Source organism: Triturus cristatus, chromosome 6, assembly GCF_964204655.1.
Source record: "Triturus cristatus chromosome 6, aTriCri1.1, whole genome shotgun sequence".
In the NCBI taxonomy this organism is placed as follows: domain Eukaryota; kingdom Metazoa; phylum Chordata; class Amphibia; order Caudata; family Salamandridae; genus Triturus; species Triturus cristatus.
The window spans coordinates 852,655,056-852,727,144 of record NC_140589.1 but is presented as its reverse complement, the minus strand read 5'-3'; positions in this window follow the sequence as shown (position 1 = coordinate 852,727,144).

Genomic DNA, 72,089 nt, shown 5'->3' with positions numbered 1-72,089 from the left:
ATGACTCTGTGTGCATAGAAGAATTATAGGCAGAAATTTATTGCGTCTTGCTCTGGTGATTTCACAGTTGCAGTAGATGGAAAAGAGGAGCGAATTTTTGGGGGAAGAAGCAGAGGCTTAGCACACACCCATGTGCTTGCCATGTATAGTCATGCACAGTAATTAGAAGCGAGTGGGGTTTTCAGGTTTAAGTCTGTAATGCAAATACATTCAGCATCACTAAGGCTGGTTGCCCCTGCTGGAGTGTAGGCAGTCACAGAGAATACACACGGTGGTGGTCTGAAAAAAAAAAACAGCTTGGACATGTGCATTTAAATAAATTTAAAAAAAAGGTTTCAGAATGTGTCAGTCTGTAAAAGTGATTTCAAAGTGTAAAAAGAGATTTTCACTTGGCCCAAAAAAAAAAGAGCAGTAAGTGTGCTTTCAAATTGGCAAAGAAATTTCGTTTTGGCACTAATGTGAAAACATGACTCTGTGTGCATAGAAGAATTATAGGCAGAAATTTATTGCGTCTTGCTCTGGTGATTTCACAGTTGCAGTAGATGGAAAAGAGGAGCGAATTTTTGGGGGAAGAAGCAGAGGCTTAGCACACACCCATGTGCTTGCCATGTATAGTCATGCACAGTAATTAGAAGCGAGTGGGGTTTTCAGGTTTAAGTCTGTAATGCAAATACATTCAGCATCACTAAGGCTGGTTGCCCCTGCTGGAGTGTAGGCAGTCACAGAGAATAAACACGGTGGTGGTCTGAAAAAAAAACAGCTTGGACATGTGCATTTAAATAAATTTAAAAAAAAGGTTTCAGAATGTGTCAGTCTGTAAAAGTGATTTCAAAGTGTAAAAAGAGATTTTCACTTGGCCCAAAAAAAAAAGAGCAGTAAGTGTGCTTTCAAATTGGCAAAGAAATTTCGTTTTGGCACTAATGTGAAAACATGACTCTGTGTGCATAGAAGAATTATAGGCAGAAATGTATTGCGTCTTGCTCTGGTGATTTCACAGTTGCAGTAGATGGAAAAGAGGAGCGAATTTTTGGGGGAAGAAGCAGAGGCTTAGCACACACCCATGTGCTTGCCATGTATAGTCATGCACAGTAATTAGAAGCGAGTGGGGTTTTCAGGTTTAAGTCTGTAATGCAAATACATTCAGCATCACTAAGGCTGGTTGCCCCTGCTGGAGTGTAGGCAGTCACAGAGAATACACACGGTGGGGGTCTGAAAAAAAAACAGCTTGGACATGTGCATTTAAATAAATTTAAAAAAAAGGTTTCAGAATGTGTCAGTCTGTAAAAGTGATTTCAAAGTGTAAAAAGAGATTTTCACTTGGCCCAAAAAAAAAAGAGCAGTAAGTGTGCTTTCAAATTGGCAAAGAAATTTCGTTTTGGCACTAATGTGAAAACATGACTCTGTGTGCATAGAAGAATTATAGGCAGAAATGTATTGCGTCTTGCTCTGGTGATTTCACAGTTGCAGTAGATGGAAAAGAGGAGCGAATTTTTGGGGGAAGAAGCAGAGGCTTAGCACACACCCATGTGCTTGCCATGTATAGTCATGCACAGTAATTAGAAGCGAGTGGGGTTTTCAGGTTTAAGTCTGTAATGCAAATACATTCAGCATCACTAAGGCTGGTTGCCCCTGCTGGAGTGTAGGCAGTCACAGAGAATACACACGGTGGGGGTCTGAAAAAAAAACAGCTTGGACATGTGCATTTAAATAAATTTAAAAAAAAGGTTTCAGAATGTGTCAGTCTGTAAAAGTGATTTCAAAGTGTAAAAAGAGATTTTCACTTGGCCCAAAAAAAAAAGAGCAGTAAGTGTGCTTTCAAATTGGCAAAGAAATTTCGTTTTGGGACTAATGTGAAAACATGACTCTGTGTGCATAGAAGAATTATAGGCAGAAATGTATTGCGTCTTGCTCTGGTGATTTCACAGTTGCAGTAGATGGAAAAGAGGAGCGAATTTTTGGGGGAAAAAGCAGAGGCTTAGCACACACCCATGTGCTTGCCATGTATAGTCATGCACAGTAATTAGAAGCGAGTGGGGTTTTCAGGTTTAAGTCTGTAATGCAAATACATTCAGCATCACTAAGGCTGGTTGCCCCTGCTGGAGTGTAGGCAGTCACAGAGAATACACACGGTGGGGGTCTGAAAAAAAAACAGCTTGGACATGTGCATTTAAATAAATTTTAAAAAAAGGTTTCAGAATGTGTCAGTCTGTAAAAGTGATTTCAAAGTGTAAAAAGAGATTTTCACTTGGCCCAAAAAAAAAAGAGCAGTAAGTGTGCTTTCAAATTGGCAAAGAAATTTCGTTTTGGGACTAATGTGAAAACATGACTCTGTGTGCATAGAAGAATTATAGGCAGAAATGTATTGCGTCTTGCTCTGGTGATTTCACAGTTGCAGTAGATGGAAAAGAGGAGCGAATTTTTGGGGGAAGAAGCAGAGGCTTAGCACACACCCATGTGCTTGCCATGTATAGTCATGCACAGTAATTAGAAGCGAGTGGGGTTTTCAGGTTTAAGTCTGTAATGCAAATACATTCAGCATCACTAAGGCTGGTTGCCCCTGCTGGAGTGTAGGCAGTCACAGAGAATACACACGGTGGGGGTCTGAAAAAAAAACAGCTTGGACATGTGTATTTAAATAAATTTTAAAAAAAGGTTTCAGAATGTGTCAGTCTGTAAAAGTGATTTCAAAGTGTAAAAAGAGATTTTCACTTGGCCCAAAAAAAAAAGAGCAGTAAGTGTGCTTTCAAATTGGCAAAGAAATTTCGTTTTGGCACTAATGTGAAAACATGACTCTGTGTGCATAGAAGAATTATAGGCAGAAATTTATTGCGTCTTGCTCTGGTGATTTCACAGTTGCAGTAGATGGAAAAGAGGAGCGAATTTTTGGGGGAAGAAGCAGAGGCTTAGTACACACCCATGTGCTTGCCATGTATAGTCATGCACAGTAATTAGAAGCGAGTGGGGTTTTCAGGTTTAAGTCTGTAATGCAAATACATTCAGCATCACTAAGGCTGGTTGCCCTTGCTGGAGTGTAGGCAGACACAGAGAATACACATGGTGGTGGTCTGAAAAAACAGCTTGGACATGTGCATTTAAATAAATCTAAAAAAGTGGTTTCATAATGTGTCAGTCTGTAAAAGTCATTTCCAATTGTAAAAAGTGATTTTCACTTGGCCCGAAAAAAAAAGAGCAGTCAGTGTGCTTTCAAATTGGCAAAGAAATTTCGTTTTGGGACTAATGTGAAAACATGACTCTGTGTGCATAGAAGAATTATAGGCAGAAATTTATTGCGTCTTGCTCTGGTGATTTCACAGTTGCAGTAGATGGAAAAGAGGAGCGAATTTTTGGGGGAAGAAGCAGAGGCTTAGCACACACCCATGTGCTTGCCATGTATAGTCATGCACAGTAATTAGAAGCGAGTGGGGTTTTCAGGTTTAAGTCTGTAATGCAAATACATTCAGCATCACTAAGGCTGGTTGCCCCTGCTGGAGTGTAGGCAGTCACAGAGAATACACACGGTGGTGGTCTGAAAAAAAAAAACAGCTTGGACATGTGCATTTAAATAAATTTAAAAAAAAGGTTTCAGAATGTGTCAGTCTGTAAAAGTGATTTCAAAGTGTAAAAAGAGATTTTCACTTGGCCCAAAAAAAAAAGAGCAGTAAGTGTGCTTTCAAATTGGCAAAGAAATTTCGTTTTGGCACTAATGTGAAAACATGACTCTGTGTGCATAGAAGAATTATAGGCAGAAATTTATTGCGTCTTGCTCTGGTGATTTCACAGTTGCAGTAGATGGAAAAGAGGAGCGAATTTTTGGGGGAAGAAGCAGAGGCTTAGCACACACCCATGTGCTTGCCATGTATAGTCATGCACAGTAATTAGAAGCGAGTGGGGTTTTCAGGTTTAAGTCTGTAATGCAAATACATTCAGCATCACTAAGGCTGGTTGCCCCTGCTGGAGTGTAGGCAGTCACAGAGAATACACACGGTGGTGGTCTGAAAAAAAAACAGCTTGGACATGTGCATTTAAATAAATTTAAAAAAAAGGTTTCAGAATGTGTCAGTCTGTAAAAGTGATTTCAAAGTGTAAAAAGAGATTTTCACTTGGCCCAAAAAAAAAAGAGCAGTAAGTGTGCTTTCAAATTGGCAAAGAAATTTCGTTTTGGCACTAATGTGAAAACATGACTCTGTGTGCATAGAAGAATTATAGGCAGAAATTTATTGCGTCTTGCTCTGGTGATTTCACAGTTGGAGTAGATGGAAAAGAGGAGCGAATTTTTGGGGGAAGAAGCAGAGGCTTAGTACACACCCATGTGCTTGCCATGTATAGTCATGCACAGTAATTAGAAGCAAGTGGGGTTTTCAGGTTTAAGTCTGTAATGCAAATACATTCAGCATCACTAAGGCTGGTTGCCCTTGCTGGAGTGTAGGCAGACACAGAGAATACACATGGTGGTGGTGTGAAAAAACAGCTTGGACATGTGCATTTAAATAAATCTAAAAAAGTGGTTTCATAATGTGTCAGTCTGTAAAAGTCATTTCCAATTGTAAAAAGTGATTTTCACTTGGCCCGAAAAAAAAAGAGCAGTCAGTGTGCTTTCAAATTGGCAAAGAAATTTCGTTTTGGGACTAATGTGAAAACATGACTCTGTGTGCATAGAAGAATTATAGGCAGAAATTTATTGCGTCTTGCTCTGGTGATTTCACAGTTGCAGTAGATGGAAAAGAGGAGCGAATTTTTGGGGGAAGAAGCAGAGGCTTAGCACACACCCATGTGCTTGCCATGTATAGTCATGCACAGTAATTAGAAGCGAGTGGGGTTTTCAGGTTTAAGTCTGTAATGCAAATACATTCAGCATCACTAAGGCTGGTTGCCCCTGCTGGAGTGTAGGCAGTCACAGAGAATACACACGGTGGTGGTCTGAAAAAAAAAAACAGCTTGGACATGTGCATTTAAATAAATTTAAAAAAAAGGTTTCAGAATGTGTCAGTCTGTAAAAGTGATTTCAAAGTGTAAAAAGAGATTTTCACTTGGCCCAAAAAAAAAAGAGCAGTAAGTGTGCTTTCAAATTGGCAAAGAAATTTCGTTTTGGCACTAATGTGAAAACATGACTCTGTGTGCATAGAAGAATTATAGGCAGAAATTTATTGCGTCTTGCTCTGGTGATTTCACAGTTGCAGTAGATGGAAAAGAGGAGCGAATTTTTGGGGGAAGAAGCAGAGGCTTAGCACACACCCATGTGCTTGCAATGTATAGTCATGCACAGTAATTAGAAGCGAGTGGGGTTTTCAGGTTTAAGTCTGTAATGCAAATACATTCAGCATCACTAAGGCTGGTTGCCCCTGCTGGAGTGTAGGCAGTCACAGAGAATACACACGGTGGTGGTCTGAAAAAAAAAAACAGCTTGGACATGTGCATTTAAATAAATTTAAAAAAAAGAGCAGTTTGTGTGCATTCAAAATGGCAAAGAAATTTCGTTTTGTGACTATTGTGAAAAGAAATGTAGTAATATATTTAAATACAATAAAGGATTTTTTTTTTAGTTTTTTTCAGGTATTGCTGAAGAACAGTGAACAAAATTTAAGATGCCTACAAAATCTCGAGTTCAAAAAACGCTAAAACAAAAAACTATATTTGAAGACAACTGGAGGACCAAAGTTAGTAGAAGATGCTGATGTTGGGAAAAAGAAAAAATCTTCTGGTAAGCAAAAAAAACAATTCCTAAACAAAATATTCAAAACAAACAAAAATGTACAAAATGTCTGTTCTCGGAAAAATGTAACAAAACCTACAGAACAGCAAAAAATTGAGGATTTAGTTAATGCAAATATACCTTCTGCAATTGAAAAGTTTAACATAAACAGAAAAACAGCATTTAAAGAGATACGTAGAAAAATGTTTCAGAGAAGAGTTATGTCCAATTTGATAAAGGATATAAAGAAATATAAGCAAAAGGCTAAATATTACAAGAGAAAAAAAGAAATTGAAGCCATTGCAGCAAAAGCATTAGAATTAAAAAGGAAACTATTCATATTAATTTTGAATAGGATGCGTACATTAGATAAAATGGTTAATGTACTGAAATCACAAAGCAAAAGCAAAAGAGTAGTGAACAGAACAAACTTTTGTAAAGTGTTTTTAGGAAAGTGGATGCATAGTTCAAGTAGTGAACCTTTTTTTAATGAAGAAAGCTATTTTCAAAGTAATAGTTTGCTGCATGCAGTTGACACCAGAGGTCGTTCATACGAAGTAAAAAATGGTTGCATAATGGAGAAGGAGATAATGGTTCCAAGAGATGAGGTACAAGTGATGGCAGATGAGGCAATGGGGAGACGTCCTAAAGCCCCAGTGTACACTTGGAATTGTAGTAGTATTTGCACTGTGCGTCAGGAATCTATTGACAGATTTCGAGAGTTTCTAAGAGAATATAGTAAAAAAAGTGTAAAACAAAAGATTAAGGTGCTTCAAAGTCTGGATCCATGCAGAGTGAGAGAGAATACTGGTTTGCAGGGTCATTCTCTTGCTTGTCTATCTAGAAAAGTGTGCAATAGCGTTTTCCATCATTTTAGGATGCTGGCTGTTCATCATACTGAAATGAGAAAGTTTGTGAGACGGTTGTATTTTGCCAAAAGTCCAGCAATACAGTTAAATGAATTGAATAGGGCTCTGTTCCGAGGAACGGTATCAGATGTAGAGAAGGTTGTTGATGAAATTCAGTTTTGTTACTTTGGTCCTGAACAAAACAGTGCAGAGAAGGACACAGTAAATGAGGCAGAAGTGGAAGAGAATGTAGAACCTTGTGTAAGTAAGACATTTAATGATCACATAACAAAATTTGCAATAGTCTCTAATGAAAGACCAAATGTTACTTGTATTTGTTGCCGCAGAACTCATTATAGAAAACAAACTAGGAATGTTGATCTCTACAGAAAGAGTGAAAATGAAGATAATTATAAGTGGATGGATTTTGCCACATATATATTTCTTGAAAATTGTTTTGAATTGGGTGAAGATCAGCGTATTTGTAAATACTGCTACAACAAGTTAGAGGAAAATAGAATGCCGACCAGAGCTGTACATAATAATTTAGAATTGGATGCTATTCCTGCTGAACTTTCTGAATTAAATACATATGAGTCTATACTCATTCAATGTGTTCATCCGTTCCAGACCATAGTACGTATGGAGCCCAAAACTGGTAAATTACCTCCTTCAGATTTACTGAGAGGTTTAAAAGGTAGAGTGGTGTATTTGCCCTTGGATTTGAAAAAAAATATGGAAACTATTGATGCAGATACTTTGGAAACTGAACCATTAATTATTCTGGTTAATGGTGTCCCTACAAAGAATAAGAAGATTTGGCAGGAGCTGGTAGATGTGCGGAAAGTACAAAGAGCAAATTTGTATTTGAAAAAAAATAACAAATGGTATGAATCAATTTATATAGAAGAAGAAGAAGAAGAAGAAGATTTACAAGGAGACACAGAAACACCAACTGGACAAATTGAAAAAGTGGACAAGTCAAAGGAAGAAGAAATTTATGAACATTTTAGCATACATCCTCTCCATTCGAAAGAAGTTATGGGAGACAATATTGATCTCTTTCAGATGAAGAAAGCAAAAGGAAATCCCGTGAGTGTATGGGAGGAGAGCTTGGAAGCTCGATGTTTTCCCCAGCTGTTTCCTAAAGGAAAAGGAGGACGATACGATGAACGTCCGGAACAGATTCCAGCTTCTGAGTATCGGACTACAAGACTATATGCTGAAGATCCCAGATTTCGACAAAGTATCCCTTATTTGTTCCATCTTTTATTTGAAAGCGACTTGTCTGCACTGTCTTATGCAGTAAATCACATTTTAAAAAGTGGAGTACATTTACAAAATGTGTCTGCTAAGGATTTTATGGAGAAAGTGCAGCACCGAGATGATCATTTGGAAACACAACTGATCAATCTGATGGCTTGTCAGCGTGGGACAAATGAATATTGGTACCGACGCCATGGTGAACTAAAATGCATGTTACGCAATTTAGGAACACCAACATGGTTCCTTACCCTAAGCTGCGCCGAGTACGCTTGGGATGATTTACTGGATTTTCTACGAGAGGCCAATTCAAACATTGAAAACATCGAATACAAGACAGCAGGAGAACTGTGCTCATTGGATCCGGTTAATGTTTGCAGATATTTCAATCATAGATTTGAGGCTATGATGTCCTTCATCTGCAATAAAAAAAATCCACCCCTTGGAGAAGTAGTGGATTTCTTTTGGAGAAAAGAGTACCAGGCAAGAGGTGCTCCTCATATTCATATGCTGCTGTGGATCAAGGATGCCCCAAAGTTTGGAACAGATACTGATGAAGCAGTGTTATCTTACATTGAAGAATATGCAACATGTGCTATACCTAAAAGCACAGAAGAGAACAAGTTAAAGGAGCAAGTTCTACGTTTCCAAAGTCATCGGTGTGGAAAATACTGTCGACGGAAATACAAGAGCAAAGAAAAATACTACACTAAATGTCGATTTGGATTTCCTAGACCTGTTCTTACAAATGGAAGAGTCAACAGTTTTATGTCAGCTGTGAGACATACTATCACAAGAAAATCACCTAAGAATACCTACAACCTTAAAAGAAAAGAAGAATCAAAAAATATAAATGACTACAACCCAGTCATTTTATCCATGTGGAACGCTAACATGGATATACAGTATGTTGCTGACAATTCCATTGCTGTTGCTCGATATGTAACGTCTTACATTACGAAATCAGAAAAAACAGAATTGAAGGAAATGTGGGAAGAGATTTCTCACGAGAAGACTGTCAGTAAGAAGCTGTACAGTTTCAGTTTGAAGATGTTATCGCATCGAGAAATTGGATCCTACGAATGTTCAGATAGGTTATCTTCTGCAAGTCTCTACTCGAAGTCAAGAAGAATAATTTGGGCAAGTTTAGGCCTTGCAGCAATGAGAAATCGGGTACTGAAATCTGTTGGAGAAATTGAATGTTTGGCTGAGAATGACCCAGAAAGTACAGACATATTGAAAACAAACATGTTGGACACATATTATCCCAAGAGAAGTCATCATCTGGAGAACATGTGTCTCTATGAAGTGCTGCAGAACTACATTTATTCACGGAAAGCTGCAGAAGACATCAACAGTGGAAAATATAAAGTTGTTGGTGAAGAAGGATGTTTGGTGAAGCAAACCAAAGGAAGTTTGATAAATCACCGGAAGCTGAGTTGCGACACTACCGACAAGAAAGAATTTTACTACTTGGCTCTTTTACAGTTGTTTAAACCATGGCGTACAGAGGATGAACTACTGGGAGAATTCCAGAGCTATGAAGATTCTTTTAATGCTTGCAAAGACAGCATACAATGCAGTACATTCTCAACTTATCTGCAAATGTTAAATGAAGAAATTGAACAGGAAACTACAATTGCAGCAGAAATAGCTAGAGACAGTTCTCAGGACAGCCAAAGTTCAGGAACATACAGTCAAGATCCCCTAGGACAACCAATCGTTGAAAATGAAGCATCAATAGCCATGAATGAAGTGGAAACGGCTATGAATCAAGCTCAAGAAGAATTTATAGACTTAGAAAATTTGGAAAGACAACTGAATCAAGAGCAGCAACAAATTTATGAAGAGATCAAAAACTAAATTGATCACGGATTTCTACATATCAAAAAAGAGTGCTCATGCACATCATTTCATCCAATCAGGATGTATGTAAGCGGACAAGCTGGCACTGGAAAAAGTTTCCTAATTAAAGTCATCAGAAGCTACCTAAAGCAAAAAACGGATTCTACTTTGTCTTGTGTGGTTACTGCTCCAACTGGGTTAGCAGCATATAACATAAAAGGAATCACCTTACATCGTTTGCTAATGTTACCAGTGGAGCATGAGAACAAAATACAATTCAACAAGCTAACTGGAGAAGCATCCTTGGAAGTGTCAAGAGTATTGAAGAAGATGCAAGTTCTCATTATTGATGAGGTGAGCATGGTATCAAACTTAATGCTTGCCTTTGTGCATTTAAGAATGCAGCAAATTTTGAAGACAGACTATGACGTGTTATTTGGTGGAAAACACGTCATAGTTTTTGGGGATCTTTTGCAACTTACTCCAGTTAAAGGACAACCAGTGTTTAATACTGTGACACATGAAGACACGAAGAAGTCATTGGGAAGCATTGGAAATACAAATATTTGGTCCTTCTTTGAGTACAAGGAACTTACAACTAATATGAGGCAAGCAAACGATGAAGAATATGGAAGTATTCTGAAAGATATCAGAATTGGACTACTCACAGAAGTTGGCAAAAAAGCATTACAGAGTCGGCTGTTACATAACTTATTTCCAAAGGAAGAAATAGTTGCAGAGAAAATATACAAGAATATTGCAGAAAACAAAAGTGTCATCTGCTTAATGCCAACTCTACGTGAATGCTCAATATTTAATGAGGAGCTTTTGAAATTGGAAAATGAAGACATCAGGAAATTGGAAGCAGTGGACAAAATTGAGGATGGAAGAATTACTGTCACAGTAACAGGCAAACTGAAAAATAAATTGGACTCACTAGAGAAGAATATCTCCAAAACAGCAGGATTAGAAAAAAATCTATATGTTTGCATGAACTGTAGAGTGTTTTTAAGGAGAAATTTGGATGTTGAAAAAGGCTTAGTGAATGGAGCGATGGGAAGAGTTGTGGGTTTTATTAATTATCAGAAAAAAGATGGAATTGAATGTTTAAAAATAAAATTTGATCAGATAGAGGAAGTTAAAGACATTTGTCGTTGTTCAGTTCGTTTCATGCTTGTGAAAGACTTATATGTACGTAGGAAGCAGTTTCCGTTTTCACTAGCATATGCTGTAACTATCCACAAGTCTCAAGGATTGACTGTAGATTGTGCATTTGTGAACATTGGTTCAACTGTGTTCAAAGAAGGTATGGCATATGTAGCTTTGTCACGAGTCAAAACATTATCAGGTTTATTCATGATTGACTTTGATGATTCAAAAGTTAGTGCTGATACAAACTGTGTAAAGGAGTATAATAGATTAAGAAGAAGCTATGCTCCTCATTTAGGTCAGTATCCTGTGTTGGAGAAACGTGTAGTTTCTCGTAAAAGGAGAAATGAGAATATCTGTAATGAAGATGTAGAGAAGAGGAAAAAAAAGAGGAGTGATGTAATTGCAAGCAAAAAGAATAAGGAAAATGAAGAACAGGTTGTAGGATGTCATTTTGAAAATAGCTCTGGTGTCAACTGCTACGCTAATGTAGTGCTGAATGTTGCATTTTATCTAGAAAGTTTGCAAGAGCAGATAATAGTAAATCAGGGAAAAAGATTCTGTTCAGAGCTCAGTCTCCTTTTTCAAAAGCTGAGTAAAGATAAAACTCAAATAGAAAGTGCTACTGACATTAGAAAACTTTTAGATGTATGTTCAGGACGAACACAGTTTTCTCAAAATGAACAGCAAGATGCACACGAATTTTTGATGTATTTTCTTCAGGTAGTGGAAGAAGAAGGAGTTCCCATTGACATTTTTTTTGGTCTCTCTTATAAATGGGAACATAGTTGTGAAAATTGTTATAATATATGTGGCTCTATTGTTGATAATGAAAGGTTTATTTATTTGACATTGCCAGAGAGTAAAACAGTCACTTTTGCAAAATTAGTTAAAGATGCTAATCATAGCATGAAATGTGGTGAGTGTAATTCTGACATGTTTTCAACATTAATTTTAAGGGAATACGGACAGTATGTAATTTTAATGATGCAACGATGTAGAGCTGATGGTTCAAAATTGGATACTTTAATAAAGAAGTTTACAGGACAGCAATTATCAATTTCAGGAAAAACTTTTGTAACTGTTGCAATAATTTTCCATGATGGACCTACTGTTACTTCTGGACATTACACAGTTTATCTTAAATGTGAAAAAGGCTGGACACTGTGTAATGATTCCCAATTGATTTTCAAACAACGTTTGCCTTTTGATTTAGCAAATTCCTATCTAATCTTTCTGAAACCTAAATTTTAGAGAGACTTGGCAAGATCTGGACAAAATAATTTTACCATTTTACTGGATTACCATTGCAATTTTGTAGAAAAAATATTTTTTAAAATTATCATTTGGCCTAAAGGAAAGATAACCAATTGTAATGTGGACTTTTTAAATTTTTAATGCAATTTTGAAAAACCAATAATTTAGAGATAATCGGTAACTTCTGCACATTTTAAATTTTGGAATGCTATTGGACTGCCATTGGAAATTTTTACAAAAATGATTTAAAAAATTACTATTTGGCCATGTGGAAAAGTAAGCAATTCTATTGTGGACTAAATAAATTATTCAAAAAATTTTCGTGAACCAAAATGTTACAGAGAATCGGTGAGATCTGGACAGATTAAACTTTAGAATTTTAATGGTTTTCCCTTGGAAATTTATTCCAGGGAAAAAAAAAAAATACTATTTGGCCTAAAGGAAATAAAATCAGATGTATTTTGGAGTTATTTGAGATATAATATTGTGATTATACTCCTGAAACAAAAATATCAGACGGTATTTTAAAGAAAAAAGTATTGTTTTTAGATGATATTTTTTTAGAATAATATGCATTTCTGTAATGATAAGTTTAAGTGAGAAGAGATTCTGGGCTTTTTTAATACAATCTTTGAGATTGTTATTTTTTTTTGCCCGCTGTAAAATGATGAATGCAATTGCTTTCACAATTTATAGTGAAATGCAATATATTCTGAAAACAGCAAAAATAAGGCAAAAATATTTTTGGGTAAAAAATGTAAATATGTGTACTGTATTATAAAATGGTTTAAAAATATTAATACTTTTTTCTTTTTTTTCAGATCGATATAGAAAATTTTCGTAAACTACAACCATTTTAAAAACTATTTTTTAAAAAAACAAATGAATAAATATTTTTTTGAGTGAGTATGGTAAGTCAATAGTAATAATTGTAGTCTCTCAAGGACCTTGTAATGTGATAAATGATTTTTAGTGTTTTTTTAAAAAAATAAAAAAAAGGTACGCTTACCGTACGCGTACGGTAAAAAAAAAAAAAAAAAGTTTTTAAAAACATATGTAAAAAAAAGATGAAAGATAAGGTTGGCTCTTAAAAGAACCGTTGTGTTCATGCAGGGACAGAGGAAAGGAACCATGGGAAAATCATTCAAAGCTACAAATGTGCTGATCTATTTTGTTGTTCACTAGGGAAACACTGGTCTCCCTATAACAAATTAGAGCTTTACAAAATGTGCAATGAATATCAACCTTCCGAAATCGAAGGTTCATTTCCAGAGGGCCAGCAAAAGGAGATTCTCCCCCCACAGATGAAGGGCTCACCTGACCTGCAGAAGAAGGAGTAAGCTCTGCAGGTGATGGTCCAGGCTGAGCTGCTGTGGATGTACTGGCTCGTCTTTCTGAAGAGTTACCTCCAAAAAGAAGAGCATGTGTCCTTTTGTGTACATCCTTGAGGTGCCTCATCATGGTGTGATTCCCAAAGGAATACTTCCTGTCAGGATTACCTCTAGAAAGTACACGCTGACACAGCTTGCAAGTAACTAAGGGTGCATTCACCTTTTGCTGGCCTTCAGGAAAAGTAAAATAATCCCATACATAAGAGGGCTTTACTTTCCTCGCTCTCTGCCTCAAGACAGTGCTGCTGGTGCTAGCCTCACTCTCAGAAGAGCTCTGCTGTTCTGCCATCGTATCCCAAAGACAAACCAGCTCCTTCTCCCAAGGGATCACAAGCAGAAATGAGGGGAATGGGTGTGGTGTAGGAGAGTTCTAGAACTGAAAGTAGTTTCAACCAATCAAAAGTTGTGTTTCATGATCACATGACCTACCGTACGCTTACGTTACGCTTACGGTACGCTTACGGCAAAAAGTACGCATGCGCGTAAAAAAGACACGCGCTTCCGCGCATGCGCATAACAGTCACTCCCCGGCACTTCCGCGTAACGTGCGCGTGTGGCGTAAGCGCGCACGCGTCCCACGCGCAGTACGCGCGGCTACGCAAAGTACGTAACTATACGCAAGCAGCGTAGATGGATTACGGACGTTGCGTAAACCGCACGCTTACCGTGAGCTTACGGTACGCGTACTATAAAAAAAAAAAAAAAAAAAAAAATAAAAATCTGGAAATAAATTTTACATGTTTATTTTAAAAAATATATATAAAAAAAATATTTAAGGATTTTATTAATTTAACCATAGTCTTTATAAAAGGTTAGAACATTAAATTAAAAATATGTTTAAAAAAATAGAAAAAAAAAAAAATAGCATTTAAAAAACCTTGCAAATTCACTGAAAAAAACATGGGTTTCACACACGTTATAGTTAGGAATTAGCATTTAAAAAAACTTGCAAATTCACTGAAAAAACCATGGGTTTCACACACGTTATAGTTAGGAATTAGCATTTAAAAAACCTTAGAAATTCACTGAAAAAACCATAGGTTTCACACACGTTATAGTTAGGAATTAGCATTTAAAAAACCTTAGAAATTCAGTGAAAAAACCATAGGTTTCACACATGTTATAGTTAGCTGGACATTTTACTCGTAAAAAACCAATGAAATTGCCCCGTTATAGTTAGTTCAGCTAACTATAACTCGCGCGCCCGCAATGCACTGCTGATGACGTCACATATTACATCACTCATGACATGGTCAGTGACATCACTCATGACATCACTGATGACATCTCAAATGACATCACTGATGACATCACTGATGACATCATCCAGTGAATGTGTGTTTTTCTGAAAATTAAATATGTTTTATATATGTATATCTCAAGGTCGATGGAAGAATAAATGGGTATATAAGTGTGTAAATGGTTGTTTTTTTTTTGAAAAATTGATTGTGTAACTGACTGTTTAAGTGTATCATAGTGAATACATGGTTTAGTGAGTAATGTTTAAACATATAAATATCTGTGACAGTCTCTCACTTTGTGTATAAGTGGCTGCATGGGTTGGTGAGTAGCTACATGGGTGTCTATATAGGTTATTAGTTGTTTTTTTGAGTATCAGTCTGAGTGTCTGCATGGTTCGGTGGGGGGTATTACGTAGTGCATAGGTGCATGAATGAGTGACTCACTGTTTGTATGTGTTGAACACAGCATGTGTGCAGGACTGTATGGGTGGATGAGTGTGTGTATGGGTGTGTTAGTGAGTGAATGACTGTCTCAATAGTGTCTTCAGGAGTAACTACATATGTTTTAAACTAGTATATGTGACTATTGGTGTATATATGTGAGTATATGTGAGAGGGAGAGATTGAAAGAGTTCCTGTATGAATAAGTATATGTTTCTATAAGTGATTGTTTAAAAGACTAAGTATGTGTAAGTTTCCGTAGAAGTAAGTGTGGTGGTGTGTGTATAACTGTATATGCAGGTGAATGTATGTTTGATTCTTTATTAGCATGAGTGACTATGTGTGTGAGTAACTCTATGGATGAGTGGCATTGTGTAACAGGATGTATAGGTGTATGAGTACATATGATGAGTGAGTACATGTATGAGTGACTGTATAGGACTGTTGGTGAATGAGTGGATGTGTATGTGGATCTTAGAATTACTGAAGAGGTTGTTGTAACTGGTATTGGTATGTCCATTGTTTTGAAAATTTTAGTCTCTATTTTTGAATGTGTGTATCAAAGGTTATATTAGGGTGAGAGGAGGTCTGTCACTCTATCACAAGGATGATGTCATCAGTGATGTCATCAGTGATGTCATTTGAGATGTCATCAGTGATGTCATGAGTGATGTCACTGACCATGTCATGAGTGATGTAATATGTGACGTCATCAGCAGTGCATTGCGGGCGCGCGAGTTATAGTTAGCTGAACTAACTATAACGGGGCAATTTCATTGGTTTTTTACGAGTAAAATGTCCAGCTAACTATAACATGTGTGAAACCTATGGTTTTTTCACTGAATTTCTAAGGTTTTTTAAATGCTAATTCCTAACTATAACGTGTGTGAAACCTATGGTTTTTTCAGTGAATATATATATATATATATATACATCCAACGTAAAAGAGATTGCCCCCTCGAAAGCGCCTCACACAGGTAGGTATTTCATCACTTTTAATGGCAGAGAGCTGCAGTACAGGTACAGGGCACTCCAACATCCTTTCATAAGCCGACGCGTTTCGTGCTCCCATCGCACTTTCTCACAGGCTTGCTTCTTGCACAACGTGAAGCATTACGAGCACCAATTAAATACAATAAACCCCACCCCAGTGGGCGTCGGCAGTCACATTGCCTGCTGGTCTTAGTAGTGCTCGTTTAGTATTGCTCCAGTGAGCTGCTTAAACGTTGCTGAATTCAAAGTTAATTAAAATACCCCAGTGGGTTGTGAAGATGTCCCGTTAACACTGGGCTGCATAGTAAAACCTCTCTCCCAGTGCCTCCTGTTGACTCACTGTTAGACACCGGTTGGTGTCGACCGTGTTCCGCTTCCATGCGGCGGGGCAGCTTTCCCGGCCGGGCCGGCCGTAACACATCCAACGTAAAAGAGATTGCCCCCTCGAAAGCGCCTCACACAGGTAGGTATTTCATCACTTTTCATGGCAGAGAGCTGCAGTACAGGTACAGGGCACTCCAACATATATATATATGCGAACACCAAGACGCATTCTTCCACTTCCAAGCAGGCGAGGAAGAAAGCACACGGACACCAATCGTGCTTCACAGAGATTTAATAGAGGTCAGCACCGACATAACATGTCATTACGCGTTTCGGCCACCGATACATATATAGTTGGACTTGGCCCTTTTGGTAGGTTCAACCCTGAACTTTTTGCCTTAAGCTCTGACATAGTGGTAGTGATTTTAGGTCTCTGTGCACTTTAGCACTGTGGCCCAGTGTAAAGTGCGTGCGCGCACTGAGTGCTTGTGGTGAGATTGGCCTGCCCTCCCATAGGAATGCATGGGGGATATGTGTGCCCATGGTAATTCCTGGTATGAGGAGGGCAGGGTCGAGTTTAGTATGTGCGGACTCGTGAGAATAAATGCTGCGCAATGGTGTGCGCAGATTCATGGTGACTGGTGGAGAAGTGCCACTTTTTGTAGTTGGCATTTCGGTGTGCTGTGTGCCTGCCTGCCTGATGTGAATGGCATGTCTGGCTTGTGATTGACAGGAGCTGAGAGGGCTGGGGAGTTCCAGAAGCCAGGGTGAGTCTGCCCACTGGTGAATGGAGAGATCTGCATCTAGATGGGAGGGAGGAGTTGCACCTGGGACCTGAATAGGACTGTACCCTGCCTACCCCTCTTGCCGCCGAGAGGAAATCACCGCTGAGGCCCGAGTCGCAGCAAAAATGGAAGTCAGGCAACAAGGTGCATGGCGGCGGGCGGGACTTCCGGTTTTGCGGAGGAAGTTCTGCGCACACCCATGCAGCCTGAGGAGACGTCTGGAGCCCCGCAATCGTGGCCGCGAGAAGGAGGCAGCCTGTAGCCTTGCTGGCTCCATACTAAAGTCCCGGTCCCGAGAGAGGGGACCAGTTGAAGCTTGGCGCCTGGTGACTTGGGGCTCCCATGAATGAAGAGAACCCTGCAAGCGCGGCAGCATGATTTTCCATGGAGGGGGCGCGAGGCACATTGTCGGTGCCTGACCCTGCCGCATCCAAGTGAAGAGCCTCCCCGCATAGCCCGGTGAGTGGGGAGGGCGGGAGCGAGGTGTGCCTGAGCAGCCCCGTCTATCAGGGGCGCTCCCACAAAAAGGGGCATGTTTCTTTCTAGAGCCTGTGTGGCTCCAACACTTGGGGGCATTATTCGTTTACAGAGCCCCGTGTGGCTCCAATGGTTGGCATAGTGATTTTTAGGAGCCTGGGTGGCCTCCACGAGGGGCACAGGAGGTGCAGGGCCCCCGCGGGGGGCCCAGAGGGGCCCGTGCCCCTTTCAAAGTTTTGGCCATTATTCTACAGCTGCCCCGCTTATGAGAGGGCAGCTGCAGCGTTTTGGAGCATTTATGTTTAAGAACCCCAGAGATGAGCCTCAGGAAGGCACAAGGGTACCAGGCTTCACTTGGAGATACACAGCTGCCCCACCAGACAGAGGGCAGCTGCAACATTTTACGCATAACTGTTCCGGAAGGCACAATGGTGCCGGCCTCATTTTAATATTCCCAGTTGCCCAGCAAGTAGTGGACAGCTGCAACTTTTAGGCCATTTGTTTCTTTGGGGGACATGTCTGAGTTAGGAGTGAGATGCACTCTTTTGCCCCTGACATTCAGAGCTGCGCAGCACTTAGTGCCAGCTGCAACGTTTAGGCCTGCGCAGATTGCGCACCCTTGTCTTTCGCTGCTTTGGCAGCGCGCCCTGACATTCTGGACACAGCGCATTTAAGCCCCCTTATTGAGAAGGCCAGTTGGCGAGGGGGACTGGTAGGTTTGTAGGGCACCAGGCCCTAATGTGGTACTAGGAAATGTGATTCAATTGGTATGATTTACGCACCCTGTTCTATACCTCTAAATGTGGTTCCTATGATTATGAGGTTGTTTTGCATCTTATGGTTTATGCTAGTGACATTATGTTCCACTGTGTGATTTATGCCCCTAATGTGAGTTATACTTAGGAGGTTAGGGTCTAATGCGTTTAGACTTGTGAGATGATTGCATAATGAGTTTATGCTGGTGAGGTTGGCGCAGAATGTATTCATGCCTAATGTGATGCTGTGCATAATGTAGTTTATGTTACAGGCTGATGCTAAGTACAGTGGTTACTGATTGTGTTCTATGTTTATGATAAATTCTACATTGACTAAGTTCACTTTGTGATGGTTCTGACAGTGGTTCAGTTGGCCCTGTCAGGTGTAAATAATCCCTTGTAAATATGATCTAGTGCCAGGTGGCACCATGTATATTATGAGATTACTATTCTAATGTGTTATGAGAATACAAAGGCTATTTTTGATATAACCTTGTATGAAGTTCCTTTTGTAGTGTGCCTGGGATGGTTTTGCTGTGTGCATGCGCAAATGCTTTACACATGGCCTCCGGGATAAGCCTGACTGCTCGTGCCAAGCTACCAAGGGGGTGAGCAGAGGTTATCTTTGGTGTGTAACTCCCTTGCCCTGACTAGAGTGGTGGTTCCTGCCTGGCTTTGGCAAAAGCCTTAGCCAACCAGAAATCCCATATTTAACATACACATTATATATATATATATATATATTATATTCACTGAAAAAACCATAGGTTTCACACATGTTATAGTTAGCTGGACATTTTACTGATAAAAAACCAATGAAATTCCCCCGTTATAGTTACTGTAGGCAACTATAACTCACGCGACCGTAATCCTCTGCTGATGCTAATACTGTATTTAGACACTTATTTGCCCATGTCTTCTTCCATTAAATTTTAGCTATACATATATTACAAATATTTTTTTTTCATAAAGACACATATGTCATCAGCAGAGGATTACGGTCGCGTGAGTTATAGTTGCCTACAGTAACTATAACGGGGGAATTTCATTGGTTTTTTATCAGAAAAATGTCCAGCTAACTATAACATGTGTGAAACCTATGGTTTTTTCAGTGAATATATATATATACACATACATACATATAAATGCATATGCATATATATATGGGCATATGTGTGCGTGTAGAGAGGCAGAGAGGTTGAGGTGTAGAGGTAGAGGTATAGAGGTAGAGAGGTAGAGGTAGAGAGGTAGAGAAGTATAGAGTAGTAGAGAGAGATGTAGAGTGAGGTAGAGAGGTAGAGAGTGGAGAGTGAGTAATAGAGAGTAGAGAGTGAGTAGTAGAGAGTAGTAGAGAGAGTAGCAGAAGGTGAGTAGTAGAGAGTAGTAGAGTGAGTAGTAGAGAGTGAGTAGAAAAGAGTGAGTAATAGAGAGTAGTAGAGAGTGAGTAGTACAGTGAGAAGTAGAGAGTAGTAGAGAGAAGTACAGAGTGAGTAGTAGAGAGTAGTAGAGAGTGAGTAGTAGAGAGTGAGTAGCAGAGAGTAGTAGAGAGTGGGTAGTAGAGAGTGAGTAGCAGAGAGAGAGTAGTAGAGAGTAGTAGAGAGTGAGTAGTAGAGTGAGTAGTAGAGAGTAGTAGAGAGAGAGTAGCAGAGAGTGAGTAGTAGAGAGTAGTAGAAAGGGAGTAGTAGAGAGTGAGTAGTAGAGTGAGTAGTAGAGTGATTAGTAGAGAGTAAGTAGTAGAGATTAGTAGAGAGTAGTAGTAGAGAGAGTAGTAGAGAGTGAGTAGTAGAGAGTAGTAGAGAGTGAGTAGTAGAGAGAGAATAGTAGAGAGAGATTAGTAGAGAGTGAATAGCACAGAGTAGTAGAGGGTGAGTAGTAGAGAGAGTAGTAGAGAGTGAGTAGTAGAGAGAGAGCAGTAGAGTAGTAGAGAGTGAGTAGTAGGGAGTAGTTGAGTAGTAGAGAGCGAGTAGTAGAGAGTAGTAAAGAGTGAGTAGTAGAGTGAGTATTAGAGAGTAGTAGAGTGAGTAGTAGAGTGAGGTAGAGAAGTAGAGAGTGGAGAATGAGTAATAGAGAGTAGAGAGTGAGTAGTAGAGAGTAGTAGAGAGAGTAGCAGAAGGTGAGTAGTAGAGAGTAGTAGAGTGAGTTTTAGAGAGTGAGTAGAAGAGAGTGAGTAGTATAGAGAAGTGGTGAGTGAGTAGTAAAGTGAGTAGTAGAGAGTAGTGGAGAGAAGTACTGAGTGAGTAGTAGAGAGTAGTAGAGAGTGAGTAGTAGAGAGTGAGTAGCAGAGAGCAGTAGAGAGTGAGTAGTAGAGAGTGAGTAGCAGAGAGATAGTAGTAGAGAGTAGTAGAGAGTGAGTAGTACAGTGAGTAGTAGAGAGTAGTAGAGAGAGAGTAGCAGAGAGTGAGTAGTAGAGAGTAGTAGAAAGGGAGTAGTAGAGAGTGTGTAGTAGAGAGAGAATAGTAGAGAGAGAGTAGTAGAGAGTGATTAGCACAGAGTAGTAGAGGGTGAGTAGTAGAGAGAGTAGTAGAGAGTGAGTAGTAGAGAGAGAGCAGTAGATTAATAGAGAGTGAGTAGTAGGGAGTAGTTGAGTAATAGAGAGTGAGTAGTAGAGAGTAGTAAAGCGTGCGTAGTAGAGTGAGTATTAGAGAGTAGTAGAGTGAGTAGTAGAGAGTAGTAGAGAGTAGTAGAGAGAGTAGCAGAAGGTGAGTAGTAGAGAGTAGTAGAGTGAGTAGTAGAGAGTGAGTAGAAGAGAGTGAGTAGTAGAGAGTAGTAGAGAGTGAGTAGTAGAGTGAGTGGTAGAGAGTAGTAGAGTGAGTAGTAGAGTGAGGTAGAGAAGTAGAGAGTGGAGAGTGAGTAATAGAGAGTAGAGAGTGAGTAGTAGAGAGTAGTAGAGAGTAGTAGAGAGAGTAGCAGAAGGTGAGTAGTAGAGAGTAGTAGAGTGAGTAGTAGAGAGTGAGTAGAAGAGAGTGAGTAGTATAGAGAAGTAGTGAGTGAGTAGTAGAGTGAGTAGTAGAGAGTAGTGGAGAGAAGTACTGAGTGAGTAGTAGAGAGTAGTAGAGAGTGAGTAGTAGAGAGTGAGTAGCAGAGAGCAGTAGAGAGTGAGTAGTAGAGAGTGAGTAGCAGAGAGATAGTAGTAGAGAGTAGTAGAGAGTGAGTAGTACAGTGAGTAGTAGAGAGTAGTAGAGAGAGAGTAGCAGAGAGTGAGTAGTAGAGAGTAGTAGAAAGGGAGTAGTAGAGAGTGCGTAGTAGAGAGAGAATAGTAGAGAGAGAGTAGTAGAGAGTGATTAGCACAGAGTAGTAGAGGGTGAGTAGTAGAGAGAGTAGTAGAGAGTGAGTAGTAGAGAGAGAGCAGTAGATTAATAGAGAGTGAGTAGTAGGGAGTAGTTGAGTAGTAGAGAGTGAGTAGTAGAGAGTAGTAAAGCGTGCGTAGTAGAGTGAGTATTAGAGAGTAGTAGAGTGAGTAGTAGAGAGTAGTAGAGAGTAGTAGAGAGAGTAGCAGAAGGTGAGTAGTAGAGAGTAGTAGAGTGAGTAGTAGAGAGTGAGTAGAAGAGAGTGAGTAGTAGAGAGTAGTAGAGAGTGAGTAGTAGAGTGAGTGGTAGAGAGTAGTGGAGAGAAGTACTGAGTGAGTAGTAGAGAGTAGTAGAGAGTGAGTAGTAGAGAGTGAGTAGCAGAGAGTAGTAGAGAGTGAGTAGTAGAGAGTGAGTAGCAGAGAGAGAGTAGTAGAGAGTAGTAGAGAGTGAGTAGTAGAGTGAGTAGTAGAGAGTAGTAGAGAGAGAGTAGTAGAGAGTGAGTAGTAGAGAGTAGTAGAAAGGGAGTAGGAGAGAGTGCGTAGTAGAGTGAGTAGTAGAGTGAGTAGTAGAGAGGGAGTAGTAGAGATTAGTAGAGAGTAGTAGTAGAGAGAGTAGTAGAGAGTGAATAGTAGAGAGTAGTAGAGAGTGAGTAGTAGAGAGAGAATAGTAGAGAGAGAGTAGTAGAGAGTGATTAGCACAGAGTAGTAGAGGGTGAGTAGTAGAGAGAGTAGTAGAGAGTGAGTAGTAGAGAGAGAGCAGTAGATTAATAGAGAGTGAGTAGTAGGGAGTAGTTGAGTAGTAGAGAGTGAGTAGTAGAGAGTAGTAAAGAGTGAGTAGCAGAGTGAGTATTAGAGAGTAGTAGAGTGAGTAGTACAGAGTAGTAGAGAGTGAGTAGTAGAGAGCAAGTAGTAGAGAGTGTGTAGTAGATAGTGAGTAGTAGAGAGAAGTAGAGAGTGAGTAGTAGAGAGAGTAGTAGAGAGTGAGAAGTAGAGAGAGTAGTAAAGAGTAGTAGAGTAGTAGAGAGTGAGTAATTGAGCAAGTAGTAGAGAGTAGTTGAGAGTGAGTAGTAGAGAGCGAGTAGTGGAGAGTGAGAAGTAGAGAGTAGTAGAGAGTGAGTAGTAGAGAGTGAGTAGTAGAGAGAGAGTAGTAGAGAGTGAGTAATAGAGAGTACAAGAGTGAGTACTAGAGAGTGAGTAGTAGAGTAGTAGAGAGTGAGTGGTAAAGCGTAATAGAGAGTATTAGAGAGTAGTAGAGAGTGAGTAGTAGAGAGAGTAGTAGAGAGTAGTAGAGTAGTAGAGAGTGAGTAGTCGAGAGTGAGTAGTAGAGAGTAGTAGAGAGTCAGTAGTAGAGAGTAGTAGAGATCGAGTAGTAGAGAGTGAATAGTAGAGAGTAGTAGAGAGCGAGTAGCAGCGAGTGAATAGTAGAGAGTGAGTAGTAGAGAGTGATTAGTAGAGAGTAGTAGAGTGAGTAGTAGAGAGTGAGTAGTAGAGAGTGAGTAGTAGAGTGAATAGTAGAGAGTGAGTAGTGTAGAGTGAATAGTAGAGAGTAGTAGAGAGCGAGTGGTAGAGAGTGAGTAGTAGAGTGAATAGTAGAGAGTGAGTAGTAGAGAGTGAGTAGTAGAGAGTAGTAGAGTGAGTAGTAGAAAGTGAGTAGTAGAGAGAGATTAGTAGAGTGAGTAGTTGAGTAGTAGAGAGTGAGTGGTAGAGAGTAGTAGAGAGTAGTAGAGTGAGTAGTAGGGAGTATTAGAGAGTGAGTAGTAGAAAGTGAGTAGTAGAGAGCAGTAGTGAGTAGTAGAGAGTGAATAGTAGAGAGTAGTTATTAGTGAGTAGTAGTGAGCGAGTAGTAGAGAGAGAGTAGTAGAGAGTAGTAGAGAGTGAGTAGTAGAGAGTGAATACTAGAGAGTAGTAGAGCGTGAGTAGTAGAGAGTGAGTAGTAGAGAGTAGTAGAGAGTATAAGAGAGTGAGTAGTAAAGAGTAGTAGAGTAGTAGAGAGTGAGTAGTAGAGAGTGAATAGTAGAGAGTAGTAGAGAGTGAGTAGTAGAGAGTGAGTAGTAGAGAGTAGTAGAGAGTATTAGAGAGTGAGTAGTAAAGAGTAGTAGAGTAGAAGAGAGTGAGTAGTAGAGAGTAGTAGAGAGTTAGTAGTAAACAGCCCAAATGTAGCACATTTTGAGTGACTTCTCAAATCCTCTTCTATTTCATTAAACAATTCTGACATGCAGACTGAAACATGCACTTTCAATACCAGCAGCAGACTTCCCTGGTGAGCAGTAGCTTTACTACAGTGATCTAATGAGGAACTAGAGTGCTAACATTCTGAATTTATGGCAAATGTTTGACACATCTGAATGCCTTCTTTATGGAATCAAAGTAAAAAACTGAAAGTATTTCCTACTGAGGAGACAGTAGTAAATGAGGAAATTAGGAACCTTCATAACAAATAAGTCTCCCAAGATGGCCACCAGAGACAAAAGAGACCAAATGTAGCACACATATCACCCAGATGTAGCCCAAGTATAGCCAAATGACAAAATGTCCCAGAGTGTTCTAAAGAACAACTAGAGTGCTAACAGTCTTACTTATGACAAAAGTATGGCACACCTGATGCCATCTTGATTGGAATAATGTGGTAACACTTAAAACATTTAATTTAAAAAGGAACAAAATGAGGGTGTTCATTTTGCCATAGCAAATATGATTAGTGCTGCAGAAAGAAAAATTAGGGCACATTTTGACTTCTCAAATCCTCTTCTATTTCATTAAAAATTCTGACATGCAGACTGAAACATGCACTTTCAATACCAGCAGCAGACTTCCCTGGTGAGTAGTAGCTTTACTACATTGATCTTATGAGCATCTAGAGTGCTAACATTCAGAATTCATGGCAAATGTGTGACACATCTGAATGCCTTCTTGATGGAACCAAAGTAAACAAGCATTGAAAATGCAATAGGTCTCACAGTCGTTTAAGTTAAAGCAAATCTGTTTGTAATTCGGTGGCTTTTTAGCTTTGCTTTTATTAGTGTTTTTCAAACTTTCATGTACATAACATGCATATGTATGCATATATGTATATGTATATGTATGCAGGCATTTATATTTGTATTTATATAAATATGCAGATTATTATCTACTGGCGGTCGCCAGTAGATAGTTATAGTTAGGACCGTGTTTCCATAGGAAATCTGCAACATTCGATTTGGAATAACTTTGGCGCCGATTGACGAATCCTCGCGAAATTCTCAAAATAGGTGGGGCGCTTCGCTCCGCTCCTACCCTGAAAGTCTCGGGGGGATTCGTCAAGCGGGGGCTGAGAAAAAGGGGGGGTCCCAAAACGCGTTTTCCCAATGCATTTTTCCATAGGACCTTTAGTCCGAGCTACAGCCCGAACGGCTGAACAGAATTACTTGAAATTTGGCAGAGAGGTAGCCCTCAGGTCAGGGATGTGCCTTTTGAAGGTCTCGTGTAAATCTGTTCAGTATTTGCTGAGAAAATAGCATTTAAATCAATATATATATCTATGGGCGCGCTCCGAGCGCGTACCGTAAGCTTACCGTACGCGCACGCTGCCGTGCGCGAGCACGATTCTGATTGGTTGTTAGATCTCAGTAAACATTCGAATCGGTCGAAACCAGGAAGTGTCGGCCGCCATTTTGTCTCTCGCAGTCTGAGGGGGTGAAAAACAAAGGTGGATAACGTGAAAAGGGGGCAGGCTGGACAGTTCCTGACCCCCTAGCCTTTGTCAGGAGGTCCCAGAAGGACCCCCAAGGGCAAAAAATTAATTTTAATTTTTTTTTCAAAAAATCGTCGAATGCATGCAGCGTACGCGCACGGCGTAAACGGAGAAATTCCGCGAGAAAAATTCCGCGAACTTCGCGTAACTATTCCGCGATTACGCGTAACGTGCGCGCACGGCAAAAAAACTTTTACAAAAAGGAAAGCTTACCAAAAAAATACAAAAAATTGTGAGGTAAGGTTGGCTCTTAAAAGAGCCGTTGGGTTAATACAGGGATGGAGGAAAGAAAGAATGGGAATATTATGAGCGTCTACAAACGTGCTGGTCTATCTTATTGTTAATAAGGGAAACACTGGTCTCCCCAAAAACAATAAGACCGCAACACGTTGTACACCTCATTGCAACCCTCCCAAATCGAGGGTTAACGTCCAGAGGAGCAGAAGAAGGTGATGCTCCCACCTCAGAGGAAGGGCTCAGCTGAGCTGCCGATGATGTACTCGGCTGAGCTTCTGAGGTTGGGCTCTGGTGACTTACTGAAGAGTTTTCTCCAGTATGTCGAGCAAAGGTCCTGGGATGTTTATCCCTAAGGTGTCTCATCATAGAGTGATTTCCAAAGGAATACTTCTTCCTTGGATTTCCTCTAGATAAAACACGGTCACAAAGTGTGCAAGTGACCAATGGAGCATTGACCTTTTTCTCCCCCTCTGGAAAAGTAAAATACTCCCATACAAAAGAATTCTTTTGTTTCCTCCTTCTCTGGATGATGGTGGTGCTGCTAGCCTCACTCTCAGAAGAGGTCTGCTGTTCTGCCATTGTATCTCAATGTCAATTCAGCTCCTTCTCCTAGGGGATCTCAAGCAGTAATGAGGGGAATGGGTGTGGTGTGGGAAGTTTCTGGAACTGAAAGTAGTTTCAACCAATGAAAAGTGTTCTTTGTGGATCACATGACCTACCGTGCGCGCTTCGTAAGCTTACGGTACGCGCTCGGAAACAAGTACGCATGCGCGAACGTGACGCTTACGGTGCGCTTACGGAGCGCGTACGTAAGACGCACTCGCGCATGCGCATTACACGCCCCTGCATAACCGCGATGTTGCTTCCGCGTGTACGCGTACGTCCCGTACGTATCACGTAAGCGCGCTGTACTTATGACGTACTGAGCGCGTAGCGTCAGCTTACCGTACGCGCACGGAAAAAAATGCATAAAAAAAAAATTAACCATTCCATAATGCAGGATATAGTACATATAATATTTTATACATAGGTTTACCAAAAATCTCAAAAAGAAAATTTGCATTTAAAAAACCATACAAATTCACTGAAAAAACCATAGGTTTCACACACGTTATAGTTAGAAATTAGCATTTAAAAAACCTTGCAAATTCACTGAAAAAAACATAGGTTTCACACATGTTATAGTTAGCTGGACATTTCACTCGTAAAAAACCAATGAAATTCCCCCGTTATAGTTAGTGCAGGCAACTATAACTCATGCGACCGCAATCCTCTGCTGATGATGTCAGATATTACATCACTGATGACATATGTGTCTTTATGAAAAATAAATATTTGTAATATATGTATAGCTAAAGATTAATGGAAGAAGACATGGGTAAATAGGTGTCTAAATACAGTGATGTAATATCTGACGTCATCAGCAGTGGATTGCGGTCGCGTGAGTTATAGTTGCCTGCACTAACTATAACGGGGGAATTTCATTGGTTTTTTATGAGTGAAATGTCCAGCTAACTATAACATGTGTGAAACCTATGGTTTTTTCAGTGAATATATATATATATATGTTTATATATGTATGTATATATATATTCACTGAAAAAACCATAGGTTTCACACACGTTATAGTTAGGAATTAGCATTTAAAAAACCTTGCAAATTCACTGAAAAAACCATAGGTTTCACACATGTTATAGTTAGCTGTACATTTTACTGATAAAAAACCAATGAAATTCCCCCGTTATAGTTACTGTAGGCAACTATAACTCACGCAACCGTAATCCTCTGCTGATGCTAATACTGTATTTAGACACTTATTTGCCCATGTCTTCTTCCATTAAATTTTAGCTATACATATATTACAAATATTTTTTTTTCATAAAGACACATATGTCATCAGCAGAGCATTACGGTCGCGTGAGTTATAGTTGCCTACAGTAACTATAACGGGGGAATTTCATTGGTTTTTTATCAGTAAAATGTACAGCTAACTATAACATGTGTGAAACCTATGGTTTTTTCAGTGAATTTGCAAGGTTTTTTAAATGCTAATTCCTAACTATAACGTGTGTGAAACCTATGGTTTTTTCAGTGAATTTGTACGGTTTTTTAAATGCTAACTTACTTTACGCCATTCGTGGCGTGCGCGCCCAGTTAACGCAGTTCGTTCCGTGCGCGCACGGTGCGCTTTGCGCACCGTGCGCGCACAGTGAGCACGCGGTGCGCTTCGCGAACCGCGCGCCCACTTTACGCAGTTAGTGGCATGCACGCACGGTGGTCACGCGGTGCGCGCAGCGCACTGCGTGCCCACATTATGCGGGATGGGCCATGTACGCACGATGCGCTTCGCGCACCGTGCGCACATGGGGGACATATTATGCGCATCGTTGTGAAATGTTTTGTTTATTATTTTCGTTTAGTTGTTAAGCCATGCACAAATGGTGCCATTCGGGCACCATTTGAACATGGGGTGGGGAGAGTGTGGATAATTTTTTTTTTTTAAACACATTTTTACCGTACGCGTACGGTAAGCGTAATCGGCGATTTTTCGAACAAAAAAAACAACATTTTTTTTTGGCCTTGGGGGTTGTTTGGGGGCCCGTATATCACTGCTGGGTGATTATTATCTCAATATACTGCCCCTTTACACATTTTTGGGCTTCATTCATGCTGCCCCACTCAGAGTGCGAGAGAGAAAATGGCGGCCGCCGCTTCCTGGTTTCGGCCGATTCGAATGTTTACTAAGATCTAAGAGCCAATCAGAATCGCGCTCGCACACGCCACTGTACGCGTACGGTAAGCGCACCGTAAGCGCACCGTAAGCTGGCTCAGATATATATATTGATTTAAAGGCTATTTTCTCAGAATCTACTGAACAGATTTACACCAAACCTACAAAAGGCACTTCCTTGACCTGAGGACTACCTCTCTGCCAAATTTCAAGTAATTCTGTTCAGCCGTTCGGGCTGTAGCTGTGTCTAAAGGTCCTATGGAAAAATGCATGGGAAAAACGCGTTTTGGGACCCCCCTTTTATCTCAGCCCCCGCTTGACGAATCCCCCCGAGACTTTCAGGGTAGGAGCGGAGCATAGCGCCCCACCTATTTTGAAAAATTCGCGAGGATTCGTCTACCGGCGCAAAAGTTATTCAAAATAGAATGTTGCGGATTTCCTATGGAAACGTGGTCCTAACTATAACTACCTACTGGCGACCGCCAGTAGGTAATATACACGTACATATATATAAATGCATATGAATATGTATGCATATATATATGTGCATATGTGTGCGTGTAGAGGGAGGTAGAGAGAGGTAGAGTTGTAGAGGTGTAGAGGTAGAGGTGTAGAGGTAGAGAGGTAGATGTAGAGAGGTAGAGGTAGAGAGTAGTAGAGAGAGAGGTAGAGAGAGGTAGAGAGGTAGAGAGTAGAGGATGAGTAATAGAGAGTAGAGAGTGAGTAGTAGAGAGTAGTAGAGAGTAGTAGAGAGAGTAGCAGAGAGTGAATAGTAGAGAGTAGTAGAGTGAGTAGTAGAGAGTGAGTAGTAGAGAGTAGTAGAGAGTAGTAGAGAGTGAGTAGTAGAGGGTAGTAGAGAGTGGGTAGTAGAGAGTAGTAGAGAGTAGTACAGAGAGTGAGTAGTAGAGAGTAGTAGAGTGAGTAGAGTGAGTAGTAGAGAGTGAGTAGTAGAGAGTGACTAGTAGAGAGTAGTAGAGTCAATAGTAGAGAGTAGTAGAGAGTGGGTAGTAGAGAGTAGTAGAGAGTAGTAGAGAGTTAGTAGTAGAGAGTTAGTAGTAGAGAGATAGTAGTAGAGAGTGAGTAGTAGAAAGCAGTAGAGAGTGAGTAGTAGTGAGTGAGTAGTAGAGAGCAGTAGAGAGCAGTAGAGAGTGAGTAGTAGAGAGTGAGTAGTAGAGTGAGTAGTAGGGAGTAATAGAGAGTGAGTAGTAGATTGAGTAGTAGAGAGTAGTAGAGAACGAGTAGTAGAGAGCAAGTAGTAGAGAGTGTGTAGTAGAGAGTGAGTAGTAGAGAGTGAGAAGTAGAAATTGAGTAGTAGAGAGAGAGAGTACTAGAGAGTGAGAAGTAAAGAGTGAGTAGTGGAGAGTAGTGGGGTAGTAGAGAGTGAGTAGTAGAGAGTAGTAGAAAGTGTGTAGTAGAGAGTGAGTAGTAGAGAGTAGTAGAGAGTGAGAAGTAGAGAGAGTAGTAGAGAGTAGTACAGTAGTAGAGAGTGAGTAGTAGAGTGAGTAGTAGAGAGTAGTTGAGAGCGAGTAGTAGCGAGTGAGTAGTGGAGAGTGAGTAGTAGAGAGTAGTAGAGAGTGAGTAGTAGAGAGTGAGTAGTAGAGAGTGAGTAGTAGAGAGTAGTAGAGAGAGAGTAGTAGATAGTGAGTAGGAGAGAGTTGTAGATAGTGAGTAGTAGAGAGAGAGTAGTAGAGAGTGAGTAGTAGAGTAGTAGAGAGTGAGTGGTAGAGAGAAGTAGAGAGTAGTAGAGTGAGTTGTAGAGAGTAGTAGAGAGTGAGTAGTAGAGAGAGTAGTAGAGAGTAGTAGAGTAGTAGAGAGTGAGTAGTAAAGAGAGAGTAATCGAGAGAGTAGTAGAGTAGCAGAGAGTGAGTAGTAGAGAGTAGTAGAGAGCGAGTAGTAGAGAGTGAGTAGTGGAGAGTGAATAGTAGAGAGTAGTAGAGAGCGAGTAGTAGAGAGTGAGTAGTAGAGAGTGAGTAGTAGAGAGTGAATAGTAGAGAGTGAGTAGTCAAGAGAGAGTAGTAGAGTGTGAGTAGTAGAGAGTAGAAGAGTGAGTAGTAGAGTGAGTAGTAGAGAGAGAGAGTAGTAGAGAGTGAGTGTTAGAGAGTAGTAGAGAGTGAGTAGTAGAGAGTGAGTGTTAGAGAGTATTGGAGTAGTAGAGAATGAGTAGTAGTGAGTAGTAGAGCATAAGTAGTAGAGAGTGAGTAGTAGAGAGTAGTAGAGAGTGAGTAGTAGAGTGTAGTCAGTCAGTGTCAGTCAGTCAGTGTCAGTCAGTGTCAGTCAGTCAGTGTCAGTTAGTCAGTGTCAGTCAGTCAGTGTCAGTCAGTCGGTCAGTGTCAGTCAATCAGTGTCAATCAGTGTCAGTCAATCAGTATCAGTCAGTGTCAGTCAGTCAGTGTCAGTCAATCAGTGTCAGTCAGTGTCAGTCAGTCAGTGTCAGTCAGTGTCAGTCAGTCAGTCAGTGTCAGCTAGAGCAGCTCTGCTGACCTGGTTCTCTGGCTCTAAAGCAGCTCTGCTGACCTGGTTCTCTCCCTCTAAAGCAGCTCTGCTGACCTGGTTTCTCTGGCTCTACAGCAGGTCTGCTGACCTAGTTCGTAGGCTACAGAGCCGCTCTGCTGATCTAGTTCTCTGGCTCTCCAACAGCTCAGGTGACCTGGTTCTCTGGCTCTAAAGCAGCTCTCCAGATCCGGTTCTATGGCTCTAAAGATATTCTGCTGACATGGTTCTCTGGCTCTAGAGCAGCTCTGCGGTCCTGGTTCTCTCCCTCTAGAGCAGCTCTGCTGACCTGGTCCTCTCCCTCTAAATCAGCTCTACTGACCTTTTTTCTCTGGCTCTACAGCAGCTCTGCTGACCTGGTTCTCTCCCTCTAAAGCAGCTCTGCTGACCTGGTTTCTCTGGCTCTACAGCAGCTCTGCTGACCTAGTTCTTAGGCTCTAGAACAGCTCTGCTGACCTGGTTCTCTGGCTCTAAAGCAGCTCTGCTGACCCGGTTCTATGGCTCTAAAGCAGTTCTGCTAACCTGGTTCTCTGGCTCTAGAGCAGCTCTGCTGACCTAGTCCCTTGGCTCTAAAGCAGCTCTGCTGACCTGGTTCTCTCCCTCTAAAGCAGCTCTGCTGACCTGGTTCTTTCGCTCTAAATCAGCTCTACTGACCTGGTTTCTATGGCTCTACAGCAGCTCTGCTGACCTGGGTCTCTGGCTCAAGAGCAGCTCTGCTGACCTGGTTCTTAGGCTCTAGAGCAGCTCTGATGACCTGGTTCTATGGCTCTAAAGCAGCCCTGCTGACCTGGTTCTCTGGCTCTAGAGCAGCTCTGCTGACCTGGTTCTCTGTCTCTAAAGCAGCTCTGCTGACCTGGTTCTCTCCCTCTAATTCAGCTCTGCTGACCTTGTTCTCTGCCTCTAGAGCAGCTCTGCTGACCTGGTTCTATGGCTATAAAGCAGCTCTGCTGACCTAGTTCTCTGGTTCTAAAGCAGCTCTGCTGACCTGGTTCTCTGGCTCTGGAGCAGCTCTGCTGACCCGGTTCTCTGTCTCTAGAGCAGCTATGCTGACCTGGTTCTCTGGCTCTAAAGCAGCTCTGCTGATCTGGTTCTCTCCCTCTAAAGCAGCTTTGTTGACCTGGTTTCTCTGGCTCTAGAGCAACTCTGCTGACCTGGTTCTCTCCCTCTAAAGCAGCTCAGCAGACCTGGTTCTCTGCCTCTAGAGTAGCTCTGCTGTCCTGGTTCTCTGGTTCTAAAGCAGCTCTGCTGACCTGTGTTAGAAGGCGACCTCAGAGGGGCCCGGAGGGGGCCCTGACTGTCCTGAGACCCATCCTCAAAGTATCGTAGCCGGGCACTGGCGGGAGACTCCTCAGGGGAGGAACCTCGTATCTAGGATCGTACACTCGGCACCACACGACAAAGAGACACCACACCGAGAGTTCTTAAGAATCAATCTTTATCAGATCAGAGTTGTAGGATCTTTATGATCGGCAAGGCAAATATATACAAGTGGAGCGCGGGCTCACAAAGTCTCGGAGGGGGGTTAGGAGGTAGCGGGACAGTCTCTGGGGATATGGATCAGATGCAGGTCCGTACCCGGCGCACAGCTCACAATCCTCGAGCTGGGGGATACAATGTCCTCGTGGGGTCCGGCGGGACCAAGAGAGTCTGTGGGAGCCGCGAGTCACTCAGCAGGGCTCAGGTACAAGTTCGGAGGTCTTACGATCTTCGGGGAGCCGCGAGTCACTCAGCAGGGCTCAAGCACAAGTTCGGAGGTCTTACGATCTTCAGGGAGCCGCGAGTCACTCAGCAGGGCTCAGATGTTTCCAAGGCGAATCTGCCGGACAGTCTCAGAGCACCCCTTGTTATAGGGCGACTCCTCTTTGATGTCCGGAGTCTGTGCAGGCAGGGGTCTTGTCACCTGGGGGTCGCTTGTTGGGGGTTTCCTGCCATTGTCCTTTAATCCTTTCAGGGCCGGGTCAGGAGGAGTCCCAGACACCCAGCAGGCGTGGAGCCAGCCCTCGGGGAGGCCGGCGGGTCGATCGAAACCCACCATCCCAGGGAAGCGCAGAGGTGTGATGGAAACTGCTCCTCCCTTTCTCATCCCAAGGGGAGCGCGATGTCCTCCAGCCGGAGTGGCGCCTCTAGGCCATGGTCGCGCTGGGGCCGGGCGGCCATCTTGGTGCATGAAGTGGGCACGCGGGCCCGGTGTAGCCGAAAGGAGGAAGGCCACGGACGAGGAAGTCCGGGTCGCGTGTGTGTGTTCTGGTGGGAAGGATCGGGTAGGCCGTGGGCTCGGGGCTGGTGTGAGGTGCAGGGGTCAGGTCTGGCTATGTTACGAGGGCCGGGTCTAACACGCGTCCCCCCCAGCTGAAAGCCGGAGAGAACTACCCATCCTCTTGGGGGTTCTCTTCGCTGAGGCGGAAGAACCGGGAGAGGCCATCGGCGTTGGCGTGGTCCGTACCAGGGCGATGTTCCACGGTGAAATCCATCCCCTGGAGGGAGATTGACCACCGCAGTAGCTTGGGGTTTTCTCCTCGCATCTGCATGAGCCATCGCAAGGGGCGATGGTCGGTTTGGACCTTGAAATGGGTGCCGAACAGGTAAGGGCGTAACTTCTTGAGGGCCCAGACTACGGCGAACGCCTCGCGCTCGATGGTGCTCCATCTCTGTTCCCTGGGCAACAGCCTTCGGCTGAGGAAGGCTACGGGCTGGTCTAGGCCTTGGTCATTCACCTGAGAGAGGACTGCCCCGATGCCATGCTCGGAGGCATCAGTTTGTACCACCAACTCCTTGGAGTAGTCGGGGGCCTGGAGGACGGGGGCAGTGCACATGGCCGTTTTCAGGGCATCGAACGCCTCTTGGCAGGCAGGGGACCACTGCACTTTCTTGGGCTGTTTCTTGGACGTGAGTCCCGTGAGGGGACCGACCAGGCTGCCGTAATTCCGGATGAATCTCCGGTAGTAGCCCGTGAGGCCCAGAAAGGCTCGGACCTCCGTTTGGGTAGTGGGGGGTTCCCAGGCTAGGATGGCGTCGATTTTGGGCTGTAGAGGGGCGACCTGCCCGCTTCCGACCTGGTGCCCCAGGTAGGTTACCGAACCTTGCCCAATCTGGCACTTGCTGGCTTTCACGGTGAGGCCTGCCTGGTGCAGGGCGGTCAGCACCCTCCGGAGGTGCTGGAGGTGCTCACTCCATTCAGAGCTAAAAACTGCGATATCGTTGAGATATGCAGCACTGAATTTTTCCAGCCCGGCCAGGACTCTATTTACCAGTCGCTGGAAGGTGGCCGGGGCATTTTTCATCCCGAAGGGCATCACGCGAAAGCGTTAGTGCCCATCCGGGGTGGAGAAGGCGGACCGCTCCTTGGCTCCTTCTGTGAGCGCAATTTGCCAGTAGCCGCAGGTGAGATCGAAGGTGCTGAGGAACCGAGCAGCCCCGAGCCGGTCAATGAGCTCGTCGGCTCGGGGAATGGGGTGGGCATCGGCTCGGGTGACTTCATTGAGTCCCCGGTAGTCCACGCAGAAGCGGAGTTCTGGGGCGACACCGGGGGCAGCTGCTTTTGGGACCAGGACCACGGGGCTGGCCCAGGGGCTGTCTGAGGGTTCGATCACTCCTAGGGTCAACATCTTCGAGACCTCGGCTTGAATACAGGACCAGACCCGATCAGGGACTCGGTAGGCTCGGTGTCTCACCGGTGGGCTGTCCCCGGTATCCACGTCATGGACACACCAGTCGGTGACTTTGGGGACCAGGGAGAAGAGGTCGGAAAACTGCCCTAGGAGCTGGCGGCAATCCTCACGTTGCTGGGGAGTGAGGGATGGGGAGAGGTTCACTCCCTCTACGGAGCCGTCCTTCTCTTTGGTGCACAGGAGATCAGGGAGAGGATCCGACTCCTCCACGGACCCGTCATCAGTGGCCAGTAGGAGGCTCAGCTCCGTCCGCACAAAGTGGGGCTTGAGGCGGTTCACGTGGAGGACCCGGAGGGGGTCCCGGGGTGACTGGACGTCCACCAAGTACGTGACCTGGCTCTTCCGCTCAACCACTTTGAAGGGCCCGGTCCATTTATCCTGGAGGGCGCAGGGTTTCACGGGGGCCATGACCCATACCTGCTGGCCCGGCTGAAACTCGACCAGAGTGGCGTTCTGGTCGTACCAGCGCTTCATCTCCTCCTGGCTCGCCTCCAGGTTGGCCTCGGCCATCTCTCGGAAACCTCCTAGTCTGGTTTCGGAGGGTCAGGACGTAACGGAACAAATCTCGGGGGGGGCCTCGGGGCGCCGCCTCCCACCCTTCCTTGACCAGGCTGAGGGGCCCCCTGACGGGGTGTCCGTAGAGTAACTCAAAGGGGCTGAACCCCAAGGATTTCTGAGGAACTTCTCGGTAGGCGAAGAGGAGGCAGGGGAGCAGGAAGTCCAACTTACGCTGGAGGCGCTCTTCCAAGCCCGCGATCATCCCCTTCAGAGGCCGGTTAAACCGCTCTACCAGGCCGCTTCCTTGGGGGTGGTACGGGGTGGTGAATTTATAGGACACCCCGCATTGTTGCCATAAGGACTTCATGTATCGGGAGATGAAGTTGGTACCGCGATCGCTCACAACCTCACGGGTAAAACCCATGCGGGAGAAGATTCCCATCAACGCCCGGCCCACCACGGGGGCTGTGACGGTGCGCAGGGGGATGGCTTCAGGGTGGCATGATCCACCAGGACGAGGATAAAACGGTGCCCTTGGGAGGTTGGGTGGTCCAGAGGCCCCACGATGTCGATCCCGACCCGCTCAAAAGGGGTACTGATGACAGGGAAGGGTTGGAGGGGAGCCTTGCGCTTTCCTCCGCTCTTCCCACTGGCCTGGCACGTGGGACAGGACTTGCAGTGGGCTTCTACATCTGCTTTCATTCTGGGCCAGTAGAAGTGAGTCACAAGGCGACTGTAGGTTTTGTCCTGGCCCAAGTGGCCTGCGAGGGGAACATCGAGGGCCAAGCCCAGGAGGAGGTTTCGGAAGCATAGGGGTACCACCAGCACCCGGCCGGACCCTAGCTCCACCGACTTCTGCTCGCTGTACAAAAGGTCATTCTCCCAATACACCCGGTGCGTCCCAGTCTGGTCGCCTGCGGCCTGGGCCTCTGCCTGTTGCCGGGGCCCGACCAGGGAAGGACAGGTAGCCTGCTCTCGGCAGAACTCCTCTCGGGAGGGGCCCCCCTCGTGGCGCCACTGGGCCAATTCGGGCAGATCGCCTAACTCGGTCACCTGGGCGGGGTCGGAAGGCGGGGGTTCGTCACTGGCGACCGACCCTGCTTGTGGGGGGATGTGGGGACCCTCGGCGGGGACCATCCTATCTTCAGTGGTCGGGGCGTCGTCGACTTCCCTCAGGGGGTCAGGCGGGCCGCCATGGATCGGGTGGTGGCGCACACCCACTCAGGGAGGCCCATCATCCCTAGGTGGGTCTTGCGCTCGACTTGTTTCCAGGGGGAACTTTCCAGGTCGTTCCCCAGGAGACAGTCGACTGGCTGGGAGGTTCTCACTGCGACTTTCAGTTTACCGACCACCCCTCCCCACTCAAAAGGCACCAGGGCTACCTTACATAGGCTTTCCGTGTTGTCGGCGGAAATGACCGGGCAAAAGACGTTGGGGAGGACCTGGTCTTCGTGGACTAAATGACTGAGGACACCGGTGATGCTGGCCCCGGTGTCACGGAGGGCTTCTACTTGGTGGCCATTGATCGTTACAAGCTGCCCATATTTCTTCGTGTTAGAGGGCAGGAGGCTTCCAGGGACCATTTCTCTATCTCCTAAGGATACTAGGGCCATGGCTGCGGGTTCCCACTCTTCGGTCTCCTCAACCTCCTCCCCCAGTGCTACATTGGCTATCTGTCTAGCGGGGGGTGCTGCCTGGGTGGTGTGTGGGGCCATGGGGCATTCAGGGTCGTTGGCGTAATGCCCGGGCTTCTGACAACGGAAACAAGTGATGGTCACCCGGTGCCCCCGTCTCAGGGGGGGGCCGGATACAGCTGGTGGGGGTGCCGGGAAAGGCGGAGGTTGGGACTTCGGGGGACTAGACTGGGACTCTCTATGCCCTCCCTGGTTTCCCCCCCCTCTCTGGCGGGGTGGTCCCTGACTGGCTCGGGGGTTCTCTCCTACAGGGCCCCGGGAGACCCGGGTGTTGGTCCAGCGATCCGCCTCGACGGCCAGCTTTCTCGGATCCGTGAGCTTGCTGTCGAGCAGATGCTGGTGCAGTTCCACAAAGCAGTTCGCAGCCAGGTGTTCCCACAACATAAGGTCTGTTAGTTCTTCCAGGGTGGTTACCTTGCTGCCCTTGATCCACCCATCGAAGGCGCGGCTGAAGAAATTCACATACTCCACCCAGGTGGTACCCGGGATCTTCCTGCAGTCCCGGAACCGTTGGCGGTACATCTCTGGGATGAAGCCGTACCTTGTGAGGAGGGCCGCTTTCATGTGGTCATAGGAGGTCTGCATGGAGGTTGGTAGGTTCAGCAGGGTGTCTCTCCCTTCGCTCAGGAATCGTCCCCACAACCCGGCCCCCCAATCCTTCTGCGGGACCCGATGGGAGGTCATGGCGACCTCGTAGGCCCGGAACCACTGTTGAATGTCATCGTTTTTGTAATATTCTTTGACCACATCCTTGGGGATGTGGACCTTCTGCTCCGCCGGGGAGGCCGCCTCTCGGTTCCCTGGGGGCCGCGCTTCTTCGCTTTTTGCTTTCAGCTCCATTTCCTTCAAGCTGCGTTCATGTTCCAGTCGAAGTCTCCTTCCTTCGTGTTCCCGTTGGAGTTTCTTCTCTTCTAGTTCTCCCTGCACTCGCAGCTGTTCCACCGCTAGCTTTTTCTCGGCTAATTTCAACTCGCCCTCAATTTTGAGTTTGGCTAATTCGAGTTCGTGATGGCGACTTCTTTCTCTGTCTGCGAGTTCCTCCGGGGATAGGCCCCCGTCTGGTACGAAGCCTCGCACCTGGTTGCTGCTGCGTTCTCCTTGGGAAGGTCCAGCTTCGTCGTGGGGCTCCACCGCTCCTTCTGGGCGGGAGGCTCCAGAATCCACCCAAGCTTTCAGTGCCTTTTGCATATCTTCTTTGGTGTTGAGACCAGTGGTAGCGATTTTGAGTTCCTTACAGAATTGCTTCAGTTCTTTGTGTGTGTACTCTTCCAGCTGTTCCACCTGGAACACGGTACTGGTGTCGTTTTCTGTGAGAACCACGGCGTTTCCTTCTGCCATCTCTGTCGGTAGTCCGTCAGCCGTTCACGGTACGATCTCTAGATTATGGGCCCGAATCCCGTCGCTTGCCACCAATTTTAGAAGGCGACCTCAGAGGGGCCCGGAGGGGGCCCTGACTGTCCTGAGACCCACCCTCAAAGTATCGTAGCCGGGCACTGGCGGGAGACTCCTCAGGGATATGGATCAGATGCAGGTCCGTACCCGGCGCACAGCTCACAATCCTCGAGCTGGGGGATACGCTTGTCGTCGTGGGGTCCGGCGGGACCAAGAGAGTCTGTGGGAGCTGCCAGTCACTCAGCAGGGCTCAGGTACAAGTTCGGAGGTCTTACGATCTTCGAGGAGCCGCGAGTCACTCAGCAGGGCTCAAGCACAAGTTCGGAGGTCTTACGATCTTCAGGGGGCCGCGAGTCACTCAGCAGGGCTCAAGCACAAGTTCGGAGGTCTTACGATCTTCAGGGAGCCGCGAGTCACTCAGCAGGGCTCAGATGTTTCCAAGGCGAATCTGCCGGACAGTCCCAGAGCACCCCTTGTTATAGGGCGACTCCTCTTTGATGTCCGGAGTCTGTGCAGGCAGGGGTCTTGTCACCTGGGGGTCGCTTGTTGGGGGTTTCCTGCCATTGTCCTTTGATCCTTTCAGGGCCGGGCCGGGAGGAGTCCCAGACACCCAGCAGGCGTGGAGCCAGCCCTCGGGGAGGCCGGCGGGTTGATCGAAACCCACCTTCCCAGGGAAGCGCAGAGGTGTGATGGAAACTGCTCCTCCCTTTCTCATCCCAAGGGGAGCGCGATGTCCTCCAGCCGGAGTGGCGCCTCTAGGCCAGGGTCGCGCTGGGGCCGGGCGGCCATCTTGGTGCATGAAGTGGGCACGCGGGCCCGGTGTGGCCGAAAGGAGGAAGGCCACGGACGGGGAAGTCCGGGTCGGGTGTGTGTGTTCTGGTGGGAAGGATCGGCTAGGCCGTGGGCTCGGGGCTGGTGTGAGGTGTGCAGGGGTCAGGTCTGGCTATGTTACGAGGGCCGGGTCTAACAACCTGGTTCTCTGGCTCTAGTGTAGCTCTGCTGACCTGGTTCACTGGTTCTAAAGCAGCTCTGCTGACCTGGTTCTATGGCTCTAAAGCAGCTCTGCTGACCTGGTTCTCTGGCTCTAGAGCAGCTCTGCTGACCTGGTTCTCTGGCTCTAAAGCAGCTCTGCTGACCTGGGGCCATTTATCAAGCCAGGCGATAAAAATTATCGCCGCTTTAGCGGCAGAAAACTGCCGCTAAAACGGCGATAATGGGCTTGATAACATGCTCTATGGAATTCCAATTGAAGCTCAGGTTAGATGTCCTTCACATCTAACATGGGCTTCAATTGGAATTCCATAGAGCATATTATCAAGCCCATTATCGCCGTTTTAGCGACAGTTTTCTGCCGCTAAAGCGGCGATAATTTTATCACCTGGCTTGATAATATACCCCATGGTTCTCTGGTTCTAGAGCAACTCTGCTGACCTGGTTCTCTGGCTCTAAAGCAGTTCTGCTGACCTGGTTCTCTGCCTCTAGAACAGCTCTGCTGACCTGTTTCTATGGCTCTAAAGCAGCTCTGCTGACCTGGTTTCTCTGGCTCTGCAGCAGCTCTGCTGACCTGGTTCTCAGCCTCTAGAGCAGCTCTGCTGACCTGGGTCTCTGGCTCTAGAGCAGCTCTGCTGACCTGGGTCTCTGGTTCTAGAGCAGCTCTGCTGACCTGCTTTTTAGGCTCTAGAGCAGTACTGCTGACCTGGTTCTCTGGCTCTACAACGGCTCTGCTGACCTGGTTTCTCTGGCTCTCCAGCAGCTCTGCTGACCTGGTTCTCTGCGCTCATGATGCGCGCACCCGACTTCGCAAAAATATATTGAAAAATAATACAAGTTTATTATAAGTACAAATATATTATTTTTATGAATATCTTAGATAATTTCTTGCCCTAATATATATATTAAAAACACATGCATATCATTTTGGACATCATTTTTTTTTGCGGGAATCGCGCTCCCAGTGCGCCCCAGCATGTATATGATGTCGCGCGAGACCCGCCACCATGCAAGCATCGCGTACCGTAATGCGCATATGTCGTGAATGCGCGGAAGCAGGAGTCGCGGACTGGTCGCATACCAATCGTGCACATCACGTGATATTAAATGTATACGCGGATCCTTCACAATTTTTCTAAAATGGTGGCTAGAATCGGCGCACCCACTGTGATGTGTACTCTTTGAGTGGGCGACTCCGGAAATTTTGGGAAAATAATATAGATATATTAAAATAAAAAATGAAAACAAAAAAAGTAATCAATATTTCAGGTTGAATGCTTTGTAAAAACTTTTTGGGGAATTTTCAGAAAAATATATAATGTTATTTCATGAATAAAATATTTATAAATAAACAGTTAAAAAACTGTAGAAAATCAGTTAAAAAAATGGGTATAACTACTATCACACTAAAAAATTAGCATTTAAAAAACATTTGAAATTCACTGAAAAAAACCATAGGTTTCAGAGATGTTATAGTTAGAAATGAGCATTTAAAAAAGCTTTGAAATTCACTGAAAACACCATAGGTTTCAGAGACGTTATAGTTAGAAATTAGCATTTAAAAAACCTTAGAAATTCACAGAAAAAACATAGGTTTCAGGGGTGTTATAGTTAGCTAGCCATTTCACTCATACAAAACCATAGAAATTTCTCCGTTATAGTTACTTCTGCTAACTATAACTTGCGCGCCCGCAATGCACTGCTGATGATGTCACATATTGCATCATTCATGTCATGGTCAGTGACTTCACTGATGACATCTCAAATGACATCACTGATGACATCATCCATGTGACAATCTGATACACCTCATCTTACGCTAGTATACCCTTTCATCACTCACTGTAAAATACAGAGTACCATATTTGAAACCATTGTCACACCAATACCAGTTACTACATACCCACTCACTGATTCCTAAGTCTACACACACAACTCCCATTCAACAACAGAATAATTTATACATGCAGACACTAATTAATAGAACACTAACAAATGCACTTATACACATATATAGACATTGACACATCAGCAGTCATCTTAGTCGGTTATGCAGTCATCCTACTCACTCATGAAAAAAATTAATCACACTTACATTTACTCACTTATACAATTATCCAAAAACACCTCATTTATTCAAACACATAGTAACTCATAGTTAATATGTTAAAAAATCACCATTACAATTATACACTCATTCATATAGTTACTCTCACAATCACTGACTCTTACACATACTTATTTATATACACCAACTTTCACATACAATGCCTTTTATTTTTTTACTTTGTTGGAGATGTACAACTAAAACATATATTCGCTCACCAACACACAAATAAATACACTCAGTCACCCAAACAACTGTTTCCACATGCACTCTTAAACCCATACACCTAGTCAATCAACCATTCACACATCTATGCATAGAGTTACACATACACCATCCAACCACACACAAACTCAGTGTCCCATACAAATACTCAACCAGCGCATAGATGTGTATTTATTGGCTACGCGCACTGTATTGTTGATCTTGGTTAATTTTCAGAGCTTTTACACATACATATATATTTATTTATATTGCATACTGGCAGTCACCAGTAGGTAGTTATAGTTAGGACCTTGTTTCTATTCAAAAGCGTTTTTTTTTGTTGCCAATATCTTTGGTGCTGTTTGACGAATCTTCGCAAAATTTTCAAAACTAATGGTTCACTCAAGTCAGCCCCTGTCCTTTAAGTTTCGTGGTGATTCGTCAAGCAGGGACCCAGAAAAAGGGGTGTCCAAAAACATGTTTTCTCCATGTTAATTTCCATAGGAAATTTTGGAACAGACTACAGCCCGAGCAGCTGAATGGAATTATACCAAATTTGGCAAAAAGGTAGCCCTCGGTTCAGAAAGTGCCCTTTTTAGGTCTCACCTGAGTCAGCGCATGCGCTGCTCTGCGAGACATTTAGTTAGAGCTTTTAAAACTGCTGCCACACGGCCTAGCGCTTGCGTTCACGTGCGCGTGCATGCGCGCAGCCGCCAGCTTTCAGTGCCCTGGCCTCTCCTTCTTTTGCGTGCACCACTCGCGTGGTTTTCTTTTGCCCGTGCGCGCGCACACAACTCCTGGGCTTATGGCTCGTGCTTCTTGTTACAATCGCGATTGCTTTCACTTTCGATCGCTTTCACTGTTAGCCATAAAATACCTGGTGTCTGCTTTACAAATCTTCCCATGATAAAATTGTACATTTTTGCATCATAGATTCACACAATATATTTTCACCTATGATTTGAGCAATTTATATTAATTTTCATGTATTCCTATTATGAAGATAATATCATTATGTAGCGTTTTAGGAAACCCTCCCTGGTCTCTGAAAAGTGAGGATCTTTCACTTTCAATTTTGCTTACTCCAGACGCTATGTAATAAATCACCCAGAAAATTCATGCTAGATCAGGCTTCCAAAGCATCCATCTCCCAGTAGTTTATTTCTCTGATTTTTCAAGTACTTTGACAAGCAGAAAGCCGACGCTTCATACAGCATCTTGATAAAGAAAATAAACCAGGCATGGATTTTACCAGTCCATGCTTGATTTCAAAGCATGTCTAAGAGACACGTGGAAAAAGCTTGCTTCCTGGGCATGATGGATGAGGAAGCAGTCATTTAACAACTAACAGCAGGACGAGAAGACTTTTCCGAAGCACCTTGTTGATATGAGGAAGAGTGCGCACCCTAATGAGGTGATTAGGAGCTAAACGGTGAGAGCAAAATGAGGCTTGAGAAGACGTCGCCTTCTCCCCTGAAGTACGCTATGTCCCTTGGAAAATAAAACATATTACAAGGAGCATGCACATCGCAGCCTTCTTTAAATCTATGCTTTCCTAATTCCTTCCTTTTTTTATAGTAATTACATTCATCTCAATAAACTCAGCACTCGCTTTAGTTCCTTCGCATTGCTGAATGACTTCTTCTGACACTGGTGGCGGTAAACTTTGAACGCAATGGTGGCATATATCCAGGCTGAACACACTGAGCATATTCTTAAACACAGCAAGACCAACCCATTTGCCTATGCGAAACTAGGTGTATAATTACATTAGAAAACAGTGGTTCTCATGGATATAATTTATTTAGCTATATCTGCCTTTCGTAGCTATCACTCGTCTCTTGTATTCTCTCTCTCGCACTCTCAAACACACACACATTTACTCTTAGCCTCCGTGGCACTCTCGTTCTCCCTTTTGCAAGCACATTTTTCGCTGTCAGCTTCCACGACTCTCTCTGCTGCTCCCCTTCTTTTACTCTTTCTCTTTCATTCACTCTTTCTGCAGCCTATCTGTCTCTGTTTCTCTCTCATATTATGCCCCTCTCTCTCTCGCTCTGTTTCTCTCTCTCAAACACTCACACATACATGCTCAGAAAAATGCTTGTAAGCACACGTGTAACTGCAGCCCGGACAATGAAAAACATCTGAGTGTAGCCAGACTACGTAAACTTTGTACAAGTGAAGTGAATTTTGCCTGAGCTTTTTTTGCACCGACCTTCTAAGTGTAAATATAATATTTTCACCGATGGATGGCTGCACAAAATGGGCTTCTGCAGCAATCGGTGCAAATGTGTTTGCATTGATCATTCTGTGCACATTTTGATGCAAGCATTGCGGTGCACGAATGCCATGGTACTATGTCGGTTGTTCAAGGGTAGATGGGTTCAGATCTTCGTTTCGGTCTGCTCTTTAGTTTTCACAACAAAGCAAAGACAACCCTGAAAATGTCCATGAAGCATAAAACATCTTAATGTAAATTGTCCGGCAAATTCCCACTGCAGATCTGGATAGGGAACCCCCTTTGCTTGGACGCTAGCCAATAGGTCTCGCCTTTGGGACCTTATAAGTGTTTAACCATGCAACAGTTAATGTTGCTGCACCAAGGATATTGTGCTGCATAATTAAATACTTATAAGGTCCCAAAGGCGAGACCTATTGGCTTTGCCAATGCTTATTTTGAGTGGTATAAATCTGTATAGTAGTTTCTGAGAAATAAAAAACCAATTAATATATCTGAGCACCGGCGAGGGTGGGACCATGGGGGCATTGGGGCTCCCGCCACGGTCCCCAAAGCTGAGGGCCGGTCCAGGGCCAGAAGAGGCCCGGGAGGGGGGGCCACACGGTTCATGTCCATTTTGATATTAAAAAAATAAGGCCGGGCCCCAGGGGATGGGGTCCCAGGGGCCATAAATGGCCTCAGGAGGGGGCCGCACTGCCCCCCTCCTCCCCCCAAAAAAGCAACCTGTCAGGCCCCGGGGGATAGGTTCCCAGGGGCCAGAAGTAGCCCAGGGGAGGAGGGCCACGCGGCCCTCTTCTAGGAAAATTAATATATATTTTTTTTAAAGGAAAGGCAGGCCCAGGGGTATGGCGTCCCGGTGCCCTAATTGGCCTGAGAAGGGGGGCCATGCGGCCCCACACAAAAAAAAATTAAACAGAAGGTTGGCCAGGCCCCGGGGGATGTGGTCCCCAGGGCCATAATTGGCTCTCCTGAATATTTAATTATTTAAACAAAAAAGAAAAGCCAACATCTCACCGAAGGCCCCACCCCCTCCCTGCACTCTCCAAATGCGCCTCTTGGTACGTTCTAAGTTGGGGATTAAGTCTCTGTAGGAGAGTAGGATGTGCTTCACATGTTTACCCCCACTTTTTGCTACTGTTGCACTGTTTTTCAACTTTAGTCTGGCTGGGACCCTGCTATTCAGGGCCCCAGCCTAGCTGCTTCCTCTCTAAAATGATTCCATGTACTTTAGGTACAGTTCAGATTGGATCTGAGGTGCCCTTATAAGTCCCTAGTATTTGGTATACCATGTACCCAGGGCATAGGTACCCCAGAGGCCTACCAGGTGCTGAAGCATGTTATATGCCACCCCTGGAAAGCCACCCAAAATGACACCATGGGTCTGCTAAAGCAGCCTGGGTAAGGTGGTGTATGCACCCCTTACTGAGATATAGGTTCACTATGTCTTACCATATACTGCACATACAAACCTATCAGTCACCCCTATGGCAGGCCTTATCAATCCCGAAGGCAGGGTGCTTGGTTATATGTGAGGGGGTGCCCAGGCATGAGCTGAGCCCCTCTGCAGAGCCTTCGGAATCTCTTCTCCAGGGTTGTCAGTAGTGCAGCCTCACCATATACTCTTCAGTGCATTATAACCCAACGGTAAATGCTAACTTTGGACTGGCTGCACGGAACCATGTCCCGTTTGGTGTCAAACACCTTGGAATCATACCCCCACACCAGTAACTGGTGTGGGAGTATGATCCCACCCTTCTAGAGGGAGAGACATGACAGCACTGATATACCCGGTAGAATCTTAATAGAGCCCTGGCATCACAAAATGGATGCTACAGCCACAGGCACTGGTCTGGCCTCCTGCTGCTGACTGAAACTCCAGCAGGGGAGGCCTGGACAATAGGTTTCCTGTCACAGGGCGGTGTAACCACCTACCAGACAGGCGTATGTGTATTGGGGCTGGGTTGGAGCACTCTCTGAGCGCTTTGAAGTCCTGCACTGGGGGCACATTTAGTGTCCCTGTGCATAGTCCAGCTCCAACCAGTTCAGGGGCTTCCAGCCCCTGCTCTGGCATGAAACTGGACAAAGGAAATGGGTGTAGCCACCCCTCTTTCCAAACCCTCCCATAGGTGGGTCCCCAGAGTATGTCCAATCCCCTACCTTAGTATAAGTATTGGGAACCCAGTCCTTGCAACTTTAGATTACCCTGGACGAAACTCTGCAACATATATCCTGGACCTTCGATGTTCTACTTTGAATAGAAGACTGAAGGAATCTCCCTTGGGGTCAAGGAGTGACTCCCCTTCTTGGCAGGCACCAAAGAGGCAACTGACCAGTTTGCATCACTGAAGCTCCTGCCGGACGCCGAAGTCTTTGCATCACCTGAGGTGGATTTCCAGACTTCCCCGAGGCTACCCAGAGGCCACAGCAAAGCTGAGGCCCATGGCTATCGTGGGTGATGTGGAACCATGACCCCTGGACACCGTGAACTTTTGCAGCAACACTATCTTTCTGGTCTTCCTCGAAGTTGTACTTGGGGCTCCAGGTAGCCCCAGCCTTGAGCACCTTCTGCACTGAAGATTGCTGACCTCCACTCCACGAATGACCCGTGGGCCAGTTTCAAGTGCGACCACTTGAGGCTCCTTTGCGATCGCTAGCCCGTTGGCTATTAGGTCCCCATGAAGGCAACTCCTCTTCTACTTGGGCTTTCCTGGTTGCTCCAGAGGTGCCCCGACTTACCCTCGCTGGGTGAGTCCCTCAGACCTTGCTGGTCTGCACAGTAGTCCTTTCCCTGATTTTCCTTGACTTGCCGTTGCCAAGGCTTGTTGGGTCCATTCTGGTCGCCGACACTGCAGCACTCGACAGACTTTGTGAGACAGCTTGAATCCAGCTTGTGGACTTCATCAACACCTCCTGGACCTCGTGGCTAAGGAGTCAATTCACCCATCAACTCACCTGAAGCACCCGACATCTGTTGGCATTGGTCCATCCTGCCCTTGGTCACTGGCTAGTGACCCAGACTCTGTCCACTCTGCTTTCAGGTTCCTTCCATCCTAGATCCTGGCTTGGATCTCTTCGGACACTTCTCTTCACGGTAGCAGCAGTTCTTTGCCAGCTTCCATTGCAATCGACAAAGCGACCCGACACCAAAAGACACCTATGCACCCGGCTTCCCTGGGTGAGGCAACTCGAGTATTCCAGTGCTCCCATGGGTGCTAGCCCTAGAAAGTCTTATGTCCAAAAGGGTTTGGTCCTGACTTGATTCTAAGTGTTCCTAATCTTTAAAATTCCAACCACGACATTGCCCATAGAAGCTAACGGGAACCCGCGGTTGTGTTTACACACTGCACACGGCCCCCGTGGATCCCTTGTGTCACTACTTTGGGTGGTTCCTTGGGGTCCCAGTGATTCTACAGGCTCTAGGCCTTGTGTCTAGTTCATGCGTGGTTCTTATACCACTTTATTGGTATATGGTTTGGTACGCCCCTAGGGCCCAAACTTGTATTTGTGCCATTACTGTTGATTGCTAACTTGTAAATTAAGTACTTCGAACTCCAGTCTCATAAAGAGACTAGAGGGGTGTGTTTTATCCTAAATACTTATATTTTAAATATATACCTGGTGTGGTTGTCCTTTCATTTGATCATTCAAGAGATTATAGACTGGTAAAACAAGCTGCTTTACATTGCTTGAAGACTTAGCCTGAAGGCTGCTCTCCATAGCTACCACTAGGGTAGCTTTCAATAAAGGTTGTCTTTAACGAATTCACCATAAGGGGTTGTTTGGACTGATACAAGGTGACCACTAGAACTAGTGGACACCATATATCAGGCCCCCTTTTCACAAATTACAGCATTTTCTACCCCTAGTGGGCACTATCAATTTGTGGTAATGCCCTTTGGTTTGAAGAATGCACCTGCCACTTTCCAAAGGTTGGTGAATGAAGTCCTTATAGGCTTGGAAGACTATAGTGCAGCATATCTAGATGATATTGCTGTCGTTAGCTCCACCTGGGAGGATCACCTGGTCCACCTGAGGAATGTTTTGGAGGCCCTGCAAAAAGCAGGCCTAACTATCAAGGCTACTAAGTGCCAGATAGGGCAGAGTGAGGTTGTGTACCTGGGCCAACTTCTAGGTAGAGGCCAGGTATAACTATTGCAGAGCAAAATCCAGACCATAATGGAGTGGGTTGCTCCAGCTACCCAGACTCAGGTGAGAGCCTTCTTAGGCCTGACAGGGTACTATAGAAGATTTGTTAAGGGGTACGGATAAATAGTGACACCCCTGAATGACTTAACCTCTAAGAAAATGCCCAAAAAGTTTCAGTGGACAGCTAGCTGTCAAAAGGCATTTGATGACCTGAAGCAGGCCATGTGCACTGCTCCAATTCTGCAAAGTACTGACTACTCCAAAAAGTTCATTGCCCAAATCGATGCATCTGAGTTGGGGGTAGGGGCTGTACTGTCACAGTTGAATGATGAAGGTAAAAATCAACTAGTAGCTTTCATAAGCAAAAGGTTGACCCCCAGAGAGAAACGTTGGTCAGCCATTGAGAGGGAGGCTTTTGCTGTGGTTGGTGCTCTGAAGAAGTTGAGGCCCTACTTATTTGGTACTCACTTCATTGTTCAGACAGACCATAAGCCCCTCTTATGGCTAAAACAGATGAAGGGTGAAAATCCCAAATTGCTCAGGTGGTCCATTTCCCTACAGGGGATGGACTATACAGTGGAACATAGACCTGGCAGTAACTATGAAAATGCAGATGGATTCTCCAGATATTTCCACTTAGAACATAAGACTCAACTGTTCAAGGTTAGCTTAATGTCCCTGCGTTTGGGGGGGGGGGGGGGTGTTGTGTAGGAGAATAGGATCTTCTACACATGTTTACCCCCCACTTTTTGCTGGTGTTTCACTGTTTTTCGACTTTAGTCTGGCTGGGACCCTGCTATTCAAGGCCCCAGCCTAGCTGCTTCCTCTCTAAAATATTTCCATGTACTTTAGGTACAGTTCAGATTGGATCTGAGGTGCCCTTATAAGTCCCTAGTATATGGTATACTATGTACCCAGGGCATAGGTACCCCAGAGGCCTACCGGGGGCTGAAGCATGTATTATTCCACCCCTGGAAAGCCACCCAAAATCACACCACAGGTCTGCTACTGCAGCCTGGGTAAGGTGGTCCATGCACCCCTTACTGAGATATAGGTTCACTATATCTCACCATATACTGCACATACACACCTATCAGTCACCCCATGACAGACTTTATCATTCCTGAAGGCAGGGTGCTCGGTTATATGTGAGGGGGTGCTCAGGCATGAGCTGAGGCCCTCTGCAGCCTTCAGAATCTCTTCTCTGGGGTTGTCAGTAGTGCAGCCTGACCATATACTCTTAAGTGCATTATATTTATTTTATTAATTAATTAATTTATTTATTTTATGATCTTGTATAGCGCTGACTCACCCCGAGGGGTATCTCTGCGCTTGTAATGAGCCTACTGTATCGGCGAGCTGGTTAAAAGAGGTGGGTTTTGAGAAGTTTTCTGGAATGAAAGATGGTTGAACAATCCCGGAGATGTTGTGGTAAGTCATTCCAGAAAACCCAACGGTAAAAGTTAACTTTGGACTGGCTGCATGGAACCATGTCGTGTTTGGTGTCAAACACCTTTGAATCATACCCCCACACCAGCAACTGGTGTGGGAGTATGATCCCACCCTTCTAGAGGGAGAGACATGACAGCACTGGTATACCTGATAGAAACTTAATAGAGCCCTGGCATCACAAAATGGATGCTGCAGCCACAGACACATGTCTGGCCTCCTGCTGCTGACCAAACCTCTGGCAGGGGAGGCCTGGACAATAGGTTTCCTGTCACAGGGAGGTGTAACCACCTCCCAGACAGGCGTATGTGTATTGGGCTGGGTGGGAGCACTCTCCGAGTGCTTTGAAGTCCTGCACTGGGGGCACATTTGGTGTCCCTGTGCATAGTCCAGCTCAAACCGGTTCAGGGGATTCCAGCCCCTGCTCTGGCACGAAACTGGACAAAGAAAATGGGTGTAGCCACCCCTCTTTCTAAACTCTCCAATAAGTGAGTCCCCAGAGTATGTCCAACTCCCTACCTTAATATAAGCATGGGACTCCAGTCCTTAGGACTTTAGATTACCCTGGACAAAACTCTGAAGCCAAATCCTGGACCTTTGACGCTTTGCTCAAGACCAGAGGACTGAGAAATCTCCCTTGGGGTCAAGGAGCAACTCCCCTGCTTGGCAGGCACCAGCTAAGCAATTTACCAGTCTGCATTATTGAAGCTCCTGCCGGACTCCAAAGTATTTGCAGCCCAGGATGAGGATTTCCAGACATCTCAGAGGCTGACCCAAGTTCCCAGCAAAGCTGAGACCCGCAGTCCTCGTGAGTAGCGTGAAACTGGAACTCCTGGTCACTGTGCACTTTTGCAAGTGCATTGACTTCTCGACGCCTCTTGAAGTCGTGCTTAGGCGAACTTGTAGCCCCCACCTTAAGCACTGAATACATCGAAGATTATTGGCCTGGTAATTCCGAGTGACCCGTGGGCCACCATTTTGTGTTTCATCTCAAGGTCCTTTTGCGATCCCTGGTCCGTTGACTGGTGGGTCCCTGAGGGGGTAACTTTGTATTTCCTTGGGCTTCTTCGGTTGCTCCAGACATGCCCTGACTCCCAACCAAGTGGTGAGTCCCACAGACCTTGCTGGTCTGCACCGAAGCATCTTTCTCGTTTCTGCGTGGGTTGCTGTTTCCAAGGCTTGTTGTGTCCAATCCAGGCACCGATGCTTCAGCACTCAACATCCTTTGTGGGACAGCTCGAATCCAGCTCCTGGTCATCCTCAACACCTACTGGTCCTCGTGGCTGAAGAGTCAAGCTTCACCATTTTCACCTTAAATCACCCAACATCGGTGGGCATCTGCTCATCGCCTTCCTGGTCACTGGCTAGTGACCCAGACTCTGTCCCCTCTGCTTTCAGGTCCTTTTCATCTTCGATCCAGGCTTGGATCTCTTTGGACACTTCGCATCTTCACTGCAGCAGCATTACTTCGCCAGCTCCCATTGAAATCAACAAGGCGACCCGACACCAAAAGACACCTGTGAACCCGGCTTCCCTGGGTGAGGTATCATGAGTACTCCAGTGCTCCTGTGGGTGCTAGTCCTGGAACTTCCTAAGTCCAAAAGGGTTTGGTCCTGACTCATTTCTAATGGTCCCTAATCTTTAAAAATCTAACCGCGACTTTCCACATAGAAGCTAACGGGAGCTTGCGTGGGTCCCCTGTGTCACTACCTTGGGTAGTTCCTTGGGGTCCCAGCGATTCTACAGGCTCTAGGCCTTGTGTCTAGTTAAGTTGTGGTTCTTATACCACTATTTTAGTATATGGTTTGACTCGCCCCTAGGGCCTGACATGTATTTGTGCTATTTTACTGTGATTATTGAAGTGTAACTTAAGTGTTTTGACCTCTAGTCTCATAAAGAGACTAGGAGGGTGTGTTTAGTAATAAATACATATATTTTTTATATATGCCTGGTGTGGATATCTTGCATTTAGTGACTCAAGAGATTATAGACTGGTAAAACAAGCTGCTTTACATTACATTCAAGACTTAGCCTGAAGGTTGCTCTCCATAGGATAGATTTCAATAAAGGTTGTATTTAACCTATAACCAATAAGGGGTTGTTTGGACTGATACAGGGTGCCCACTATAACTAGTGGACAGCATATTTCAGGCCAACTTCTCACAGTCCACTTCATTCCTGAGGGTCCCTGGGAGGCCAACTAGCCCACCAGGTACCTACAGTAAGCCCCACACAGTGGGATTTCTGAGAGGTGGTCCGAGGCCTCCCCTTTTTATGCCACTCTGCAAACGCACCTTTTGGTGCACTGCTGGTGGAGCGATGAGGTCTTTTTGTGTCCTCGTTATCATCTAAGTGTTGTACACTTGCTCAGGAACCACCCACACATCACACATTGCAATACCTCCATATAATGGGGACTGGGAGACACTTGACACGTTGGTTTGCATACTCCAATCGTCAGCACACAGAGGCCGACCTCACTCACATGAGATACCACTGGGAAGGGGACTTACCTAAAATCCACAAAAATGTGACTGATCCCCCCCTCAGACCTATTGTCTCGACCATTGGGGCGGCTACGGAGCCCCTATCTAAATACGTTGACCAGTTCCTAAAACCGTTGGTGGCTAATCTTGAATCCTTTGTAAAGGATACTGGCCATTTCATCGTCAAGATTGAGAACTTGGAGTACCACAGTGACAGAGAAATCCTGGTCACTATGGATGTCGAGTCCTTATATACTAATATCCCCCAAGAAGGAGCCCTATCAGCCATTCAAGAAATTCTAGACTCAGAACCAGACATCACCAATGCCCCCCTCATTGTCCAATTTCTGAAAATCATACTGGGTGAAAACTACTTTGAATTCAACAACGAATTCTACCAACAAACCCAGGGAGTCAGTATGGGGGCAGCCTGCGCACCCAGCGTAGCTTGCCTCTATATGGGGGTCTTTGAAAGGATTAACATCTACAACGAGATCGCCCCGTTTTTTGAGAATATACACGCCTGGTCCCGCTTCATAGATGACATTTTTTTCATCTGGAAGGGTGACCAGACCTCCCTTGATGAGTTTGTCCAATGGGTAAACTTAGCTGATGAAAACCTTAAATTCACGGTGCATTCCAACAATACAAGGATTGAATTCCTTGATGTATGGGTTGAACACAAAGACAATCGACTGTATGTCTCCCTATACACCAAGCCCACCGCCAGGAATACACTGCTCCAATTTGACAGCTACCATCCTCGCTGCCAAAGAGAGGGGATTCCTTTCAGCCAGTTTCTCCGTCTCCGGAGAAACTGCACTGAAATTAAGGATTTCCTTCACCAGGCTGACATCCTCAAAACCAAGCTTCTCAATAGGGGCTATCCCCCCAGACTGATCAAGAACTCTTTCAAGAGAGCCAGGTATTACAACCGCGATACCATATTCCAACGAAAACACGACACTGTCTCTGACCGTCTGGTCTGCGTCACCCGGCACTCTAACATGAATCACAAAATCCGCCAGGTTATCAATTCTCTTTGGTACCTTCTCAATATGGATGACAATGACCGATTGCCCAAACCTTTGTTTGCATTCAGACGGAATAAAAATCTTAGGAATCACCTTGTCCGTGGCAAACTACCAGAATGCGCTTCCTCATTCCGTCAAATGTCGATTACTGGCCTACCCCCCATCACAGGCCACCATCGCTGTGGATCCTGTCAAGCTTGTCCCAATGCCTTGGTTGAACAAACCCTTACCATCAACAAACGAACCATCAAACTGAAAGAAATGACCAACTGTCGAACCACCAATGTGGTTTACGCAATTCGTTGCCCTTGCAACCTGACCTATGTAGGCGAAACTGGCAGGGAATGCCGCCTGAGGATTGGGGAACATAAATCCAACATTCGCCTAAAAAAAATTAGGGGCTCCCCTCATTTCCCATTGGACTAGCCTTGCCCACTCGGAACAGGACCTCCAATGGACTGTCTTGGAAAAAATAAACTCTCCAGTTGGCACGGACCCCACCATCTTGAGAAAAAAGAGGGAAGTTTTCTGGATCTACTACTTGAATTCTGTTACCCAGGGCCTTAATGAGACCTGCCCTTGGGAAAACGCCATTACATGAACTGGCCCCTCATTCATTTGCCCATTCTCTTACTGGGGACCCGATCCGTCCCATGATGACCGTCCTGCCCTTTGATTATTTCTTCTGATATTGACTTTCCCCTCGCTTATCACCCGATCCTTTTTTCCTTAACAGGATCACTTAGATAGTATCCCTTTACTCTGTTATTCCATATTGAGTTCCTCCATCCCCTTCTTGAACATTGAACTGACTTCCTCATTTGGTGTTACAGTACGCCCCATTAGCCTGCCTTGTTGTATTCAATTTTGTAGCCTTGTGCATCCATGTATTTTCAGTCTGCCTTTTCCGCCCTGGCCCCGGTTGTCCTCAACTCTTCCACACTTTTCCTGTTCCAACATGGCCGCCATAAAGGACCGAGCCCTCTAATACCGGTCTCTTTTCTATGTTTCTATCTCTTCTATTTCCGCGCGAACTTCCGTTGTCAATAGCTTTTGTCCAACTAGTCGGGCCGTATTTAAATCCCGGTTAGACTGAACTTGAACTCCCTCCCATATCGGATCTACCTTAGCTGCCATCTTTCGTCGGACCGACAAGCAGATTGAACGGTATTAATCCTTTTACCCTATACCTATTGCTTGCGTACGAGACCTGCCGCCTCGCGCTGCGTTTACCTCCAGTATCAGAACCCCCCCCCCTCCTCCGTTTATCCCTTACGCAAAGCCCAGGTCCACACGATATCGTCATGCCCCGGGTCTTTGTACAACTTTCCGACGCCACTCGGGCTTTCCTCCATAGCCCTGACATGACCCAGGATGCCACCATACTGACCCCTGCGCTTATCAGTTATTAACTCCCCCTCCATTACTCCGCTCATGTCTCTTTTCCCTCTTAGACCTCTCATGTAATGGGCGCATCTGCGACTATCTTCACCCGTGTACCCCGTCCGTAGCTGCTCGAAACTACCCGGCATAGGTGTTCACTCCGCTCACCGCCTCGTTTGACGGCCTGTCATCTGCTAGGTAAGTTCTTCGACACTTATGAACTAACCTGTTTTCCCTCACCTCCTGACACTTATTTGAGGGGATTCGTCCACACTTCCCCGTTGTCTATAAAAACCTTTTTTATGCCTTTTCTTGATAGTTTTTGGGATCGTCTTACCTGCAACTCCATGTGGGTCCTTCTACCCTTGACGTCCCCCGCTACCACTGTTTAGTACCCACCCTCATATTTTGGACCTTCATGTTCCGGGCCGCACCCTGGATGAGCACTCCTTTACTCCATCTCCATTTCGGGATGTAAGTGTGTGGATTTCTAGGTTATTCAACAGTTCCTACTTATCTTGAGGATAGCTTACCCCTGGGCATCCCATTTACCTCTTCTTTTTTAGATCTGATTTGTGCTTTTATGTACATCCCGCTACTTCTGAATACCCTTAGAAGACCTGAATAGTGAGCAGCATTCTTGATACTAAGGTACGATGCACCTCACATCGTTTCTACCTTTTATTCTCGTTTTTTACACATTCTTATTTCCTCTATTTGACTCTATTCATTTTTTCCGCATCTATTGGTGATTGGGTATTCACTGGTGCATTCCCCTTGACTGTATATTCTCAACCTCACGGGTTTGTATCCACTCTTTTCACCAAAACTTTGAGCACTTTTATTTCGACTTCTCTTTCTTGGGTGCACCCTGATTTCATCCTTCCCAAAGCTCTCCACCAGTCCCGGCCTTACATTTTATCCTCCTATATATCATTTTGACCTTGGGAACGTTTTTTGACTCAACATTGTGATTATTACCCGCGTTTTATGCTAATACCTTCCATCAAAATATGAAGTAGATATTATGTCAATATATATTGACCCAAATGTCTTTGTCTATATAGCAATAATACTGATTTGCTGATCTGTTATTTTTTGTTTTTCCCTTAATGTGGCACCAGGCTTCTTCTGTGTTGTCCCACACGCCTTTCATCTTCGTAGCCCTGATGAAGGTGTAGTCCACACCGAAACGTGCGTTGGCCTCTGCTACCTCGTGCTCCCTGAGCGAATTCATTTATCCCCATCTATCGGAAATGCACGAGTTGATTTGAAGGGTTACCTCCTTCCCTTTTGTTGAAACCCCATATCGCTGAGGCGATTTTTTAAACCTTATTGACAAACTATATGTATATTGTTTGTACTTGTATTGCATTTGGTCTATATATGAATATTTCGTCTGAATGAGTGCATGTTTGTTTGTCTTTACGTGTGGGACCTTTATGCATATACTAAATATTTTGTATGTTAATTGACCTAACCTTTATATCAAAATCATCATTTATTGAATACTTTGATTGAAATAAAAAATTGTTCTATTTTTATCTCTCTGATTCCCCTATTTTTCTGAGTCTAATTCAGCCCCTGGTCTTTTCTCATTAATGTGACCCAATCCTGGGCCCAATGACATCAGATTTAGTGTAGACAGTGGGTCTCATTTTCTTTGCCGTTGACTCGCCCCTAGGGCCTGACATGTATTTGTGCTATTTTACTGTGATTATTGAAGTGTAACTTATGTGTTTTGACCTCTAGTCTCATAAAGAGACTAGGAGGGTGTGTTTAGTAATAAATACATATATTTTTTATATATGCCTGGTGTGGATATCTTGCATTTAGTGACTCAAGAGATTATAGACTGGTAAAACAAGCTGCTTTACATTACATTCAAGACTTAGCCTGAAGGTTGCTCTCCATAGGATAGATTTCAATAAAGGTTGTATTTAACCTATAACCAATAAGGGGTTGTTTGGACTGATACAGGGTGCCCACTATAACTAGTGGACAGCATATTTCAGGCCAACTTCTCACAGTCCCCTTCATTCCTGATTGTCCCTGGGAGGCCAACTAGCCCACCAGGTACCTACAGTAAGCCCCACACAGTGGGATTTCTGAGAGGTGGTCCGAGGCCTCCCCTTTTTATGCCACTCTGCAAACGCACCTTTTGGTGCACTGCTGGTGGAGCGATGAGGTCTTTTTGTGTCCTCGTTATCATCTAAGTGTTGTACACTTGCTCAGGAACCACCCACACATCACACATTGCAATACCTCCATATAATGGGGACTGGGAGACACTTGACACGTTGGTTTGCATACTCCAATCGTCAGCACACAGAGGCCGACCTCACTCACATGAGATACCACTGGGAAGGGGACTTAGAGAGGGCATTCACTGATAGAGAATGGACTACAGTCCGCTGCAGCCCAACGAACATTCCACGTAATCAACAATTTAAGCAAATCCAATTCTTGGTGTTACACCAAGCTTATCTCACCCCAGCTCAGATTAATAGATACTTCCTCCGGGCTGATGTGACCTGTCCTCGTTGCAAGCAATCAGATGCCGACATACGTCATATGTTGTAGCATTGTCCGGTATTGGCCAAATTCTGAAGCAATGTGACAAGCGCACTAGCTACTTGCACGCATCGTGTTGTACCACCATTATGGGAGGTACACATATTGCACCTATTTAGCAGGGATAAAAAGCACAGGGCTGCCATTCAGTTCCTAGATTTGGGCCTGATAACAGGAAAACGCTTGATTTCCATGCAATGGAAATCCCCCAATTCACCTCACACAGTGGCCTGGCACAGATCGTTAGTTAACTTGGCTGGGGCAGAGGGAGTGACGTTTATCAGAGAAGACCTGCTTGGTACCCGAAAATTCCCCCGGCATCCCAATGGGACACCATGGTGTCAAAGCTGCGGGAATTGGTCACTATCACCGGAGAACCACAGGGTGATATTAAAGACTAGCATACACAACCTATCCCCCCTTGGCAGAGGTGATGTATAGCCCCGACCTCCAAAGCAATATGGCCCTCTCCATGCAACATTCTGTTGGCCTTATGCTCGGAGGGAGCTGGCATTCCCAGTCATACTAGCCATGGCAGCAGGTCCCTTGTGACTCCCTCAGCCCTCCTTGCTTTAGTTGTCATCCTTTTGTTGTACCCTATGTCCACAGTTTGACTTAAGTTGCACCTTATCTGAAATCTTCACAAGCCCACCAGAGTTAAGATTTTTAAGCGCTGCTGCGCCTTTTGTACAGGCACGGTCAGGAGTCTACTTTTAACCTCTGTTACACCACCCATCTGTCCCCCCTTCTCTAGTCTACGGAGGGTACTGGATAATGTAACACTTGCAGTTAACTGATCATGGTGTATAGGCATTGCTATGGTTATATGTTGTAAAATGTGCAAAATGTTAATACAAAGATTTAAACAAAACAAAAGATAGGGGAGAGTCATAAAATCAAAGCTGGAGGGTTGGAAGGTAAGGTGAAAAGGCCAGAAGAGAGAGAGAGAAACCAAAGGTGGAAGGACCCCTGCAGGGAGGAATTAAGGAACAATGAGAGTGAAAAAGGCCGAGGAGGAAGAGAGAAAGGAGGAAGGTCCGGGGGTGCAAGATAAGAGCGGGGGGAATAAGGAGGCATTTTAAAAATGAAGAAACGAGAGGCACAAAAGAGAACTTGAGGCAGGTGTGATGGGGAGGGAGAGGAAGAGAAGTGAAAGAGGGACCAGGGAGGGTGTGGTGGAAGAGGCGGAAGGAAGGCAGATAGGGAAACAAGCTGACACATGGGGTGAAATTGGGCCAGAGAAGTTGTCTTTCTGCACTTTTTCTGCCTGTTTCTCCTCCTCTCTTGTGTCTTTCTGCACACATATTCCCTCTTTCTACACCTCTCTTGCCTCTGTCTGCACACATGTTCCCTCTTTCTGCACCCCTTTTGCCTGTTTTTGCAACTCTCTTGCCTCTTTCTGCACTTCTATTGCCTCTTTCTGCCCCTCTCTTTATTTTTTCTGCACCCCTGTTGTCTCTTTCTGCACCCCAGTTTTCTCTTTCTGCACCTCTCTTGCATCTTTCTAAACCCTCTTGCATCTTTCTGCACCTCTGTTGCCTCTTTTTGTACCTCACTTGGTTCTTTCTGGAGCCTTCTTGCCTCTTTTTGGACCCCTCTTTTCTCTTTCTGCACCTCTCTTGCATATTTCTAAACCCCTGTTCATTCTTTTTTCAGCTTTCCTGCCTGTTTCTGCACTTCTCTTGCCTCTTTCTGTACCTCTGTTGCTTCTTTCTGCACTTCGTTCCCTCCTTTGGCACCCATTTCACCTTTGTTGGTTCTTTATGCACATAACTTGCCTCTTTCTACACTTCTATTTCCTCTTTCTGCACCTCTCTTGCCTCCTTATGTACCCCTGTTGTCTCTTTCTGCATCCCTGTTGCCTTTTTCTGCACTCGTCTGCCCTCTTTCTGCACCTCTCTTGCTTCTTTCTGCACTTTGTGTGCTTCTTTCTGCACATCTCTTACTACTTCCTGCACCCTTCTTCCCTTTTTGCATCCCTCTTGCCTCTTTCTGCTGTTCTGTTGCCATTTTATGTACCTCTATTGCCTCTTTCTGTACCTCACTTGTCTCTTTCTGCATCTCTCTTGCTTCTTTCCACACCTCTGTTGCTTCTTTCAGAAATTCTGTTGCCTCTTTCTGTACTTCTTTAGCTATTTCCTACACCTCTCTTGTGTCTTCTCCGCACCTCTGTTGCCTGTTTCTGCACATCCCTTTCTTCTTTCTGCACACCTCTTGCATATTTTTGCACTCCTTTTTTCTCTTTCTGCACTCTTCTTCCCTCATTCTCCACCTCTCTTCCTTGTTTCTGTGCATCTCTTGCATCTTTCTGCACCTCTGTTGCCTCTTTCTGCAACCCTCTTGCCTCTTTCTGCTGTTCTGTTGCCATTTTATGCACCTCTATTACCTCTTTCTGCACCTCACTTGCCCCATTCTGCACCTCTCTTGCTTCTTTCCACTCATCTGTTGCTTCTTTCAGCAATTCTCTTGCCTCTTTCTGTACTTCTGTTGCTTTTTTCTGCACCTCTCTTGCGTCTTTTCTGCACCTCTGTTGCCTCTTTCTGCACATCACTTTCTTCTTTCTGCACCCCTATTGCCTATTTTTGCACCCCTGTTTTCTCTTTCTGCACATTTCTTGCATCTTTCTGCATCTCTGTTCCCTCTTTCTGCAACTTTCATGCCTGTTTCTGCACCTCTCTTGCCTCTTTCTGCACATTTCCTGCCCGTTTCTGTACCTCTCTTGCGTCTTTCTTCACACCTGTTCCCTCTTTTTGCACCTCACTTGCTTCTTTCTGCAGTTCTCTTGCCTCCTTCTGCACCTCACTAGCCTCTTCCTGAACTTCGATTGGCTCTTTCTGCACCTCTTTTGCTTCTTTCTGCAACCCTGTTGTCGCTTTCTGCACCCCTGTAGTCTCTTTCTGCACTCAGCTTCCTTCTTTCTGCACCTCTCTTGCTTCTTTCTGAACTTCGCTTGTTCTTTCTGCACCTCTCTTGCATCTTTCTTCACCTCTGCTCCCTCTTTCTGCACCTTTTATGTCTGTTCCTGCCCCTCTCTTGCCTCTTTCTGCACCTTTCCTGCCTGTTTCTGCACCTTTCTTGCATCTTTCTGCACCCCTGTTCCCTCTTTTTGCACCTCACTTGCTTCTTTCTGCACCTCTCTTGCCTCTTTCTGCACATCACTTACCTCTTTCTGTACTTTTCTTGCTTCTTTCTACACCTCTATTGCTTCTTTCTGCAATTCTCTTGCCTCTTTCTACAGTTTTCTTCAATGTTTCTGCACCTCTCTTGCGTCTTTCTGCAGCTCTGTTACCCCCATCTGCACCTCACTTGCTTATTTCTGCTCCCCTGTTCCATCTTTCTGCACCTTTCCTACCTGTTTCTGTACCCCTGTTCCCTCTTTCTACACCTTTCCTGCCTGTTTCTGCACCTCTCTTGTGTTTTTCTGCACCCCAGTTCCCTGTTTCTGCACCTCTCTTGCCCCTTTCTGCACAAATGTCCCATCTTTCTGCACACCTTTTGCCTGTTTCTGCAACTGTCTTGCCTCTTTCTGCAGTTCTCTTGCCTCCTTCTGCACCTCACTAGCCTCTTCCTGTACTTCTATTGCCTCTTTATGCACCTCTCTTGCTTCTTTCTGCACCACTGTTGTCTCTTTCTGTACCCCAATTGTCTCTTTCTGCACTCATCTTCCCTCTTTCTGTACCTCTGTTGCTTCTTTCTGCAACTCTCTTGCTTCTTTCTGCACCCATATTCCTTTTTTGCATTCCTCTTGCCTCTTTCTGCTATTCTCTTATCATTTTCTGCACCTCTCTTGCCTCTTTCTGCACCTCACATGCCTCTTTCTGTACTGCTCTTCTTCTTTCTACATCTCTGTTGCTTCTTTCAGCAATTCTCTTGCCACTTTCTGCACTTCTCTTGCTTGATTCTGCACCTCTCTTGCGTCTTTCTGCACCTCATTTGCCTCTTTCTGCACCTCACTTGCTTCTTTCAACACCCCTCATGCCTATGTTTGCACCCCTTTTTCTCTTTCGGCACCTCTCTTGCATCTTTCTGCACCCCTGTTCCCTCTTTCTGTACCTTTCCTGCCTGTTTCTGTACCTTTCTTGCATCTTTCTGTAACTCTGTTGCTTCTTTCTGCACTTCTCTTCTTCTTTCTGCACCCATTTCACCTCTTTTGGCACCTGTTTCTTATTTCTGTAATTCTCTTCCTTCTTTCTGCACCCCTCCTACCTCTTTATGTACTTGTCTTGCCTCTTTGTGCACCCCTCTTGCCTCTGTTTGCACCTCAGTTGGTTCTTTATGCACTGCTCTTGCTTCTTTCTGCACCTTACTTGTCTCTTTCTGCACTTCTCTTGCTTCTTTCTATGCCACTGTTGCTTCTTTCAGCAATTCTCTTGCCTCTTTCTTTACTTCTCTGCCTTCTTTCTGTTCCCTCCTGCCTCTTTCTATACCTCTACTGCACCTCTGCTGATTCTTTCTGCGCTGCTCTTGCTTCTTTCTGTACCTCACTTGCCACTTTCTGCAGTTATATTGCCTCTTTTGGCACCTCTGTTGCTTCTTTCCACACTTCCCTTGCCTCTTTCTGCCCCTCTGAGTTAGAGGTAGTTTAAATCCCCCTGCCATATAATGTACTAGGGCCTTCCATGAGACGTTATGCCAATCACAGGGGTACTCCAACCCAAAGTGTACCCTAGTGTATGTTGGTGTTTTCACTGTATTCTAAGTGTCTTTCAGCTTAGCACTGACTCCAGGCCTGGTTAGTCAGAGTCAGTTACCACAAGTACCAGTCAGCAAAAGGTTGAGGGCATAGGATGACTTTGCAACAATTCCTCTTTCTGCACCTCTGTTGGTTCGTTCTGCATATCTCCTGCTTCTTTCTGCACTTTTCTTCGTCTTTCTGGACTTCTGTTGCCTCCTTCTACATTTCTCTTGCTTTTTTCTGCACCTTCCTTCCTCTTTCTGCACATGTCCCACCTCTGTAGGCATAGTTAGAAATTAGCATTTAAAAAACCATGAAATTCACTGAAAAAAACATAAGTTTCAGGAACGGTATAGTTAGAACTTAGCATTTAAAAAACATTTGAAATTCACTGGAAAAAAACATTGGTTTCAGGGACGTTATTCTTAGAAATTAGCATTTTAAAAAACTTGGAAATTCACTGCAAAAAGCATAGGTTTGAGGGACGTTATAATTAGAAATTAGCATTGAAAAACCTTTGAAATTCATTGAAAAAAACCCCATAGGTTTCAGGGACGTTATAGTTAGATATTAGCATTTAAAAAACCTTAGAAATTCACTGAAAAAAACACAAGTTTCAGGGATATTAAAGTTAGTTGGACGATTCACTTGTACAAAACCAGAGAAATTCAGCAGTTATAGTTAAATGAGCTAAGTATAACTCGCGCCCCGCAATGCACTGCTGATGACATCATATATTACATCACTCATGACATGGTCAGTGACATCACTCATGACATCTCCCTGACTAAGTGAGTTATTACCTGTGTCTTCTTGAATGCATAGGTTAGTGACTAAACTGTGTGAAGGTCTGTATGAGTCTGTCTGCTGTTGTATACGCTGCTCCAAGGGTTGGTTAGTAGCTACTTGTGTGTCTATATGGGTTATTGATTGGTTGTAAGAGTATTTGTATGGGTGCCTGAGTGTGCGTATGGGAGGTGTGTGACTCTGTGCATACATGTTTGAGTGATTGATTCACTGGCTGTATGGGTTCAATAGTGCATGTGTATACAGCTGAACTAACTATAACAGGGGAATTTCTATGGTTTTGTACGAGTGAAATGTCCAACAAACTATAACCTGTCTGAAACCTATGTTTTTTTGTGTGAATTTCTAAGGTTTTTAATATGCTAATTTCTAACTATAACATGCCTGAAACCTATGGTTTTTTCAGTAAATTTCAAAGGTTTTTTAATGCTAATTTCTAAATATAACGTGCCTGAAACCCATGGTTTATTGAGTGAATTTCAAAGGTTTTTTAAATGCTAACTTCTATCTATAACGTGCCTGAAACCTATGTTTTTTCAGTGAATTTCAATTTTCCGACACCCAAGAAGGACACAACACCCACTGCCACAACCCTCAGGACCTCCCCCCGTACCACCCCTCTGCCTGCTATCACCAAGGCAGTGCAGAACAGGAGAGCGAACCCTCCAAAAATGGCATGGTCCCTCAGCCATATAATAGCCCAATGTTGGGAAATGTGGCAATCGTTATTTCAGTAAATATGAATGTTTTTTTTTAAATACTAATTTCTAACTTTAATGTTCCGGAGACCTATTTTTTTTGTGAATTTCAAAGGTTTTTCTCAGTAATTTTGAAAAAAATGTGATATTTTGTAACTTTAATATTCTAAAAATATTTTTTGTAATTTTTTTATTTGTTATTTAAACTATATAATGTCTTCTTGTTTTTTAAATATTAAAAAACTACATACAGTATGAAAGGGAGACCAGCCCACAGCCACATCTGAAGAACACATGTCATAGACCTACTGATCAAGCAGCTCCAACACCCAAGAACGCCACAACACCCACCACTACCCCCAGGACCCCCCCCCACCACCGAGGCAGTGCAGAAATAGACAGCAAACTTTCGAAAAACGGCATGGCCCCTCAGCCACACAAAGCTGAATATTGGGACAGGTGTGAACAAACTATATGTGAAGGAAGCAATTCACCCATGAATAACAATACACACAATGCAAAGTGTAGCGGTGATGTGCTGGACACATCTCAGCATGCAGAACACACATCTCTCCATGTGCACAAATACTACTGGTGCTTGTAGTGTTGTGTACAGTGGACTCAACCATGTTATCTCAAACACTAGGGAAGATCTCAATCATGTAGCTGTGTCGTCTCCCCTGTAAACATAAGCGTAACCGGAGTGGGCTGGTCCGACGTACGCCACTTCAGCGTAGGAGTGTGAATAAATAGGCCGGGGCTCTGGGCATGGTTCACTTGTATCACACTTCATCTTATATCACACTTTTTGGTGCATAGTTTATACCATATACTATATCTAGTTTTCATTTTCAATCGTGCTCTCAGGACTATGTTCTATATAACACTGCGTCCACCTACCCTTTTCACGGGCATTACATTTTGCGATGGGGGTGGAGGGTCAGGGGGTGTTTCTGCCAAGTGAGCCCAGAGTCACAGTCACAAACGTCCTCTTCTTCCTGAATAAAAGTGAGATTATGCTGCATACTTGTTCATATTTTAAGTAGTTCGCACAGACACAAATTTTAAAAACAATAAAGTTCCTAATACCCACCTTCTCTGAACAGTTAGCTTGCTGCCCCATCCACCTCCTCCCTATCCTCTGTTGTCTGAATCCATGGACTAGCCTCATAATTCCTGCCATGCATGGTCTGATGTGCTGCCACTGCCCTCCATTTAGCATGATGTACCAGTCCACTCCTCCTGCCCTCCATTGCCCAATACTATGGCCCATCATTGACCTCCTGCTTAGCCTCTGCGCTTAGCTTGCTGCCGCTATTCTCCTTAACCTTCCCTCCGATGTCTTTGTGCATGCCCCTGCTCCATTCGCCCACCATGTTCCATGGACCTGACACTCCTCAGAGTGTTCGGTTGAGCTGCAACTCCCCTCCCAACTGCCTAGCATTGTACGATGACTGTAACCTGTCCCTGACACCTCCACCCTGCCTGTCCACATGCCATGCCCCTATCCCCTTCCTCCTGTCCTCCATGGTCCATTTTACTGCCACACCCTTCTGCCCTACCTGGTTTGTTGTGCTGCAACTGCCCCTCCTGCCTGCCCCGCGCGGTCTGTTGTGATGCCCCTTCCCCTGAACTCTCTTGTCTGTGCCCAGGTCCTGACCCTCCCTTCTATCCTCCATGGTCCTTTGTGCATGCCCCTGCACCCTCCTTCTTGCCCATCATAGCCATTGTGCTGCCACTAACCCTACCGCTTGCCATACATGGTCTTCTGTGCTGCCATGGCCCCTCCCACCTTCCCTGTGTGGTCAGCTAGCTGCCCCTGACCCCCTCCCACCTTCCCTCCATGGTCTGAGTGTATGCCATCATAGTCTCATTGTTGCTCTCCATGGTGTGTCTTGTTTCTAATGCCCATCCTACCTGACCTCCATGGTCAACTTGCTGCTCCTGCCCTGATCCCTTGCCCCCAGCCCTCTGTTTCCATGTGCAGACCCCTATTCCCTCCCTCCTGGCTTGTGTGTTCCATTGTAATGCCCCTGATCCGTTCCTCCTGCCCTTTATGGTCTGTTAGGCTGCAGCTTTCTCTCCTGTCTGTCCATTATGGTCAGCTAGCTACCATTGCCTCTTTCCCCTCTGTTCTCTGTTGTCCATATGCATGGTCCTGTCCCCTCCCTATTGCTTTCTATGGATTGTTGTGCTGCACTCCCGTCCCGCATGCCCTGTGTGGTGTATTGTGCTGCTGCAAACCCTGATGCTTGCCCTGTAGGGTCAGTTTGGTGCACATCTCCATGTCCCTCCTGTCCTCTGTTATCTGAGTCCATGTCCCTACGGCAATTCCTCCTGCCTACCATGATCCAATGTACCATACTTGCGAACATTTAGAACTTGGTAAGAGGGAGATTTTGAAAAACAACTTGGGTATTGATTTTCCCCTTTGAGTTACATTGAAAAAGAGGAGATTGTAGACAGGAGACAGATCAAATAAAGCCCATTTGAGCCTAAAAACATTGGACGTTTCCTGGCTGAAACGGGTCTGTTGGCATGTATGGTTGTACTACCACTGCCTCTTCCTTCTGCCCACAATGGTCTATTATATTGCCACAGCCTCTCTTGCCAGTCCTGTATTGTTGGTTTTTTGCCCCTGCCCCCCTTTCCACTGCCCTCCATAGTCTGTTGTGCTGCCACTGCCCTTCCTGCCTGCCCAGTGTGGTCAAATTGTTGCCTCTGTACTCTCCTACCTGCCTTAAATTTTCAGAGCCCGTGCCCCTAGCCTCTGCCTCTCAACAGTATCCCAATGAACAACTAGATTGCTAACATTCTATATTTATTACAAAAGTGTGGAACGCCTGACATCATCTTGATGTAATCAAAACTGTAATACCTAGAGCATTTCCTTTAGAAATTACATATATGAGAGGGTCTTATTTGCATCAAAATTATGGTTAGTGCTCTAAAAAACTAAAATGAGGACATATTTTCTGAGTTTTCAAATAGCGACAAAGAACTTTTAAATTATTTGTAATCTTTATGTTTTTTTATCCAGTTGACCACTTGATTAAATGTTGCACCTAGGGGAGAGGATGTGGTGTTACTTCCAGAGCTGGAGACTTTGCAACTGGGGAACCAGGTTGGAGTTTCTGCTTCAGCTCAACATTCTGTGATTCTGGTCAAATCACTTAATCTCCCCATGTCTACAACCAAAATGAATTTTATCTTGCGTGATGTAACCAATGCTCATGTAAAGAACTCCAATACCTGACAAGTCTGCACTATATAAAACTGCAAATACAAAAAATAAGTGTTTAGCACACTTCTGTCATTGGGCTACATGTGGGCTACATCTGGGTGATATTTGTGCTGCATCTGGGCTCTTTTGTCTCTGGTGGCCATCTTGGGAGATTTATTTGTTATGAAGTTTCCTAATTTCCTCATTTACTGCAGCCTCCACAGTAGGAAATTGTTTCAGTTTTTTACTTTGATTCCATCAAGAAGGTATTCACATATGTCACACATTTGCCATAAATTCTGAATGTTAGCACTCTAGTTGCTCATTAGATCACTGTAGAAAAGCTACTGCTCACCACGGAAGTATGCTGCTGGTATTAAAAGTGCATGTTTCAGTCTGCATATCAGAATTTTTTAATGAAATAGAAGAGGATTTGAGAAGTCACTCAAAATGTGCCCTAATTTTTCTTTCTTCAGCACTAGTCATAATTTCTATGGCAAAATGACCCCCCTCATTGTGTTCCTTTTTAAAATAAATGTTTTAAGTGTTACCAGTTTATTCCAATCAAGATGGCTTCAGGTGTGCCATACTTTTGTCATAAGTAAGCCAGCAAGCGCTCTAGTTGTTCTTAAGAACACTCTGGGACATTCTGTCACTTGGGCTATACTTGGGCTACATCTGGGTGGTATGTGGGATACATTTGGGCTCTTTTGTCTCTGGTGGCCTTCTTGGGAGATTTATTTGTTATGAAGTTTCCTAATGTCCTCATTTACTGCAGTCTCCTCAGTAGAAAATACTTTCAGTTTTTTATTTTGGTTCCATCAAGAAGACATTCTGATGTGTCACACATTTGCCATAAATTCTGAATGTTAGCACTCTAGTTGCTCATTAGATCACTGTAGTAAAGCTACTGCTCACCAGGGAAGTCTGCTGCTGGTATTCAAAGTGCATGTTTCAGTCTGCATGTCAAAATTGTTTTATGAAATAGAAGAGGATTTGAGAAGTCAAAATGTGCCCTAATTTTTCTTTCTGCAGCACTAATCATAATTTCTATGGCAAAATGAACCCCCTCATTTTATTCCTTTGTAAAATAAATGTTTTAAGTGTTACCACATTATTCCACTCAAGATGGCTTCAGGTGTGCCATACTTTTGTCATAAGTAAGACTGTTAGCGCTCTAGTTGTTCGTTAGAACACTCTGGGACATTCTGTCATTGGGCTATACTTGGGCTACATCTGGATGATATTTGGGCTACATTTGGGATCTTTTGTCTCTGGTGGCCATCTTGGGAGATTTATTTGTTATGAAATTTCCTAATTTCCTCATTTACTGCAGTCTCCTCAGTAGGAAATACTTTCAGTTTTTTAATTTGGTTCCATCAAGAAGGCATTCAGATGTGTCACACATTTGCCATAAATTCTGAATGTTAGCACTCTAGTTGCTCATTAGATCACTGTAGTAAAGCTACTGCTCACCAGGGAAGTCTGCTGCTGGTATTCAAAGTGCATGTTTCAGTCTGCATGTCAGAATTTTTTTAGGAAATAGAAGAGGATTTGAGAAGTCAAAATGTGCCCTCATGTTTCTATCTGCAGCACTAATCATACTTTCTATGGCAAAATGAACCCCCTCATTTTGTTCCTTTTTAAATTAAATGTTTTAAGAGTTACCACTTTATTCCAATCAAGATGGATTCAGGTGTGCAATACGTTTGTCATAAGTAGGACTGTTAGCGCTCTAGTTGTTCTTTAGAACACTCTGGGAAGCTGCAGTAGAACACAAAGGAATCAACTGACAGTCTCTGCCCTTGTTGGATGTACATGTTTTACTGAGAATGTCAGACTTCATTCTCACATGACTGAGAAAGATAATGTGAATTTACAGAAAATATGCTCTCAGTTTAGCTTATAGATCACCTTCCAAACCTCTGTGGGAAAAGCATGAGAAAATAGTTTTCTCTCAAACATGATTCATGATATCACAGCAGAAGGCTTTTTCACATGGTAAAATCACCTTAGAACACACCACAATTCCTAAAATGAGTATGGTACCATCAACAAATGATTTATAATTAGGGCTCCCGGTTTTATGGTATTTATTTTTTTGCCATTTCCGTCTGTATTTATCCATATGTATTTTTTGGGCTTTTTTTCTGTATTTATCCATATTTTTTTTGCCACAAGCAAAACGCGACGCTACAGCTAGTATTTTTCCACATTTATTTACATTGACAAGGCACACCTGCGCCCGGTTGTTATTGGTCAACACAATACATTCAGCAGTCCTATGCCACACCCCAAAGTTTTTATCCTAATTTAGCTTTCTTTGATACACTTCCAATCTCTCTCTCCATTTCTTCCTTATCCCTCATGGGTTCTCTCCTCCCCTCTTCTCCTATCTTGCTTTTTCCCTCCTTCCCACGGTCTCATTTCCGTCTGTTGTACTCTTAATGCCCACCCCCTCCCCCGTGTCTGCTATCTGGACCTAAAAAGCGCTGTTAAGCAACCTACACTGGCCGCTTCATTGTGCCAGTTTCAAATCATCCCGGTATGCACCCCTCCTCCCCCGTTAACCACCCCCTTCATCTCCCCCGACCCTCCCCATTGTCAAAACCTCTCCTTGTTTCATGTGAGCAACGATACTGCACGATTCTTCGAAAGACCTTTCTTTCTTTATCTCAGAGACACTGAAAGTCACCAGAACTCTCTAAAAGTGTTACAAACTCCCCGCAGACTTCCATAGGCGATGGCAGAGATTGACAGTATCTCCACGAGAGTACTGTACTACTTTACAACCATTTTATAAAAATGACAAGAGCATCTCACTAATATGAGATGAATGAGAAATTCTCGACAGTGCCTCACTCTGCGTAGCACTGCCCGATGGATGAGTCCTCTCTGCCCCTGCACTGCCTCGGATAGCGAGTCCACTCTGCCTCTCCCTCCCAGCACTTCTAGCGGATGCGTGCGCTTTATTTGTTGGGCAAGGACTGAGTCCAGAAGGGGGGCCAGTTGAAGAGGGGCGTGGAGAGATCACTGACAGTACGCACTGCAAGCAAGCAAGCAGAGGAAGGCAGGGCTGCCCTCAGGGTGAGGGTGAAAGAGCGCTAAAAAGAGAAGGGGAGGGAGGGACACGACAAGGAAGAGTGAGTACCTCAAGGAGCCGCCGAGAGGAAGAAAAAGAAAGCGATTAACGGGGAAAGAGAAGAATGGAAAATGGAGCGACGGGAGAAAATAAAGAGAAACAAGAAAAAGAAATGTGGGAGAGGGGACAAAACAAGCTCATGGAAAACAGAACTAATGAAGCAGAGAAAAAACACTACCATTCCGCCATCGTCGTCGCAATGCACTTTACCTGGCGAGTAGGAATGGCACGCCCACACAGTGACGCTTACACCAGACCAGGATTGGCTGAAGAGGCCGGTCGTCACTGCAAGATCCTGAGCCCATAGGCCCACACAAGGGCACCAAAATACCCTGATTGGAAGATCGAAAGGGACTGGAAGGCATTTCCTGGAAGCAGGGGGCGTGGCAAAGAAACGGCACGGCAGCGCGGCAACATTTACTCGTATTTTAGCGTTTATAAATATAAATACAGACAAAGGAAATATCGATTTCCGTCTGTATTTATATGTATAAATCCGTAAATACGGAAAACCGGGAGCCCTATTTATAATGTAACTAAAGTCTTAAAACCTTCTATTAACTGCAATGCTTTTTAATGAGGTGCTATCATGTATATTGGTCCCAAGATGGCTGCCAACACTTCTTGGATGAAGTACTGATGGCCAATCAGATCTCACGATGAGATGTGTGGTTATGCTCCGCCCAGACATATCTATCTTTTTAACTCTAATTTTCTCAGGAACTACTGAACGGATTTACACCATTTAAGCAAAAGGCACGAGTCTGAACTGAGGACTACCTCTTTGCCCAATTTGGTGTAATTCCGTTCAGCAGTTCGGGCTGTAGCAGGTCCTATGGGAAAATGCATGGGGAAAACGTGTTTTGGGACCCCCTTTTTTCTCGGCCCCTGCTTGACGAATCACCGTGAAGTTTTCAGGATAGGAGCGGACCGGAGCTGGCCAAAAGTTTGGAAAATTTCGCGAAGATTCGTCAATCGGTGCCAACGTTATTCCAAATAGAATGTTGCGGATTTCCTATGGAAAATAGGTCCTAACTATAACTACCTACTGGCGACTGCCAGTAGGTAATATATATATAGTCAAGAGCATGAACTACGGGCACGTGACCACTTGGATTTTATTAATGCACTCACCTGTGATCAAGGCAGATATGCTGAAACGCGTAAGGAATTAGGAGTGCGATGCATGCTGTAGCGCAGACGATAAATTAAAGTCAGCTCCTGCCATTTACCGAAGTTGGGCTCTTTATTTTTCTGTGATGAGTCTTCATATCGACAGGATTTCCATTCCTGTCTCAAGAGCCCGCCCTGCAGGGTCGGGGCCCCCAGTAAAATGGAACTGTTTGTGATTATTTGAAGGAGGGGGATGACCCGCTCTCCGCAATTCCAGCTAACAAAGGATTTCCGAAGCAATTTGGAACTGTGGGGGAGAAAGGGAGAGGAGGAAAGCTTTCCTCTTACGACTTTGTGGCAAACAGCACAGTAACATTTAAAGGCGCTGCAGTTTTGAGGCATTTGCAGAAAGAATTGTAAGTCTGCACCTTTTGAGAACCTAATAATTTTGTGACATTGGGATATTAACGCTATTCAGCAAACACGGATTTACCAGTGCACATACAAGGATATCCAGCAGGTGCATTCTGGGGCCTGCAGTCAAGAGCATGAACTACGGGCATGTGACCACTTGGATTTTATTAATGCACTCACCTGTGATCAAGGCAGATATGCTGAAACGCGTAAGGAATTAGGAGTGCGATGCATGCTGTAGCGCAGACGATAAATTAAAGTCAGCTCCTGCCATTTACCGAAGTTGGGCTCTTTATTTTTCTGTGATGAGTCTTCATATCGACAGGATTTCCATTCCTGTCTCAAGAGCCCGCCCTGCAGGGTCGGGGCCCCCAGTAAAATGTTACTGTTTGTGATTATTTGAAGGAGGGGGATGACCCGCTCTCTGCAATTCCAGCTAACAAAGGTTTTCCGAAGCAATTTGGAACTGTGCGGGAGAAAGGGGGAGGAGGAAAGCTTTCCTCTTACGACTTCGTGGCAAACAGCACAGTAACATTTAAAGGCGCTGCAGTTTTGAGGCATTTGCAGAAAGAATTGTAAGTCTGCACCTTTTGAGAACCTAATAATTTTGTGACATTGGGATATTAACGCTATTCAGCAAACACGGATTTACCAGTGCACATACAAGGATATCCAGCAGGTGCATTCTGGGGCCTGCAGTCAAGAGCATGAACTACGGGCACGTGACCACTTGGATTTTATTAATGCACTCACCTGTGATCAAGGCAGATATGCTGAAACGCGTAAGGAATTAGGAGTGCGATGCATGCTGTAGCGCAGACGATAAATTAAAGTCAGCTCCTGCCATTTACCGAAGTTGGGCTCTTTATTTTTCTGTGATGAGTCTTCATATCGACAGGATTTCCATTCCTGTCTCAAGAGCCTGCCCTGCAGGGTCGGGGCCCCCAGTAAAATGGAACTGTTTGTGATTATTTGAAGGAGGGGGATGACCCGCTCTCCGCAATTCCAGCTAACAAAGGATTTCCGAAGCAATTTGGAACTGTGGGGGAGAAAGGGAGAGGAGGAAAGCTTTCCTCTTACGACTTCGTGGCAAACAGCACAGTAACATTTAAAGGCGCTGCAGTTTTGAGGCATTTGCATAAAGAATTGTAAGTCTGCACCTTTTGAGAACCTAATAATTTTGGGACATTGGGATATTAACGCTATTCAGCAAACACGGAT